We start from the raw sequence: 60,143 nt of genomic DNA, 5'->3' as shown, positions 1-60,143 counted from the left end.
AAACTATATAAGGTGGCACAGTTTTCCTCATGGCAGTGGGAGGATGAGGGGTGGAGATTTTATTTTATTTTATTTTATTTTTTGTTTTTTTTGAGACGGAGTTTCGTTCTTGTTGCCCAGGCTGGAGTGCACTGGCACAATCTCAGCTCACCGCAACCTTCGCCTCCCGATTCAAGTGATTCTCCTGCCTCCTGAGTAGCTGGGATTACAGGCATGCGCCACCACGCCCGGCTAATTTTGTATTTTTAGTTTAGACAGGCTTTCTCCATGTTGGTCAGGTTGGTCTTGAACTCCCGACCTCAGGTGATCCACCCTCCTTGGCTTCCCAAAGTGCTGGGATTACAGGTGTGAACCACTGCTCCGGTGGTCTGTTTTTAAGTGGAGTATCCTGGGGGCCTATAGTATCCAACTCCAAAGAGATAGGTTCCTGAACATAAAGAACCTGTGAGATAAGATCAGACGGAAAAATTTTCCAATTTTTTCAAAAGCAAAGTTAATCCCTGCATACATCCTCCTACACACACACATACTGCAAAGTGAATAACAAAATGTCATAAGGCTTGAGTTTTTGGTATATGGCTTTCAGTGTTACCTTATCTCATAATTTAGGTAATGATTTTTGCTAAAATGGTACCATCTAAAGAGTGCCTAAGTTTTAAGTCTCATAACTTTTTGAGGAAGAATGCTGGGAACTACAGAAAACTGCACAGGCATTTAGAATTTGTATTATCTTCTTAGATTGCATTTGTCAAGCTTTGGCAGCATTTCTTTTAAATGTGATGACCCCCAATTTGCCAAACTGTCAGAAGTCAGTGAAGCAAAGAATCAAAGGTAAAATGTTGATTCAAAGATTGTCTTCCCTAAATCCTTCATTCCTGTCTCTGAAATGGAACTTTGGAAGGCATTTATATAGAAGATTCGTCTGACAGCCTTTATATTTGCATGTAAGTTTACTTGCATCCTTAGACTTGGCTTTATGCAAAAAGAAAATTTTTATTTGTTATATTGTATTTCATCTGTCTGATTTCCCTGGCACGTTAATATGGTCCTGGTCCCTCAGGATACATTTTCCCTTAATACATGTCATATGTAAATAAAGGCAACTCATTTATTAGTTTGGGATTTTTTTTTCCCTTGAGAAATAAATGTTTGTTGAACATAAATTCTTCTTTACCTCATGTGCTAAGAACTAAACTATATAATCTGTTATATATTTTTTATGCCTATGTTTTTGAGCAGAATTTGTTACTCATTCAGTGTGCCTGTTAGGTGTTGTTGTTGTTGTTGTTGTTTGAGACGGAGTCTTGCTGTCGCCCAGGCTGGAGTGCAGTGGCACGATCTCGGCTCACTGCAAGCTCCGCCTCCCGGGTTCACGCCGTTCTCCTTCCTCAGCCTCCCGAGTAGCTGGGACTACAGGTGCCCGCCACCACGCCTGGCTAATTTTTTGTATTTTTAGTAGAGACGGGGTTTCACCATGTTAGCCAGGATGGTCTCTATCTCCTGACCTCGTGATCCACCCGCCTCTGCCTCCCAAAGTGCTGGGATTACAGGCGTGAGCCAGCCTGCCTGGCCTACATGTACACATTTAAGTCCCACAAAGAGCCAGTGAAATGTGGTCTGTAATTCACATTTTTGCAGATGAGGAAACAGATGCAGTAGTTAATATTAGTGTCTGAGGCTACTCATCCAATAAAAGGCAGAGTCAGGATTTGAACTCTGAAGGAAGCATTCTGCTAAACAGAAAAGCCCAAGAGAAGTAACACTGTATAAAAAGTAGAAAGGAGGCCGGGCGCGGTGGCTCACGCTTGTAATCCCAGCACTTTGGGAGGCCGAGGCGGGCGGATCACGAGGTCAGGAGATCGAGACCACGGTGAAACCCCGTCTCTACTAAAAATACAAAAAATTAGCCGGGCGTGGTGGCGGGCGCCTGTAGTCCCAGCTACTCGGAGAGGCTGAGGCAGGAGAATGGCGTGAACCCGGGAGGCGGAGCTTGCAGTGAGCCGAGATTGCGCCACTGCACTCCAGCCTGGGCGACAGAGCAAGACTCTGTCTCAAAAAAAAAAAAAAAAAAAAAGGTAGAAAGGAAATCTTCATTATATTTTTATACAGTAACCTAATTTATATTCAGTAGTCAGAACGATTAGCTACTACCGGTGGGGTAGGGCGTGGATCATTGAGTTGTTTTTTTTTTTTTTGGGGGGGGGCGGTGTTTGGGGTTTTTTTGTTTGTTTTCTTTTGAGAGGGAGTCACACTCTGTTGCCAGGCTGGAGTGCAGTGGCACGATCTCGGCACACTGCAACCTCTGCCTCCTGGATTCAAGCCATTCTCCTGCCTCAGCCTCCCGAGTAGCTGAGACTACAGGCATGCGCCACCACACCCAGCTAATTTTTGTATTTTTAGTAGAAACAGCATTTCACCATGTTGGCCAGGATGATCTCAATCTCGACTTCATGATCCACCCCCTCAGCCTCCCAAAGTGTTGGGATTATAGGCATGAGCCACCGTGCCCAGCCCTCATTAAGGTTTTTATGGACGCTGAGGTCTTGTCTGTTACATTAGGCTATTTTTTTTTTTTTTTTTTTTTTTTTTTTTTTGAGATGGAGTCTCGCTCTGTCTCCCAGGCTGGATTGCAATGGCGCGATTTTGGCTAACTGCAACCTTCGCCTCCCAGGTTCAAGCGATTCTCTTGCCTCAGCCCCCCAAGTAGCTGAGACTACAGGCACCTGCCACCTTGACCAGGTAATTTTTGTATTTTTAGTAGAGACGGGGTTTCACCTTATTGGCCAAGCTGGTCACGAATTCCTGACCTTGTGATCTGCCCGCCTCGGCCTCCCAAAGTGCTGGGATTACAGGCGTGAGCCACCTGGCTGGCCTATTTTTTAAATGATATTTTAACTATTACTACCACTGGATAAACATATCCAGAAGATAATATTTTGTTCAAATGTCAGTCATTGATTTGAACCACGTAGGAAAGAAATTCAGGGAGAGATGTGAAAATTAGAATTAGTCAGAAGTTTTAAAAATATAGTTATCCCGGCCAGGCGCGGTGGCTCACGCCTGCAATCCCAGCACTTTGGGAGGCTGAGGCGGGTGGATCACGCGATCAGGAGTTCAAGACCAGCCTGGCCAACATGGTGAAACCCTGTCTCTATTGAAAATACAAAAATTAGCCGGGCACGGTGGCGGGCACCTGTAGTCCCAGCTACTCAGGAGACTGAGGTAAGAGAATTGCTTGAATCTGGGAGGTGGAGGTTGCAGTGAGCCGAGATCGTGCCACTGCACTCCAGCCTGGGTGACAGAGCAAGACTCTGTCTCAAAAAAAAAAAAAAGAAAATTTATAAATATAGTCATCCCTTGGTATCTGTGGGAATACCCTGTGGGGATATCCTTGGGATACCAAAATTCAAGGATGTTGAAGTTTCCTACATAAAATGGCATATTTGCATATAACCTACACACATCCTCAAGTATACTTAAAATAATCTCTATTATAATACCTAACATAATGTAAGTGTTTTGTAAGTAGTTGTCATACTGTATTGTTTAAGAAACAATGAAAAGGAAAAAAGCCTGTTCACGTTTAGTACAGACACAATTTTTTATTTGTTGAGTATTTTCGATACATTGATTGAATCAGAGATGCGAACCCGCGGATACGAAAAGCTGACTATATTTTAAAATTGTGCTTGAATAGATAAAACATTCACATGATGCTAAATTCAGAATGTTTAAACACATTTATAGGAAGCACTCTCTCTCAACCTTGCTCCCAGCTATCCATTTTCTTTTCCCAGAGGCAACTAATGTTATAAGCTTGTGATATATCCTTATAGAGATATTTGATGTATATATTCACATATACACACGTTTATTATATATATTTCCCCGTTCTACAAAGATGATAAAATAGTATATATATTAATGAACCTTCTGATAATGTAAGTACACAGCCATTTTCCAGAGTTGTGTTTACTGAAAATTACTACATCAACAGGACATAACACATAATGTGCTTTACCATATGGTAGCCACTAGTGACATGGGGATATTTAAATTTAAATTAATTACATAAAATAAATTCAGTTCCTCAGTTGCATCAGCCACATTTTCATGTGCTCAGTAGCCACACGTGGCCAGTGACTGTGTTGTACAATTCAGATACAGAACATTTTCATTATCACAGAAAGTTGTTTTGGACAGTCCTAATGTGGTGGATTAAAGTAATCCTAGTCTCTCTTTAATATTTGAGAGTGTCTTTACTGTGTACAGCATAAGACTGCCTGGTTTCTGTTGTTGGAGGCAGGAGGATAAAATTCTGGCTTAGCTCTTAGAAATGTATCAATACAAAAAGCTCTTGGGCTATAACTTAAGGCTACCAACTTGTAAGTGTTACTTTCAGCAAATAGATTTCTCATGTTCAAAATAAAGAGTTTGAATTTGACTTCCTCTCATTCAAATGCATAATATACATTCTGAATATTAGAGAACAATTGAACCATACAAAAGTGTTCTTGAGCCATCATAAATTCTTACCCAAGTTGAAAAATTATGATTCTGAATGTTCATGTCAGTTTATCTTGTGGCCCAGCAAAGGGCTAAGTATGATACCATTCATCACATAAAGGTCTCAGAGATCAAAATATGGGATTGGTGGGCCCAGGTGGTGAGAAAGGAAGGAGTTGCGGGTTTATCACACTTTATACAAGAAATAAGTTCCTGGGCCAGGCGCGGTGGTTCACACCTGTAATCCCAGCACTTTGAGAGGCCGAGGAGGGCAGATCACGAGGTCAGGAGATGGAGGCCGTCCTGGCTAACATGGTGAAACCTCGTCTCTGGTAAAAACACAAAAAATTAGCCGGGTGTGGTGGCATGTGCCTGCAGTCCCAGCTACTCAGGAGGCTGAGGCAGGAGAATCGCTTGAACCCAGGAGGCGGAGATCGCAGTGAGCCGAGATCATGCCACTGCACTCCAGCCTGGGTGACAGAGCCAGGCTCCATCTCAAAAAAAAAAAAAAAAAAAAGTTCCTGGACATTGTGTAAATTAAATATTTCTAAATCTATTTTTAGATGCACTAGAAGAGTTCACAATTCAAAGAAATCCCCCCGTAATGTATGATTATTTATATTTTGTTAAATCCTATTTAAAAGAGATTTTATAAGATGACTTCTAGATTACTCCTGGAACTATGGCAGATCATGTTGAGGTTAAAAGAGCATTAAGGGATTGGGTGATAGATGGTCTAATATCATCACTGCTTGAAGTTCCACGGAATTACTCAAATTGATCCAATTTCCTTATGACATTTTCTATATGGATTGACAGCCCATGTCAATTATTGAATACTTAGTATATACATGCTATGATATACTAGATGCCTGTGAGGCCCTTCTTAGAAGGAAGATGATGGCAGTGTTGTCAGCCAGATAATCATTCCTGATGGTCAAGGTGGGGGATGTCCCATCCTGATAATGCCCTCATCCAATAACCAGGACAGAATTACTCATGGCTGTGGCATCTTGTCCTTCTTGAGGTCAATAAGGCCTGCCTTGATCAGAACCAAGCAATTGTTCATCCATCATGGGCCAGTGATTTCAAGTACAGAAGATGCTGGGACCCTAATTTGAGTCCACTTAATGGGAGGTATCCTGGGAAATGCCCATAATTAATTTGTTTGCTTTTCCAGGTTTCCTTACGCTTCCTAAGTTTCATAATGTATAAGATATTTACAGAATTCCTAAATTTTTGTAAACATGCTGTTATTTCTCCCATCTTAGTAAAACAGACTAAAACATCACAACCACGCCCCCACACACAAAATGTGTAAAAACAAAAAAATCCTTCATTTACTTATTTCTTTACTTCAGTCTCTTTTTGTAGGTTTCTCCTCATTTCCATTACCTCCAAACACTGTCATATCCCAGGACTATGTCTTTTCTTTGTCTATATTCATTCACTGAGTGATTCTGTCCCACGGCTTTCAAAAAAAAAAAAATTTATTGAAACCTTGATTCTCTACTTTGAATCCCAGACTCAAATGTCCAGTTGCCTACTTGACATCTCCAGGTTTGTGAGATAGGCATTCCAATATGCTGCTGATGGGAGTGTGAAGTAGGCCCAGCTATGTGGGGAGTACTATAGCTGAAGATATTAAGAGTCTGGAAAAATATGGCTGGGCGTGGTGACCCATGCCTGCAGTTCTAGCACTTTGGGAGGAGGAGGTGGGTGGATTGTTTGCTTGAGGCCAGAAGTTACCAGCCTGGTCAATATAGCAACGTTTTGTCTCAAAAAAAAAAAAGTCTGGAAAATAGCCATGTCCTTTTGACCTATCTATTCCACTTCTAGAAATATAGCCTAATAATAGTCTTTGGAGGCATATTTTTTGCAGGATATTTAATACGGTACAATGCTTATGATAGAGAAAAATGTAAAAATGTACATCTTGGGCTGGGCGTGGTGGCTCACGCCTGTCATCCCAGAACTTTGGGAGGCCAAGGCAGGAGGATTGCTTGAGCCCGGGAGTTCAAGCCCAGCCTGGCCAACATGGTGAAACCCGGCCTCTAAGACAAAGAAATACAAAAATCAGCCGGGCGTGATGGCACGCACCTGTAGTCCCAGCTATTTGGGAGGCTGGGGTGGGAGGACTGGTGAGATGGGAGGAGGTGGAGGTTGCAGTGAGCCAAGATGACACCACTGCACTCCATCCTGAACGACAGAGGAAGACCCTGTCTGAAAAAAAAAGAAAAGAATACACATCTTGCAGTTCAAGTTGTTGCTGCTAAGGTTTGAGATTGGAGTGAGACATAAAAAACATTTTTATGAACAGGTATTAGTTTTTTAAATTTTAAGAAGTGCTTAAGATTCATTTTCTAGTGAAAAAACAGGATACATAACTATATTCAGAATAATTTCAATGTTGTGTACATAGAAAAAGAATTGAAAGCAAATACACTAAATGTTAACAATTTCATATGTGGATAATTTTTTTCTTCTCTCTTTCTGTCATTTACAGATTTTCTACAATGAGTTTGTCTTTTATAATAAAAAGTTAATTTAAAAGGACAAGGAATTCAGGCTGGATGCAGTGGCGCACACCTGTAATCCCACAACTTTGGGAGGCTGAGGTGGGCGGATCACCTGTGGTGAGGAGTTCAAGACCAGCCTGGCCAACATGGTGAAACCCCGTCTCTACTAAAAATACAAAAATTAGCCGGGCATGGTGGTGGACACCTGTAATCCCAACTACTCGGGAGGCTGAGGCAGGAGAATCACTGGAACCCAGGAGGCGGAGATTGCAGTGAGCTGAGATCACACCACTGCACTCCAGCCTGGGTGACACAGCGAGACTCTATGTCAAAAAAAAAAAAAAAGAAAGAAAGAAAGAAAGAAAGAAAAGAAAAGAAAAAAAAAAAGGACAAGCAATTCTTCAATCTTGGGATAACTGAAGACATTGATTGGAGTGTCAAAAAACTAAGGTGTGAGAATTTTTGAATTAGAATTTTAATTTTAATATCTACTTTCAAGAGGAGGTAAGAACCAAAAGTTTTAAAGGGAAAAGACTGAAGATGAGCATGTTTCTTTGAATTATAAAACTTGGGTTTAATACCACTAGACTCTAAATTTCCAATCTAGTAACATGGCATATGCTGTTGGAACTCAACGTGGTCGTTTGCTTAACTTTTTGTTGATATAATCTGAAATGATCTTTAATCTCACTGTGGAGCATCATAAAAACAACCTATTTGTCAGAGAAGAGTAGGACAATTGTCCTATTAAATTGGGAAACTGAAAAAGAAAATTTTAAAACAGACTTCCATTATTGCATTCATATGACAAATACTTTTTGAGTGTCTGTGTCACTGGGCACTGTACTACCTCGTAACTACCTAGGCAGTCGGGATAGGGAATCCTCCTTGGGGAAGTACCCTTTGTAAGGCTAGGCACAGAGAAAAAGGAGGGTAGAGTGTGCTAGGTAATAGGTAGAGGACATGTACAAATAGATGGCTACTGGTTTTCAGTTGATAACTATGTCTAATTAGGTGAATACCGTCTTATTCTAGCAAGAGTATCAGAGTGCGTTCATTCCCGAGGACCCTTTCCCTGGTGTTGAAACAAATTATCTCTAGCCTTCAATATGAAATAAATTCCCTTTTGCTACATTTCTGCCAAATCTGAAGAATCACAATGGATGAGTCTCATGCCTATTTCAAAATGGTATAGAGTCTCTGGGGGTTCAGTATATTTAACTTGTTTCCTCGTAAGTGTGACTTCAAGATATTGTTTCATGCTGGAATTGTAAATTGTGATTTATCCATTCTCTGTAGAAATATTAAATAAATCTGAAAAAAACTCCAAAACCCATTTTTATTGTAATTTTTCTTACTGAATTTTTGATATAGCTTTAAGATTATTTGGTAAGAGATGAAAGGAAAGGTGGGCGTTAAACTCAGATTGAAGCAATTTAAAATTTTACAGGCAGTTATATTTGATATAGAACTTCTCAGTTTATTATAAAGTGGAAAAAGGTTATATCTCTAAAAGGAAAAAATATATGTTGCAGCTGTTTCCATCTTATTTGTTCCATGGGACTCTCTTACGGCCCCAGCCCTGCAAGATTCCTCCAGGGGTCTCCAGCTACCTCCCCTCCTCTGAGGACTTTCTGTGTACAGAAGACAGGCCCAATGTTGCGACAGGACCTCCTGTCAAAGCTTGGCAGTGTTTTCAGATTAGAGTTCAATTTTCTGTACTTAATTTCTTGATGTCTATCTCCAATCCAGATAAACTTAGCTACAATATTTTTGAAGATTTACATTCCTAAACACTTAATTCTGGAATTTTTCCTTAATAAAATAAGCTTCACTTTTTTTAAATTTTTAATCAACTCGTAACTGTACACATTTATGGGGTACTATGTGATGTTTCAATACATGTATACGTTGTGTAATGATCAAATCAGGGTAATTACCTTACCCATCACCTCAAACATTGTTTCTTGGTGGTGAGAACATTCAAAATCCTCTTCTAGCAATTTTGAAATACACATAGCTAACTATAGTTACCCTACTTGCAATAGGACACCAGAACTTATTCCTCCTATCTAACTGTAACTTTGCATCTGTTGGTCAATTTCTCCCCATCTCCTCCTCTCCTCTACCTCCCACCCTTCTCTCCCAGCCTCTGATAACCATGGTTCTACTCTCTGCTGCTATGAAATCAACTTTTTTAGATTCCACATATGAATGGCATCATGTGGTGTTTGTCTTTCTCTATCTGGCTAATTACACTGAACATAACGTCCTCTAGTTTCATCCATGTTGTTGCAAATGACAGCATTTCCTGTTTTGTTATGGTGAACTAGTACTCTATTGTGCATATATACCACATTTCATCTACTCATCTGATGATGGGTACTTAAGCTGATTCCTTACCTTGGCTATTGTGAATAGTGGTGCAATAAACAGGAGCATGCAGATGTCTGTTTCACATACTGATTCCAATTCCTTTGGATAAATAGCTAGTGTTGGGATTGCTGGGTCATGTGGTAGTTATATTTCTATTTTTTTTATAAACCTCCAAACTGTTTTCCATAATTACTACAATAATTTACATTCCCACCAACAGTGTGTCAGGGTTCTTTTTTCTCCATATCCTCACGAACATTTGTTATTTTTTGTCTTTTTGGTAATAGCCATTCTTACTGGAGTTAGGTGATATTGTGATTTTGACTTGCAGTTCCCTGATGACTAGTGATGTTGAGTATTTTTTCATATACTTGTTGGCTATTTGTATGTCTTGATTCAAGAAATGTCTATTCAGGTTTTTTGCCCATTTTTAATTGGATTATTTGTTTTTTTGCTATTGAACTCAATAGTTTGAGTTCCTTATATATTCTAGATATTAACCTCTTGTCACAAACGTTTACAAATGTTTTCTTCCATTCTGTAGGTTGTCTCTTCACTCTGTTGATTGTTTCCTTTGCTGTACAGAAGCGTTTTAGTTTTGCTTTTGTTGCCTGTACTTTTGAGGTAAAAAAAAACTCCTTGCCCAGACCAATGTCATGAAACATTTCTCCTGTTTTCTTCTATTAGTTTCATAGTTTCAGGTCTTACAGTTAAGTCTTTAATCCATTTCGAGTTAGTTTTTATACAGTAATCCCCTCTTTTCCATACGGGATACATTCCAAGACTCGCAGTGGATGCTTAAACCATGGATAGTACTAAATCCTATTTATACTAAGCTTTTTCCTATATGTACATGCCTATAATAACATTTAATTTATAAATGAGGCACAGGAAGAGATTAACTATAATAAAATCAACCAATTATGAAAATATACTGTAACAAAACTCATGTGAATGTGGACTCTTTCAAAATATCTTACTGTGCTGTACTCACCCTTCTTGAGACGATGTGCAATGATAAAGGGGCTACATGATGAGACGAAGTGAAGTAAATGACGTAGGCATTGTGCCGTAGCATTAGGCTACTACCGACCCTCTGATGATAGGTCAGAAGGAAGAGCATCTGCTTCACTGATCCTGGATCATTGAGCCACAATGATGTTGATGACAAATAGGCAGGTAGCATATACAGTACAGATACACTGGACAAAGGGATGATTCATGTTCCTGATGGATGGCATGAGATTTCATCACACTACTCAGAAGGGTGAGCAATTAAATCAAAACCACAATGAGATACCATCTCACACCAGTTAGAATGGCGATCATTACAAAGTCAGGAAACAAGATGCTGGAGAGGATGTGGAAAAATAGGAATGCTTTTACACTGTTGGTGGGAGTGTAAATTAGTTCAACCATTGTGGAAGACACTGTGGCAATTCCTCAAGGATCTAGAACCGGAAATACCATTTCACCCAGCATTCCCATTACTGAGTATATACCCAAAGGATTATAAATCATCTACTCTAAAGATGCATGCACACTGTGTTTATTGCAGCACTGTTTACAATAGCAAAGACTTGGAACCAACCCAAATGCCCATCAATGATAGACTAGATGAAGAAAATGTGGCACATATATATACACCATGGAATACTATGCAACCATAAAAAAGAATGATTTCACGTCCTTTGCAGGGACATGGATGAAGCTGGAAAGCATCATTCTCAGCAAACTAACACAGGAACAGAAAGCCAAACACTGCATGTTCTCACTCATAAGTGGGAGTTGAACCATGAGAACACATGGACACAGGGAAGGGAACATCACACACCGGGGCCTATCGGGGGGTGGGGGGCAAGGGGAGGGATAGCATTAGGATAAATACCTAATGCATGTGGGGCTTAAAACCTAGATGACAGGTTGATGGGTGCAGCAAACCACCATGGCACATGTATACTTATGTAACAAACCTGAACGTTCTGCACATGTATCCCAGAACTTAAAGTATAATAAAAAAAAAGAAGATTGTGCAATTTAAAACTTATGAATTACTTATTTCTGAAATTTTCCATGTAATATTTTCAGACTGTGGTTGACCGTAACTGAAACCTCAGAAAGGAAAACTGGAGGCTGGGCGTGGTGGCTTCTGCCTGTAGTCCCAGCACTTTGGAAGGCCAAGACGGGTGGATCATGAGGTCAGGAGTTCAAGACCAGCCTGGCCAACATGGTACAACGCCGTCTCTACTAAAAATACAAAAATTAGCTGGGCGTGATGGTGGCGCCTGTAATCCCAGCTACTCGGGAGGCTGAGGCAGATAATTGCTTGAACCCGAGAGGCAGAGGCTGCAGTGAGCCAAGATCGCACCACTGCACTCCAGCCTGGGCGACAGAGTGAGAGTCTGTCTCAAAAACAACAACAACAACAACAAAAACAGAAAGACAGAAAAAAAGAAAGGAAAACTGGGATGGGGGGACTATGTCGTATGGTGAGAGATAGGGGTCTAGTTTAATCCTTCTGCATGTGGGTATCTAATTTTCCCAGCACTATTTATTGAAGAGACTATCCTTTCCCCAAGGTGTGTTCTTGGCACCTTCACTGAAAATCAGTTGGCTGTAGATATGTGGATTTATTTCTGTACTTTGTTTTTATGCAAGTACCATGCTGTTTTGGCTACAATAGTAGCTTTATAGTATATTTTGAAGAACATGAAGTAAGAACATTATCTTAAAAATGTTCATAGAATGGTTAGGGCTTCTCCTACAAAATGTACTGGTGAGTCACAAACACAAAATAAATTTTATTATAGTGTTCCTTATTTTTAACCCAAAATAATAATAGCCATTTTATCAATCTACCGTATTCATCAGTTGTCAATCCAACTAGTTTTGACTGCTTCAAAAAAATCAAATTTATCTTCAAAGGATAAAGATATCCATTATTCCATCAAGCCTATTTTAAAAATTGGTCCCACATACTTCAGGTTAACTCCCCAGCAGTATGTCAAACATATCCTAAAGATGATGACATTCTTAGAAAAAGATGATGGCATCATAAGATATTATTTTTAAAGGAATACTTAGTTGCTTTTCAATGTTTGTTAAAAATACTACTGATGTTATTTTATGATCATACTTTGGATACAATTACAGATTTACCCAAAAAATAAAGTAGGTAAGAATGTATTCCTTTACAAGATAATTCATAGCGATCTTTCTTTAAAAAGTTGTTTCTGTTTTACAACCACAATAACTACCCCTACATCATTAGAGATGCATCTATTGTAAAAGATGAGCTCTTCTTGAGCCAGCAGGCTGGATATCCACACATTTGAAAATAGTCTTAGTTCTTAACACTCAGTGAGTTTGTCAGCAACACAGGATCTCAGACTCCACTCCATACCTATTGAATCAGAAAATCTGTGTTTAACAAGATTTGCAGGTGATTTATAAGCAGGTTAAAATTGGAGGAGCAGAGCTCTTGCTAATCTTATGAAGAGACATAATTTATAACACCAACAAAACAACTATAGAAGACGAGAAAATTTTTTTCTCATAGAATACACGATGACCTTAACAAAGCCATATAAATAGAAATTTGCTCAAGAATGTAAATGAAGATATAAACATAAGGACAGATGTGACACTCTCTCTGTCACACACTGGATAGAATTAATAGCAGATTAGGCACAGCAAAAGACAAGATCAGTGAACTTGGAGCAATACACACTATCCAAAATAAAGCAAAGACAGAAAAGAAATAAACAGAGTCCATGTGATCTATGGGAAAACATCAATCAGTCTAATATGTGTGTGTACTAGTTTGCTATGGCTACTGTAAAAAATTACAACAAACTTGGCCCCTTAAAATAACACAAATTTATTTTATACTCCTGTAGGTTAGAAGTCCAACTAGGGCCTCACTGGTGTCAACAGAGCTGCATTTATGGCTGGAGGCTCTAAGAAAGAACCAATTTCCTTGTCTTCTCCTTAGAGACTCCAGTATTCTGTGGCTTGTGGCTTCCTTCCTCCATCTTCAAAACCAGCATGGGGTCCTCACACTGCATCACTCAAATCTACTCTTTTTTAAGACCCTTGTGATTACTTTGGGCCCTCCCAGATGATCCAAGATAATCTTCCTGTAAGATCCTTTCTGCCCTGCAATCTAACATACTCCCAAATTCTGGGGATTAACATGTGTGGACATCTTTGGTGAATCATTATTCTGCCTTCCACAACATGTAATTCGAGTGCTAGAAAAAGAGGAGGAAGAAGGAAGACAGCAATTATATTTGAAGAAATAGTGACTGAAAAATTTTCCAAATATGATGAAAAAGATAAACTCACAGATCCAAGAGTTCAACAAACCCCAGTAGAAGAAATTTAGATAAAACCACGCCAAGTCAGATCATAATCAAACTTGATGTTTAATGGGTGCAGGAAATCAACATGGCACATGGATACATATGTAACAAACCTGCACATTGTGCACATGTACCCTAAAACCTAAAGTATAATAAAAAAAAAAAAACTTGATGAACAGTGATAACTTCTCAATTACTGACACTTCAAAGAAATGGCATCCTTTATACTTTTTACCAGTATTAAAAATTCTTCATTAAACAAATGTTTGTAGTTCTCCATAGATTCATGAGGATTTTCCTCATTATGTATCCTTAAAGAGAAATGTGAAAAGATTAGGAAAAGCCCCAATCTTTACCTGTTTTAAAGCTATCATACACATTCTTCTGCAAAAAAAGTCTATCCACTGGGTGGAGTGGCTCATACCTGTAATCCCAGTACTTCAGGAAGCCAGGGCAGGGAGATCACTTGAGGACAGGAGGTTGAAACCAGCCTGGGTAACATAGTGAGACCTTGTCTCTATTAAAAGCAAAAAAATTAACCAGGCATGGTGGCACACACCTATAGTCCCAGCTCTTTGGGGCTGAGGTGAGAAGATCACTTAAGCCCAGGAGTTCGAGGCCGCAGTGAGCTATGATCATATCACTGCACTCCAGCCTGGGCAACACAGCAAGACCCTGTCTCAAAACACATAAACACACAAAGTCTACCCAAATATACACCAGAGAGTGAATGGGTAATTATTTAGCACAAAATGTTAATAGAAAACACAACTTAAGCCACAATCAAACAGAATTATTCTATTTTTATATTGAATTGAAAATGCTTCTGTGTTGCTAGGAAGGAGAAAGAATCATTGTCACTGGTACAAAAAAAAAAAAGCGAACTAGAATACACGTTTATACCCCTTTCCTCATCTCTTGGCAGGGCCTGCGTTTCTCCCCAGCATCTGGTGGAGAGTGAAGAGTCACTATTTAAGCCCTTATTTTGTCTGGAAGCAAACCCTGGGTTTAAAAAAAAGCCTGTATTTCCAGTTACATTTGCTGGTCCCCCTGCTTCTATTTAATCACACAGCCTACTATTCCTTAGTCGTGCGTTGCTCAATGATGAGGACAGGTTCTGAGAAATGTGTCATTAGGTGATTCTGTAGTAGTACAAATATCACAGGCAGCACTGACACAAACCTGGATGGTATCACCTACTGCATACCCAGACTCCTAGTATTGCTCCTAGGCTGCAAACCTGTACAGCAAGCTTCTCCCCCGTGGCCCACGGGGCTTTGAATGACGGCTTTGAAGGGGGCTTTCAAGACGGCTTTGAATGCGGCCCAACACGAATTTGTAAACTTTCTTAAAACACTATGAGTTTTTTTTTTTTTAGCTCATCAGCTATCATTATTAGTGTATTTTTGTTTGTTTCTTTTTGAGACGGAGTCTCACTCTGTCACCCAGGCTGCAGTGCAGTGGCACGATCTCGGCTCACTGCAACCTCCGCCTCCCAGGCTCATGCCATTCTCCTGCCTCAGCCTCTCTGAGTAGCTGGAACTACAGGCGCCCACGACCACGCCCGGCTAATTTTTTTGTATTTTTAGTAGAGATGGAGTTGCACTGTGGTCTTGATCTCCTGACCTTATGACCCACCTGCCTCAGCCTCCCAAAGTGCTGGGATTACAACCGTGAGCCACCCCGCCCGACCTCATTCGTGTATTTTATGTGTGGCCCAAGACAATTCTTCTTCCCATGTGGCTCAAAGAAGCCAAAAGATTGGACAACTCTGCCAAAAGATTGGACATTTTTTGAGGTTGAGGTAGGAATCCAACTTCATTCTTCAGGATATGCGTATCTTGTTCTCCCAGTACCATTTGTTGAAAAGACTATTCTTTCTCCATTGAATTGTCCTGGCACTCTTGATAAATGTCAATTGATCATAAATGTAAGGGTTTATTTCTGTTGGCTATCTGAGTTCCTTGTATTTCCATGTAAATTTTAGGATCATCTTGTCAATTTCTGCAAAGAAGCCAGCTGAGATTTTGATAAAAACTGCATTGAATCTGTAAATCAACCCGGGGAATATTGCCATCTTAACAATATTAAGTCTTCCACTCCATTATCATGGGATGTCTTTCCATTATTTGGGTTGTTTAAAATTTTTTCCAATGATATTTTGTAGTTTTTCAGTATACAAGTTTGGCACTTATTTTGTTAAATTTATTCCTATTTTATTCTTTCTGATATAATTGTAAATGGAATTGTTTTCTTAATATCATTCAGATTGTGTATCATTAGTGTATAAAGGTACAAGAGATTTTTGCATATTGATTTTGTGTTCTGCAGCCTAACTGAACTTGTTTCCAATGCTTTTTTTTTTTTTCAAAAGAGGGTCTCACTCCGTCCCCCAGGCTGGAGTGCAGTGGTACCCCCGCGGCTCACTGTAACCTCCACTGCCCAGGCTCAAGTGATCCTCCCACCTCAGCCTCCAGAGTAGCTGGGACTATAGGCACGCACCACCTTGCCCAGCTAATTTTTATATTAATATTTTTAGTGGAGATGGAGTTTCGCCATGTTGCCCAGGCTGGTCTCAAACTCCTGGCCTCAAGTGATCCACCTGCCTTGGCCTCCCAAAGTGCTGGAATTACATGTGTGAACCACCACACCCAGCCTGTTTCTAACACTTTTTAATTGGTAGCTTTACTGTGTGTGTGCTTTGCTACAAAATATCCAACAGCTCATATTACTTAATAATCCTCCTTTAATGCTTCAGAATAACTTCCTTCTTAACTGATATTCCGATTCTAACAAAAATTATCTGGACTAAAGTATTCCTTTTCCATCCAAAATTACTGTCTAGGCTGGGCGTGGTGGCTCATGCCTGTAATCCCAACACTTTGGGATGCTGAGGCGGCAGGATTGCTTGAACCCAGGAGTTTAAGACCAGCTCAGGCAACATGGCGAAACCCCGTCTCTACAAAAAATACAAAAACTAGCTGGGTGTGGTGGTGTGCACCTGTGGTCCCAACTACTCGGGAAGCTGAGGTGGGAGGATCACTTGAGCCCAGGAAGGTCGAGGATGCAGTGAGCCATGATTGAGCCACTGGCAACAGAGTGAAACCCTGTCTCAAAACAAAAAAACGAAAACAAAAACTCTTATCTTAAAGTTTGCATCTTCTAGGGCAAAAATAAAATACTTTTATGTTTTCCTTAAAATGAAATAGTGTGCTGTCTTAGCTTTTACTTTGTCTGACTTAACAGTTACTCAATTATGCTGTTTGATAATGATTATGTCAGATTTATATTTTATGTAATAACTAGAAGTGGGAAGCCACAACCATGTCCCCTTATTTAGCCACAGTTATTCTGCCTTTGTACGCAGAATACTGCTCAAAAACCATAAATATTCAGTATCTGTTTATTTTTTAAAGTCATGGGTAGCAGCTATAGGTTTTTTTCTTCTTCCTGATGGACTGGCACCATGAATAGCAAGCATGTGTGCTTTATGTATAGCAAGCATGTGTGCTTTATGTGTGAATGTATAAAATACCGTATGAAAATCCTGTTGGACTACACATCACTCTGAGCTCGTCACTGGCTGTCCCTTTCATTCACCAGATCAAATGAAGTTCTGGATGATTTCTGGTCACTTTCCTGACAAAACTGAGCATCTTGTATTTGGATATTAAGCATATAACATTTCCTGATGTTCAGAGACAAGCAGAAAACTCTTAGCTTCAGGGAGAGAAAAGTTACGTATTCAAAGAAACCGAAAAGTATTTACAATGAATTGGAAAGATGCAAAAACCAAGTTAAAACACTTAACAGAGACTTGACATTTATTGTGCAATTTTATCCCCAACAGAACACGTGGCATTCTAGAGGTATATGAGGTAATAAAATCAACACTCCAATTAGAACACCTGAAATAATTGGCTCTAGTAACAAATGTCTCTTATAATTAAAAATATTGAATGTTTAAAAAACTTTTATAACATTTTAAGTTCCTAAAAGAAATGAGCCTAACACTTAAAAAACAACTTACTCTTCTATATAAATTGTTCACAAAAAAATCTTGCTATTCTATATTACACTATGCATTTGTAGTTTTATTAACATATCCCTAGTAGGTATTAACTCTACACAGTACAATCAAATAGAAATTATTCATAGAGAATCAACAAGACTCCAACAATAAAAATATCAGGATCAATGGATTTGTCACAGTTTCTCCACAAGTATTCATCATAGAAAATAGAGTAAAGGCAACTCGGCCCCGGTGTTAGGCTGCTACATGAAGTTCCAGAGAGGAGAGACATAAAGGCGATGCTTAAATTGGGCAGGGTCGGGCCGGACCAGTGACCTTGAAAGCTTCATGACCCACCTCTAGCATGCCCTGTTCCCAAGAAGCACAAGCCAGGACCCTCATGGCCTTGGCATGCTCTTGAACTTAAAACACAGCCAAAGGGATGTGAAAGCCAAAACTACAGGAAAGAATCAACAGATTACTGTATTTTCTTACAAAATTTTCACAACAGTTCTCACAGTGACATCATAAATTAAAACTCTCTCTTCCAAACCAATCAGACTCATCAGCTCTAAAGCTACAAAGACACAAACATGAAAAGTGAATTGAATGTTGGCTACCTGATGTCCCAGTGCTATTTCTAACATCTAGGAGTTCCCAAAGACTCTCACTTCACTGAGTTCAAATGTTTGCTTGTATCTCCCTGCGTTTTTGCACTAGGAACCTATGAGATAAATGTGAACAAACTCGTGATTTTAATTCTAATTTACGTACTGTTTAAAAAAGTTTTCTGGTCTTCATCATAGGATGTTACATAGGTCAAGCCTTATACAGAAACCTGGGCAGATCCCAGAGGATATATGGTTTGTTTGTTCCTACTTAAGTATCGACATACTTTAGAAGTAGTTTTTAGTAATACACAAATATCAACTCTCCCTTGATGGCATAAATAAAACAACAAATCCATTCCAAAGTGTTGATGGGCTTTGAGAACTGTGCTCCAACTACTGAGGAAGACTGAACTCGTCATTCTGCTTCCTATGCCCAAGGCAATCCTCTTCTTAGCTGAGTACCTTGGGCAGTTTCCTTATCAATACAGTGGGGATAAGAACAGTAACAGCCTCACAGGGTAGCTGGGAGGATTAAAATGAGAACGCATTAAAGTACTTATCCAAGTAACTGTCACACAATAACTCAATAGATAGATATTAACTATAGTTACTACTGTTGTTGCCATTAAGTGGTTCCGAATGGGCCCAAATAGTTTTCCAATGTGGCCAGGATACATCTGGCCACTTGTACTGGCCCAATTATTCCAAGAATAAACAGGTTTTCAAATGAGTCTAGTATACTAGCAGACGTGCTTCCATTGTAATTTGAGGATCTGTGATTCAGTAAAAACACAGCCCTTATATCAGACAGCTATAGAGAGTTATGAGGAAAATTAATCTGGTCACCATTACTGCAAAGACTTGGTAATTTAGTGCCTTCAGAAGTCAAATTAACCAAGCTGGTCATTAGATGAGGGAAGTCTCAACCTCTCAGTGTTAGCCTGCAACTGAACATATTGTGGAGTGTGGAAGGGTCTCTAATGTGCACACAGATCAGTTAAATGTTTACATTTTACATTTAGAAGGCAAATATTGATGGGTTATTATTTTTGCACTCCATGTTGTCTGATGTCAATTCTTCACTCTCCTCTAAAAAAAAAACAAAACCAAAAAAACCCAAAAAACAAAAACCCCAACATAAATAAAAGAACCAGTGCCACTGGCTGACAATGTAACTTTGCAGAGGACTATCCATCCGCTGGGTGACATTTTCCCACATTACTCTAACTGAAGTGGTTATTTTTATCCAGTACTTACATGACTGAAAGAAGCCATCACTATGTTTACAAAAATACATCGTAATGATACATACTGCTGTTTAGACACATTTACATTAGAGTTCTGACTCAAGCACTCCATTTGACATGTTTTGCCAAACAGTTTTGGCACGTGTTGCCACATTAAACATACACCAGCAAGACTTGCACCATATGTGCAAAATCATTTTCTATTACATTTCTAAAAATCTGTATATATGAGCTGTCAAAAATTAACGCAGATCTGTACTGTGAAATGACATAGCACTGAATGAGGAAAGTTATACATTTAAATCTTTTCTAAAATTGAAGCTATTATCCATGGATGAGATTTTTAAAAATAATTGAATCCTAAGAAACTCAGGAGGTAGTCAATGGGGATTAGGTTTAGGTTCTAGAGCATAAACTGAAGGATGGAATCTAAGTGAGGACAGTGGATGTTTGCTTTTCTGAACATATAGTGCACGTTTCATCTTTACCTGATCTCCATCTGTTTTCTGAGAGCAACAGAAGGGAGGCAACAAGCCATTGAGAGCGGCAGGGGAATGTAGGAATCATAAACCTATAGATTCGAAGTCTGGGTTATTGCCTAATTTGGGGTGAACATCTGATATTGCAAGAATAGTTACTGGACTTAAAAAAAATCGTATCAACATCAGTTACCACTAGTTGATGGGACATGGAGTAGCTGGATCAAATAAAAAATGGTTAATAATTTATCTCTCCTTATAATCCTGAAGGAATCTCTTATGTCAATGTGTCTGTCACTGACAAAGGAATAAGGAACAATGCAGAATACAATCACCCACTAACTCTACAGGTGTGAAGTAGCTACATATATGCCTCGAATCCCCTACTAAAGGAGGTAATAACAATTTACTGCAAATGCCCTAATATTATCCTTACATTCCTAGTGAAGCTTAATGAAACATAAATGGTAACGGTCACCTAAATGCTGTGGTGGAACGAGGAAAACCAAAAAAGTGATGCCTGGATTCAAGGGCTAGAGGAAATATTTTCAAGTAAATATGGAAAGTACTTGTAAAATGTTCAAGTAAAATGAGAAAGTACTTGTAAAATTGAAATGGTTACAGTTTTTCATGAAAGCATTGAACACTAAGGTTAAGCCATGAGATTTTGTACAATGCACCGTCAAGAGTCAGTGAGAAATGTGACTTTAGTAACTGCTTGCAAAATACTGGTCCCCTCCACAGGCTCCTGGCCTACACTATCCAATACATACCATTCGAGGGTCATCCTGAGCCTGGCTGGAACTGAGCCTGGGGCTTCAGCTCACTGTGAAAAGCCGGCATGATCTTTGTAACGAGATTTTAATTTGGGCGACACAGGACACGTGTCACTTTTTGTCGGTATGGCTCTTCTGCTTATGGCCCACACCTAGTCATTGACAAAAAAGCCACATTTAGTCTCTGTTGCCAAGCCAGCCCCGTGACCTCCTCCTCTCACCAACTAAGTGGGGGCACAGCTGCATCCTAAGCTGTTTTATCTCAATCCATTTTACACCACCAATGCTAACATGACTCGAGGACTCTAAAAGCTGACATGACTAAGTTTCCTGTGAGAGCAATCTGTCCATTTGCCAGATAAAGAGGCAGAAAATCAAATCAAAATAATAAGCAACACCTTCAAATCTCCAAGGATTTCAACTGAAAGGCTCACAGAGCAATGACAGCATCCGATCTCAGTGGGTGAGCTTTTAACCTGGCTACACAGAGGCCCAATGGGCCTTAACAAAACACAAATGAACATCCTTTGTAGGTCCTGATTGAAAGAAGAGGAGACCATGCAAACAACCACCGAGAAGCTCAAGTGGCAGTGTGGATACGTCCCAAGGAGAGGAGCCAGCAGTGTCCACAATGATGCTGTATCATAGCCTCAGTGGCTGCTAGTGCCTGCATCAGACGCTAGGCTTGGCTAAAGGAACCCAGCAGTTACACAAACAGTAGAAGTACAGTGGAAAATCTCACTCAGGGGCAAAAGTCGTAGGAACATCTCACTCAGGCGAAAGTCGTAGGTCCTAGACCCAGGAGAGGAGTTAGAACTGGCTGTGTGATGCTGAGTATGGAGTCCGTCAGCCTTGTGCAAAAGATTAGTCTCAACATTCAGAATTTGTTGATGGAGAAACAGCTGATAGAGAAATGATTAACCTGGAATGGGTGCGAGGGAGGAAGAGACCATGTGTAACTTTGGAACAAAGGTGGTGTGCAAACCTGGGACAGCAGCCTTCTCAGGAGGTAACAGCGACAGCTAAATCACAGGCTGCTGTCCCCTGCCCTTGCAGCAGTGGTGCAGGTGTGCTGTCATGTACGGCCATGGAGCAGGGGTGCAGAAAGTGCTCTCATCAGCCTCAGCGAAGACCAGCATGACAGGGCTCCAAGATATTTGGATATGAAGAAATATTCAGGACCCTCAAACTTCCAGAAAAACAAGAAAGGCTAGTCTGTTTTTCTTAAAAGCAGTGATCAAATATTGTTGCTTTAGAAAAACAGAACAATGTATTCAGCAGTAAGGACAACTTAAGGCCAATGAAAAATTAAGGTAAGATGGAAAAACAGATGAGGCTATCGTGGTGTTTTTCTTCTAGCAAAGATGTCACATTGTCAAAGAATCTTATAAGACAGACACTGACTTCTCGGACCTCTAAAAATGCTTTAAGAGGTATCTTTCTTCCTTGGATAGCCAAAGATACTGGTCTCGTGGTTGCCGTAAGAACATGGCATTTGCCCATATCATTTCTTTTACTTCCAAATTTTAGCTAATTTGCCCCAAATAGGATTGAATATTAGTTCTCCCTATACCACTGAATAGATCTCACAAATTTTAGTTAATTTTCTCAAAACAGGATTGAAGTATTAGTTCCCACTACATCATTGAGCAGATCTGACAGATGACCATCTCCATAAACATTAAACTTTTCAATGGATGAATTCTAGTAATAAAAAAAAGCTAATAAACAAAAGCTACAGAAAGACCTGTTTCTAGGACTTTGTATATAGTGAATGCAAACTAAATATTAAATCTAAAGGACAACTTATGAGTTTATGTTGACAAAAATAGCCCAAAAACCCTTTATCAATGGATGCTCATTAACCTGAATCTCCAACCAATTTTCAAAACCCTTGGGTCATGTCTGTAGATGACATTAGTAGCCTTCAATAAACGCTGTCCATTTAGCCCTTTGCTCTATAAAGAATGTAGTAATCTGGACTAGTTTGGTAAAGAAAGCCTCTCCTGAGTCCAAACAGGAAGCCCTCAGAAATGCACCTCTATAACATTTGCCAATATGGGAAGGTTCCAAAGATACCACTAATTTCACATATGAAATTAATTTCACTAATTTCAACAAATTAACCAGGGGATAGTGGGTGGGAGCGGCACAGTGCTGACTTAGCCAGAGCTAAGGAGAACACTGGGGAAAAGGAGGCACGGAGGGGATAAAACGTTTTCATCAAGGACAACGGGAGACAAGTTTCATACAAATTCTAAAGATCAACTCAGCAGAGAAAGACCCTCAAATTTCAGAGCAATTACTGACAAGCCCATTGCATAGTTGTCAGAATGGCCTTGAAGCTGTGTGTATACAATGCCAGAACATCTAGTCAATTCAGCGAATACCAACAGTCACACCACTTGTTTGGTCTTCAGTGCACCAAACAACTAATTGCTTTAAATTTTCACTTTGGCATTGTGTCAACAAAGCCTGATTTAAGGCTATGGAAACTACGGATTTATTAACCTACAAAACTGAGCATTTGAAAATGGTTTTGGATCTTTGGATGTTTCTTGACTAACAATGAAAAATGACTACTGTTTGTAAACTCCAGAGATCAAATAGTGCCTTCTTGATCAACACAGTGGTTTTTAAACAACAGAAAAACAGCTGACCTGTAATTAATCACTGTCTGTAGATGTTGCCTCTGTTCTCTGGTTTCCTTTTAGTAATAGACACTATTAATGTCAAAATGGTATATGATGTCATCTATCCTATGTCTTTGCCGAGAAATATGAAGTCAAGTCTTTGGAAAACATAAAGACAACTTATTTGAATTAAGAGAATGTTTGCTTCTTGTCCCTTAACACAACTCCATGTCTCCACCTTCTCCCATGGGGAAACACTACCCCAGCCTACCTTGGGGACTATCTCTGCCCAGGTAGCAGAGCTTGAAGATTTCAGAAAGGTAAACGGGAGCTCACCTATTTTTTCACCCTCACCATCTAGCTAGTAATCATTTAAAAATCAGATGTAGTTTTTTCTTTTTATAATATAATATTCCAAAAGTCTGCTGTAGGTGCCACAGACTTCCCAAACAACCCTAAAATGGATTTCTATTTGGGTACTGTGGCAGCTGAGAATGTGTAGAGTATGGCAGAATGACATGCTTTGGACTCTCAGGTGACAGGAACAGGACATTCACAATTGCAACTCTTGAGAGGACCAGCTGCTACAACAGCAAGATTCTGTCCACTAATCCCCAGATCCATCCTGGGAACTTTTATTGAAGACTTCATCCTGAGAAGCCTGGTGATCGATCCCTTCATAAAATGAGCCACCGTTGTGCAGGAAAGTCCCCACCGCCCGCCCCTGTCGGGCGTGACCGACAGCGTCGCTGAATACTTTGTTTATCTGCTCCTCCGAGGGCATCCACCAATCGGGGTTGGAGGTACAATGCATCCTAATGAATTCTGCAGGAATATACACAACATCAAAAAGAGAGAGAGAAAAAAACAGCTGGTTTTTGCAGAAGATGATAGGGCAGGCTGCTTAAACTTTAACAGAAGCTCTATAAGAAAAGCTTTATGGGAAATCCAATGCAATGCCATGATGATGTCACTCATTAGACCCAATTTATTCCATACAAATTTTCTTCTCATGTGCAGAAGTAAAAAGAAAAAAAATTGCATCAGTAAGAGGGTAATCCCTCTAAGGAACATTTGCTGTTGAAATAAAAGGTAAATTCGATTTGTAAGGTATGGGATGCATCATGTCTGGTGTAAGTCAAGGAGTAGATTTCAAAACCCAAGTTGTTACCTGCTCACATTTTGAGAATGTTACTATCTCCAGAAGCGCAGCAAATACCACTAGCATGGTATTCTTTAACCAGCTACTAATCTGAAGATGGAGTACAATAAAATAACAGTCTTAATGACTGAGGAGGTGCCTAAGTGTTAGTTCAGAAAAGGTACCCATGTTCTTAGAATGTTGTGTGATTAGCTATACTTATTTCTGAAAATGTCATTTCTATACATGGGCTGGCAAATATTTTTCACATGCTATCTCCTCTAAATATTTAATTTTACCAAAAATCAATTAACATGCCCAGAAGAGTGAACTGTTTCAGCTGCCTCCAACACAGACAATCACCATATCTTGCCTACGTATTCCCCAACCAAAAGCTGGAGGGAGGTCCACGCATTGTGGCCCTAAGTGAAAAATGAGCTGGAGATGGCAGTCTCTGGTTAGGCAGCCTGGATTGCATCAGGCGTCAGTTTGACAGTGGCTCCTGCAGTGTTTCCAGAGCAGCAGTACTAGTTCTCTGGGATGTATTTTAATCCATCAGTTCTACTGACTTGCTATAGAAGTGTAAAATGTTGAGTAAGAATTTCTGGAAAATGATACAGCGATGAAACCCCTTATTTGGCTCCTTTATAAGCCTAAAGGCAACTCCCTTGAGTACACACAGACAGGGCACTCAGTCAAGCCCCCAAGCTCAACACTGCCTCTTGGTGAGTAACTCCATCATCTCTGATGATGGCAGGGAATACAGAAAACTATTGCTAGTTTGGCGGGACAGACCCTGGAAATTTCTACCACCTAGTCACTCTGAGTAAGTGGAATATTCAGACCAACTAATAGGAGGTGTGCTGGAGCACTTGTGCCTAGTAAATACAGGCATTTTCATCTCAGGTGGCTTCCTGAATCGTGGGCCATATGTGCATAAGCCCCTAAGGTTGTCTTGATCTAGGAACCATGCATGCCTGCCCCATCCCTTCTGAATCAGAATGTCTGGGGGTAGGCCTAGGGAATCTCAGCTGCTAACAAAAACTACATATGCATCCTAGGCACATAATGTCCAGAATCACTGTGGGCATCTTAGGAGGGAGTGCAGAAGTAGGGTTTTCTTTCCAATAAGCAGGGCCTTAGCAGTGATAATCCAGGTTTTTTTTTTTATTGTGATTTCCTCACCAGGAAAAATTTTTATCCCTATTTGAGTAACTCAATATTAAGTCTTTCCAGCCAATAAAACTGCCACTGAACTGTATAGGTTAATATTGAGCTTTTTGATATGGATTTTTCAGGTGTGAACAATGTTTTGTTGGCACTATACCACTTCTATTTGTCTAGGTCTGTATTTGCACTTGCTGAATCAACTGGATACCTCCTGATTCCTCCTTCCCACCCCTCTGCCTGGCCTACAATAGTGCAGATCAACTGCAAAGTAATCAGCTATTAATACTGCTGAAGTCATATTATCTCCGCAGTACATTTAATAGAAACTTTTTTTTTTTAACCAAAAGAAAAATGTTTTACTGGGCAAGGTGTATTTTAGCATTAAGGAGAATTAATCCTAAACAAATTTAAGGAGTTGGGTCAAGTATTCTTGAGAAGGTATTAGAAGGGGACACAAACTAGAACTGGAAATGAGGTAACATTTTACCCATTAAAAAAAATTTCCACACCTTCCCCTCTTCTGTGTATTCCCCTATGCTCCAGTTTTGCTGGAGGTGGCCTTCTCTGGCAGCAAAGAAAATCTGAAATTGAAGCGTGAAACATGAGGTGCTATGCGATGCTTATGTACCACTAAGTGAGAACAACAATGCTAAGGCAAACGGAGGTTTTTAAAAGAGCTTCTCAAGACTGAGTAGATGGGCCACATGAAGCCTAGACGTTCTCAGCAGAAAGAAATCAAAATACAGAAGGCTGAACACTTGTACGGGGAGAGCCACAGCCAATGCGGTGAAATGAGATCACAGATGGTGACACTGAGCGGAAGGATGCAGTACCTCGGAGGCATGTTACTTTAACTGGATCCAGAGGGCGTCTTTCGGGACCTGTCTCTCCTGACTGCACTGACCTTTTCCTTTTCCCAAGGCCGCATGAGTACTTAAGCTCATCGGTTGTGAAAACAAATCTGATGAGGTATCGAAGGAGCCGTCTCCCATCTTTCTTTGAAGAATTTACAGCCTCATCCCACTGTTTGCTCGTTATGTAGACAGGATAGTTGTTCAACAGCTGCTTGCTTCCCTGGAAAAGCGAAATATTTTCTCATTACCCACCAAGCCAGCCAGCCAGAAGCAGAAGTGATCTCCATTTCAAAGGCAAACATGCTTTTTAACCAAGTGGCTATGCTGACAATGAACCAGGTATTGAAGTGCGCAAGTAATTGCTCAGACTCAGAAGGGGCACTTTTCAAATTACATTTGCATTTTCTGTAACAAGAGCCAATGAGGTATAATGAACACCTTTGAAAGGGGAGCTATTTATAACTTACATTTTAACAGGTAGGTTAAAATGTGTCAAGATCCAATGACAGGGAACCACTATTTAAATCTAACCTGTAACTTTCCTTTTCAATCTATTAAAACATGCAAAACTTTGAAGTGTGTGATCAAACAGGTCTCTTCATTCTTTGGTTACTTTTAAGTACTTTTAGAAATGATGCTGGTGATCTATTTTAATAAGGTTTTACTTGTGTTTAACGCACACAACACCTGGTAGTCACTGCATTACAACAGAAACATTAAAAAGCAAATTTTAAGAAGGGAGAATTGTGGAAACTGAAAAAAAATCACTAATAATAATGCAAAACAGGTTTCTTCAAATTACAGCTTCTGCAAATGCCACTATGTCAACTCAAAATTTTTCTTACTTTTCACCTTCATAATTTATGTCTGCTATAAAATTCCCGGGCTAAATAGCTGCAGTGGGACTAATTACGGGAATTTCCGTAACATTTATAAGCCATGTTTAATCAATTGCACCTACACAACCATTACTTTAGTTCTGGTTGTCCATAAAATTCTACAGTCCAGGACAAATTAATTAACCCATGATCTTAGTTTTAATGTACTCCTTCCCCAGTAATTAAGGTGTACAAAACAAAGAAGGGAAAACTCATTCATTTTACAACTCAGCAAATTTACTACAGGTTATAAATTTGGCACCATTTGGATCTGATAGGGTTTTATTTCAAAGAGTGCTCTGTTTAGTTAAACACTGAGAAGGGGAAATGGCATAGGAACCAACAAGAGGGAGGCAGCCCGAAGCGGCTAGGAAACCAGCACTGAGTTCTGCGCGTGGAGACTCATCACGGCAGCATTCATACTCTCCTCAACAAGCAACAGCGTGATGTGGTTTCCTTTCCTAAGGAAGGCAACTGAGGCACCTAGTTTGTGCTCTGAATTTAGTCAGGCTGGCTTTGAATTGAATCTCGGTTCTGTGTCTTATTAGACTAACTTGCGGCAAGTTACTTCAAGTTGTTGGACCAAAGTTTTCCCATTTGTACAACTGAAAGGAACTGAATTATCCTGAGTACAAGATGTGACTATTTGGGAGCACGAGCCAAGCCTCGGCTGGGTACAGTGGTGGACCCTGTGTATAAGAGACAGTCAAAAGATGGGCAGGGGCCCAGAGCTCCCAAAAAGTCCTTCAGCCCCGGTTGCTGTTTCATGGCAGGAGGTGAGAGACGGAGGTCTGAATCAAGTCTGTGCAGGGCAGAGAGGTGGGAGTGAAAGCTGTCAAACTGAGAGGGCTAGGCAACCAATTCCATGGGCCAGGGTATGTACGGGAGACTGAGGAAGCAAGATGATCCCCAGTTCAAACAGTGGTGTCTTTCACAAAAATGAGGAACAGAGGCTACGGCTGGGAGGAAAGCGGCAGCAGGGAAAATAAATCCATTGCTTCCCAAGCACTGAGAGGAATGGGCTCCTAAGGGCTCTGAATGGTTGACCCCCAGCCCTCAGGGAGGCTGGGTGGGCCGGGAGGGTGGGTGAAATCCGGGGGCTGGCTGACTCAAAACCACTCACTGTGTCACCAGCACTTTTGTGGAGGAAGCTTAAGCTTAGTAACTGTCACCATTTATTGAGCAACTGATGACCAGCCCGAAGCGCCTGCCCCAGGCACTCTGCACACTTCTGTCCTTTCTCCTCACAGGTGGAGGTACTAGGTCTATTCCACAGCTGGGCTCTGGGTTCAGCCTTGGGCAGGTGACTTTTCTAAACTTTGCTCCTTTGTGTTAAAATACAGATGATAATCCCAGCTTGGTGGTTTGTGGTGAGGAAACCAGCCGTCTCCCACTAGAAGAAAAGCTTACGAGGGCTGGGACTGTTACCTGTTTATTCAATGCCAGACTGTCAGGGTGGGGTACAGCGCCTGACGCAATGCAGGTGCAATAAACATTTGCTGAATGGCTGACGCAGTAGAACACGGGCCTCTGTGGCTGGCACACAGCAGACACCCAGTAATGGTGGCTACATTGAAGAATTCTTACTTTTTTTTAACCACTGAATATAAATTCACAAAGTTAAAGAACTTTAGGGAGAGCAGCATAGACGAGGAGCCACTAAATAGGAGACTTCTACCATCCTTAATTTAAAAAATGAGACTTCCACCATCCTCTTAGTTATGGTCCCTGTAAATATTCGTCAGCCTTAGAAAAGACTGTCTAGCTGCTTTTTAAGCTGTTTATTTAACACCATATAATTTTTAAAAGCTGTTTTGCTCAGGAGAGTGAGTTTACCTGGTAAGCCAGGATTACACCTCTATCTTACCAAGGAGGTCAAATCCATTTCCAAGGGCTCACAACTCAAAGGGATGGGGCTGGGGATGCCATTCTCAAGTTCAGAGTTCACCCTGTAAGTGATGCTTTGCTGTGCCCTTGAAAATGGTCTATTTCAAGATGGGATGGACTAATGATCTGGCAGCTGACAGTCCAGGAAAGGAGCTTTCTCAAAACCTTTGAAAAAATCCACTGAATGCAGCAGCTCTACATAAAATGTTGGTCTCATAAAATGCAGGAATACCATTTGGAGGTAATTTTCATCAAGAAAAAGGGAAAGAAAGAGAAAGTAATTTATAGCCCAAAGCACAATTCAGAATGCTCTCCGGGTTATGGATGAGATTTATAAACCCGTTTTAGCATAGTTAATATAAGTAAAATATGATAAACAGTAAAAACGAGAAAATGCTCGTGTGCCTGAAATGACAATATAAAGAGTCATAATGATGACGAGTCATAAAGTTTAACCAGTCCTATGCAGATATTTCCCCTATCTTTTCATTTTTGTAGAATTCTGGTTGTATATTTTCTTCAATTAGCCACCCACAGGTTATTAAACATTGACCTATTGAGTCACTGAAAAAAAAAAAACAAAACAAATCACCCTTAATTAATGGGTTACTTAAGAGTCATCATCAAATGGAAGACATAGGTGTACATTTACTATTAAGTAAGGTAACTAGTTCTGAATTTGACTGCTTTGTGCCACACAGGCACAAAGCAGGGGTGTGGCAGTCAGGGAGAGCTTCCTGGAGGAAGTGGGCTTTTCAGCTGTGCTTTTTGTATGACAGTAATGTCAAGTTAGGAAATATGGATTTAATTCTAGGGAGCAAAGGATTTTAAGCATACATTTACTTTGGATCTATAATTCAGAAAAAACAAACAAATAACTTTCCAGTGTGGAGAATAGAGAAGAAAGAAGCTGCTACAATAGTCAGGTGAGAGACTCAACCTAGGAAAGGAGAGACAGTTCAACATGGCTGTAGAATTCTTAGACTTAGGAAACGAGGGAGTCAGTGATGTGTCAGAAACTTCTGCCTGGGGTTGGTGGGGCCTTTATTGAAAACAGGAGGAATTGCAGATGGGTATTCAGAATAGGTGTGGTGACATCAAGCGACGTATGGGCAAACCACTGTGGGCCAGACAGTTGGCATGATGGTCTACAATGAAGCCACAGGGACTGGTGCTCTAGGTACGCATGTGGGACTTGTTAACACACATGTAGCGAATGTTATAAGAAACATAACTGGGCACAGGCTCATGCCTGTAATCCCAACACTTTGGGAGGCTGAGGCAGGAGAATCTCTTGAGCTCAGGAGTTCTAGACCAGCCTGGGCAACATAGTGACACCCTGTCTCTTTAAAAACTAAAAGTTAGCTGGGCGTGGTGGTGCACACCTGTAGTCTCGGCTATTTGCGGGTTGAGGTGGGAGGATCACCTGAGCCTGGGAGGTCGAAGATGCAGTGAGCCATGATCACGCCACTATACTCAAGCCTGGGCAAGAAAGCGAGACCCTGTCTCAAAAATAAACAAACAAATAAATAGAAAACATAACTGATGAGAAAAGGGAGTAGAGAGTGAGAGAAAAAGACAAAGCATGAACTCTGGAGAACAGCAGATGGAAAAACTCATGAAGGCGTCATAGGAAGAGGGGCAAGGAACCAGGAGAAAGTACTGACACTAAGGCTAAGGACAAGAGAGAGCACGGAGGAGGAGAGGTGAGAGCCTGGGGTGACCAGAGTGGAAAAAGGGTCACTGGACCAGACAACTGGAGAGTCACCAGGGGTCTCTTGCAGAAAACTCTGGTAGCGGTGGAAGTGAAGCCAGATTACAGGGTGGAAGAGCAAATGGAAATTAAAAGAGAGAAGATAATGAATATAGACCAGTTTTTCAAATGTTTAGTCATTAGAAAAAAATGAGGTCATCATTCAGCAATCATGAATTGAGTGTCTTCTATGGCACTAGAGATGAGACCTGGGCCCAACTTTCAAGAAGCAAGATGTGCTGTAGTGTGGAATGAAGGTGCTGACCCAGGATACTTTGGGAGCCTGGAAGGAGATGGAAGTAGAAAGGAGGGCAATGACGGCAGAAGAGAAGAAGAATCCAAGGAAGGCTTATTTTTAGGCTGGGGGAAACCCGAGAGCTTCCCCAGGGGATTCTCATGGGGACTGTCCATGGTTCTCAAGTCTCGTATGAAAGTCATATATTCAAAACTGAGCCTTGAACATCTTAGAAGTATGTACCATCTTTATTACTATTAAAACACACCATTTCTTCTACAGATTGGGAGAGATTGTGGTTTCTTCCCTTTAAGTCCAGGTGAAAAAAATAGCCCATGTCCAGGGGCCCTGACATCTGGAAAATGCCTATCTACATACTGGAGAATCGTGCCCAGTGTGTGAGGTGCCCAGAGTGAGGGGCATGTGGAACACAGGCTCTGTCTGAGGGAATGACAAGTTGGTGTCTCTCACTTCAGGCATTTCTGTACAAACAGAATGGTGGAAAAATTGCCCATGCTATTTAAATTGTCATTATCTCTGTCTTTCTCCACTCAGTACACGAAGCTGAATCTCTGTAGTTAAATACATGTGTGATCTTTCTCCACAAATTACATACTTACAGGTAACAGACCCATAAACCTCCGTCAAAAACTATTTTGCTAGCCAGTCTGTTCTGGTATACACTGATAAGTTAATCAAGAGACTTCATCTTAAGGGAATTCCAAATGGAACATTCACCTTTTTACTAGAGACCTACCTCAGTCGGCTGGTCAGCTGGCTGTGGTATCAGGAGTTGGTTGTGGTGCTGCAGAACTGTCTTCAAGTAATCTAAAACGGTCTGGCAGGGCACTGGGTGGAAGAAATGGTAACAATTACACATTGGCTATCCCGTAACATGAAAATAAATTTTTTAAAGTTTTTTTTGTTTTTGTTTTTGTTTTTTTTTAAACAGAGGTCTTACTGGCACCCATACTGGAGTGCAGTACAGTGATCTCAGCCTACTGCAACCTTGAACTCCTGGGCTCAAGTGATTCTCCCACTTCAGCCTCCCCAGTAGCTGGGACTACAGGTGCACACCACTGCACCCAGCTAATTATGTTAATTTTTTTGCAGAGACAGGGTCTTGCTATGTTGCCCAGGATGGTCTTGAGCTCCTGGCCTCAAGTGATCCTCCTGCTTTGGCCTCCCAAAGTGCTGGGTTCACAGGCGTGAGCCACTGCAGCCGGCCTCTAAAAAGATTTTTGATGCAAACTTCTAAAAAAAAAATATTTTTTCTAAAGGAAATAGAATCTTCTTTCATTTGACATCCGTAGTTATTTCAGTTTGTAAATACAGAACAGATGCTATAGTTTGGAAAGAATTTTTAGGCTCAGCACAATTCACTGAGAACTTCCAAGTCAAACTTACTCCAAGATGAATTTGGGTCAACAATCATGATCACAAAGAACTCACAGAAGAGACATGTCTCGACTTATTTGACTCAGGTTGCAGCAGTAGCACCCAATGATGCTTTTTAAAATTAAGGTACTGAAAACTAAGGTTTTGCTAATTATTAATCAATAATGTAAGTGTTTCTAAGGATGGATTCATTCCTAGTTCTTCAGTAATCAGAATTCCATACAATTAGACTTGCTTCTCAATGCATACACACTTGGCCACACAGTCCTTCCCTAAGTGTCCCAAAAAGAAGCTCAATTGATTTGATCCCTTTGGTTATATATTTCACTAACTATTACACTATTTTTTGAGGCTTAGTCTTACAGACTCATTGAATAATCACAATAAAAGTGAATAGATATTAACCCAACATAGAGCATGACTTTTTTTGTACCACTACATAAATAATGCCTACATCTTAAGATTTACATTAGAGTCCTTTCAGGAGTAGTAACTAATTGCCTTTAAAGGTCTTGGTAGTTTAGTTACTAACCTAATTTATATGAATTGCTGCCACTGTATTTCTTAGCTGTGTGTTTTCTTAAGATGTTCTTGTCATGTTCGAGAAAATAATAAATATTTAACCTAAGCCCTAATTTTAAAGTATCACCACCAAGCTTTCTAAATTTCGTTTTTCTCACCCATTTTTTTAAGACAGCAAACAGGAATTATCATTTTATGCAGTGCTAATATAATAGCTTTGGATTTTTTAGGTGACATCACAATGTAACATAATAAATCAAGAACTACTTCAACATCCTTTTGAAGAATTTGACTAACGGGAAGTAGGAGTAGGTTAGAAAATTTTTCTTCTTGCCAAAAAAGTATTTTCTTAAGTAGTCATCATCCTTACAGACCTGGGCTGTGGCCACTTGTGAACAGTTATATGGATATGTTCTCCAAATTGAAGAAGCAACCAAAATAAGTCACATGTGTATCAGAAGTAGGCCTGTTATTAAACCAAAGTTTAATAAAACCTGTCAAATGGCCCTAATTTCACCAGCTTCTTAAAAGTCCAACCCTTTTTACTGATGCCACAGTGCGGAAGGATGTGTCTCCTGACACTGAGCATTAATTGCTGGAAAAAACCCTAAGTCTCGAGAAACAAATGGAGACAGGAAACAGGTCTGCATTTTAGTTCCGGGTTTTTCACTGACTGTGTGACCTTGGGGACTTCATTTACTTTCTACTTATGAATCTTTTCTACACAGGGCTGAGTACGAGGCTCCAAAGCAGCATTCCGTTCTTCACAGTTTATGGTTAGAATAAAATGCAAGGGTACATATATCACTGCTTTGTCAAGTGACATGTGCAAGGTACTACCTTGGATTTTGCTTGGAAGTTTTAGAGAAATTGTAAAGACTCATTGACTGATCAGAATTTGAATGAACTTTTTTTTGATCCCTCACCCGTATTTTAGAGTCATTAAGATGTTGCCAGGCACGGTGGCTCACGCCTGTAATCCCAAAATTTGGGAGGCAAAGGTGGGAGGATCGCTTGAGCCCAGGAGATTGAGACCAGCCTCGGAAACACAGCAAGAACATATCTTTACAAAAAAATCCAACCATTAGCTGGGTGTCATGATCTGTGCCTGTAATCCCAGCTACCCAGAGTAAGCTAGGAAGATCACTTGAGTCCAGCATTTCAGGGCTGCAACAAGCCATGACTGTGCCACTGCACTCCAGCCTGGGCAACAAAGCAACACTCGCTCTCTAAAACACACAAACAAAAAGATGTATATGAAACATTTTTTATAATGAGTCATTCACGACAAATCCACAGCCAATATCATACTGAATGTGCAAAAGCTGGAAGCGTTCCCCTTGAAAACTGGCACGAAACAAGGATGTCCTCTCTCACCACTCCTATTCAACACAGTATTGAAAGTTCTGGGCCTGGCGCATAGTGGCTCACGCCTGTAATCCCAGCACTTTGGGAGGCCGAGGCAGGCCAATCACGAGGTCAGGAGATCAAGACCATCCTGGCTAATACGGTGAAACCCCGTCTCTACTAAAAAACACAAAAAATTAGCCAGGTGTGCTGGCGGGCGCCTGTAGTCCCAGCTACTCAGGAGGCTGAGGCAGGAGAATGGCATGACCCAGGAGGCAGAGCTTGCAGTGAGCCAAGATCGCGCCACTGCACTCCAGCCTGGGCGACAGAGCAAGACTCCATCTCAAAAAAAAAAAAAAAAGAAAGAAAAGAAAAAAGAAAAAAAAAGAAAGCTCTGGCCAGGGCCATCAGGCAAGAGAAAGAAATAAGGGAGGTATTCAAGGCCGGGTGCGGCGGCTCATGCCTGTAATCCCAGCACTTTGGGATGAAACCCTGTCTCTACTAAAAATACAAAAAAAAAAAATCAGCCGGGCGTGGTGGCAGGCACCTGTAGTCCCAGCTACTCAAGAAGGCTGAGACAGCAGAATGGCGTGAACCCGGGAGGCGGAGCTTGCAGTGAGCCAAGATTGTGCCACTGCACTCCAGCCTGGGCGACAGAGTGAGACTCCATCTCCCAAAAAAAGAAAAAAAAAGCGCATTCAAATAGGAAGAGAGGAAGCCAAACTGTCTCTGTTTGCAGATAACATGATCCTATATCTAGAAAATCCCATTGTCTCAGCCCAAATGCTTCTTAAGCTGATAAGAAACTTCAGCAAAGTCTCAGGACACAAAATCAATGTGCAAAAATCAAACAAGCATTCTTATACACCAATAATAGACAAACAGAGAGCCAAAGCATGAGTGAACTCCCATTCACAATTGCCACAAAGAGAATAAAATACTGAGGAAAACAACTAACAAGTGAAGTGAAGGACCTCTTCAAGGAGAACTACAAACCACTGCTTAAGAAAATCAGAGAGGACACAAACAAACAGAAAAACTATTCCATGCTCATGGATAGGAAGAATCAATATCATGAAAACGGCCACACTGCCCAAAGTAATTTATAGATTCAATACTATTCCCATTAACCTACCATGACATTCTTCACAGAATTAGAAAAAACTACTTTCAAATTCTTATGAAACAAAAAAAAACAGCCCATATAGCCAAGACAATCTAAGCAAAAAGAAGACAACTGGAGGCTACAGTAGGCAAAACAGCATGCTACTGGTACAAAAACAGACACATAGACCAACGGAACAGAACAGAGAACTCAGAAATAAGACTGCATGCACATCTACAACCACCTGATCTTCAACAAACCTGACAAGAACAAGCAATGGGAAAAGGATAGGGAATCCTAGGAGAACTGGCTAGCCGTATGCAGAAAATTGAAACTATACCCCTTCCTTATACCTTATACAAAAATTAACTCAAGGTGGATTAAAGACTTAAATTAACTCAGGATGGACGAAAGATTTAAATGTAAAACCCAAAACTATAAAAATTCTAGAAGAAAATCTAGGCAATACCATTCAGGACATAGGCACGAGCAAAGATTTCATGATGAAAATGTCAAAAGCAATTGTAACAAAAGCAAAAATTCACAAATAGGATCCACGTAAAACCTTCTGCACAGCAAAAGAAACTATCATCAGAGTCAACAGATGATCTACAGAATGGGAGAAAATTTCTGCAATCTATCCATCTGACAAAGGTCTAATATCCAGAATCTACAAGGAACTTAAACAAATTCCTAAGAGAAAAACAAACAACCCCATTAAAAAGTGGGCAAAGGACATGGAACAGACACATCTCAAAAGGAGACATTTATGTGGCCAACAAACATGAAAAAAAGTTCAACACTGATCATTAGAGAAATGCAAATCAAAACCACAATGAGGCCAGGCACGGTGGCTCATGCCTGTAATCCCAGCACTTCGGGAGGCCGAGGCGGGCGGATCACGAGGTCAGGAGATCGAGATCATCCTGGCTAACACGGTGAAACCCCATCTCCACTAAAAATACAAAAAATTTGCCAGGCGTGGTGGCGGACGCCTATGGTCCCAGCTACTCGGGAGGCTGAGGCAAGAGAATGGCATGAACCCGGGAGGTGGAGCTTGCAGTGAGTCGAGATCGCGCCACTGCACTCCAGTCTGCCAGTCTGGGTGACAGAGCAAGACTCTGACTCAAAAAAAAAAAAAAAAAAGCACAACGAGATACCATCTCATGCTAGTCAGAATGGCAATTATTAAAAAGTCAAGAAACAACAGATGCTGGCGAGGCTATGGAGAAACAGAAACGTTTTTACACTGTTGGTGGGAATGTAAATTAGTTCGACCATTATGGAAGACAATCTGGCAATTCCTCAAAGACCTAGAACGAAAAATACCATTTGACCCAGCAATACCATTACTGGGTATATATCCAAAGGAATATAAATCATTCTATTACAAAGATACATGCACACGTATGTTCACTGCAGCACTATTCACAATAGCAAAGACATGGAATCAACCCAAATGCCCATCAATGATAGACTGGATACAGAAAATGTGGTACACAAACACCAGAGAATACTGTGCAGCCATAAAAAGAAAGCGAGATCATGGCCTTTGCAGGGACATGGATGGAGCTGGAAGCCATTATCCTCAGCAAACTAATGCAGGAACAGAAAACCAAACACTGCATGTTCTCACTCATAAGTGTGAGCTAAACAATGAGAATATGTGGACACATGGAGGGAAACAACACACACTGGGGCCTATTGGGGAGGGGAGGGCAGTGGGGGGAGAGCATCAGGGAAAACAGCTAACGCAGGCTGGGCTTACTGCGTACGTGATGGGTTGACAGGTGCAGCAAACCACGATGGCACGTTTACCTATGTAACAAACCTGCACATCCTGCACATGTATCCCGGAACTTAAAATATATAAAATAAAATAAAATAAATTTACATGAAGTCCCAAAATGTTTACAAGGCAGCATATAAAACTGTTCACCATGACCTCGACCATGTTACATATAATTATGTGCATAGAAAAGAGATAGGAAAGAATATAAGCCAAAGAGTTAATGATAATAGTTAACAATGATTACATTTTAGTTGTGGGATTAAGGTAGTTAAGACCTTTTAAAAACCCAATTGTAAAAAGTGTTTACAGTGGGTACAATAGTTTTATACTAATTTAAAAGTTGTTTGAAAAATGTCTACATCACCGTTGTCTCCCCTTCCTTGCTATTACTTCATTGTGGAGGGGACAGTCCTGGAAGGGCTTACAGGCTAGCTCTTTCTTTCTTTCCATGCACATTTAGGCAGCAGTGCTAAGCTACGACCCAAGCCGGTGGATGCGCACAGGTTGGAAGGAAATGCAGTGTTATGTGTATTTACTGGCCACAGGTGGCTCTATTTAAGGCAAATGGGTCCTGTACATTGATACCTGGGCACAGGCTAAGGACCAGGAAGACTGAAGACAAGGCTCATATTTGGTCAATTGTTTAAAAAAAAAATAGCCAAAACTGCCCCAGGTGTTCTGAGTGCCTCCCTTCACCAAACGTCCTCCCATCCTCCCACTCCTGGTCCTACAAGGCAGGGACCTTGAAGCACCCCCAGCCAAGGCCTGCTGCAAAGGATATGGAACATCACTCTTGACTGGGGGCTCTCTGGATAGATGCCTAGATTTACACAGGGAAGCTGCGGAATCAAGTGAAATATTTTCTGTGAAAAAAAAAAAAAGTCAATCTGGAAAATGGAGATAGGTGCGTCTAGAAAAGTGGGAGTGAAATTTATGATCCTGACCCATAGCTACACCACACTGCCTGCCTGGAGATGCATGGGCACTGAAAAGGAAATTGTGGAAAACCTCCTGTCCTCGTGTCCCTCTGTTCTGTTAACCTCAGGTTCTGTGGGGGACTGTGGAGTTTCTGAGTGAGGACTGGCCTTCATGGGTGGGGTGAGCGGCCAGTGCTGCAGGTGTAGCTGTGTGGATTCCAGGCCACCACACCACTCCCTTGGCCCCCCAGGGAAGGGAGAGTGAGTCTTGGCTTTCAGCAGCAAGAGGTCAGGGGATCGTTGAGGAGCTGCTGTTGCCCCCAGAGGCCTTCACAGCCAACTGCCTCCTCGTACAAATTAGGAATTTTTCATTTTATTATTTATTTATTTACTTACTGAGATGGAGTTTCAGTGCTGTTGCCGAAGCTGGAGTGCAATGGTGTGACCTTGGCTCACTGCAACCTCCGCCTCCTGGGTTCAAGAGATTCTCTTGCCTCAGCCTCCCAAGTAGCTGGGATTACAGGCGTCCGCTACCATGCCCCACTAATTTTTTGTATTTTTAGTAGAGAGGAAGTTTTACCATGTTGACCAGGGGGGTCTGGAACTCCTTATCTCAGGTGATCCACCCACCTCAGCCTCCCAAAGTGCTGGGATTACAAGTGTGAGCCACCGCACCCAGCCTAAATTAGGAATTTTAAACAAGTCACTCGAATGGTGAAACTAATACTTCAGACCCATTGGGCATGTTTTACTCATTCATTTGTCCATTCTGCAGAACAAAGTCTGACGAATCTAGTAGGTGTAATGAGAAAATAAATGAGGAACCAAAAATGAAACTTCTATTACAAGGAAGAATGGCTATAAAGGCAGCTAAAACGTACCTACTACCTATCCTGATATTGACATTTATGATTTTTTTCTCCTCTATGTAACAAAATTTCAAAATGCATCTTGGATAATCCTGGAAACAGTAAAATACTGAAGAGGAAGAAAGGAAATAAGGAAGGTCTTTTGTGTAAATAATACATGTAAAGCCAAAGGCACCCAATAAATACTGCCTAGTGTAAACTATTGTCATTTTAAGATTGGTTGTCTATGAATTACCCACAGAGGCCACTTACATGATTCTGCTGACTGTGCCATCTTGGCAGCTGTACTGTCTAAGCAGCAATAGACGATATTGTCTAAGCAAAGTAAACATGGAGAGGGATGGGTTACAAATGTTCCACTGGGTATGTAGGATATCTAGATGGATGTCCTGCTCAAGGAAAGGAAAGCCCCCAGGGATGTTATTTAAAGCCACACACATAGGGTCTTTAAGACATTCTACGGTAACACTAGTAGACACCAATTAACTGACAAAAAGCTTTGGATATTAGTCCTAAAGTAACTCTTGGATACTATTATTTTTCAGTGTACTGACTCTGACACTTATTAACCATGTGATCCTGGGAAGGTTACTTAACCTCTCCCAGCCTCTATGATCTCAGCTGTAAAACTGGGAAAATGGGCCTCGGCATCCCAGCACTTTGGGAGGCCGAGGCCGGTGGATCATGAGGTCAGGAGATCGAGACAATCCTGGCTAACATGGTGAAACCCCATCTCTACTAAAAATACAAAAAATCAGGGGGCGTGGTGGCGGGCGCCTGTAGTCCCAGCTACTTGGGAGGCTGAGGCAGGAGAATGGCATGACCCGGGAGGTGGAGCTTACAGTGAGCCGAGATCGCGCCACTGCACTCCAGCCTGGGCGACAGAGCGAGACTCCGTCTCAAAAAACAAACAAACAAACTGGGAAAATGACCTACTGTATACAGTTATTGTGAGGATTACTTAAAACAATACATGTAAAGCAAAAGGCATCCAATAAATATTGCCTATTGTAAGCTACTGTCATTTTAAGGTTGGGAGTCTAGTGAATTCTTCACCGAGGCCACTTAATTGACTCTCTTGACTGTGCTGTCTTGTATGAGCAGGTGGTAAATAAGACTACTGAAATGGTCTTCCTCAATAGTTTTCCTTGGGGAAAACTGCTCGGATTCTGGTTTTGCCCATCTTAAGGGTGCTTGGGTCTCTAGTTCCTAATTTTCATTGCACTAAAATCTTGATCAGTTTCTCTCTTCACCCTTCAAGCACTACTTAATCTGTCTTGCTATATAGTTGTCTTCAAGGACTTAAAACATCTCAAAATACTCCACCACACACTTTCATAGGGCAACTGAATTATTTACTGTCCTCTGACAACCATGGCCATCTGTGTGTTTAATCATCTTTACGTGCCCTATTCACATCACCTCTGTAAAGTATAAGCTCCTGAATTGTAAATATCTAGAAATAAACAATGAGCTTTAAGTATTAGTCAGCCTACAGATGCATAATTATAGTTTTGTTCATGTCAATATCCTCATTCCATTAGTTCAATTCAATTGACATGCAGATGTTACAACATGCCTAACAGTGGGCTAGGAAAGAGGGGACACAAAGATGACTCTGAGCCTCTGTCCTCAAGGACCTCCATGGCCTGTCTCTTCATAACAGGACATCAGGAGACACAGACGCACACAGAGTAACTATTTCCCATGGTAACGATAACAGAATCTGCATGACGTGCTACGAAAAGTGCTTGCTTGCGAACTGTGGGAAGCATTTGTTACAGTGTCACTGAGCTGGGTACTAAAGGATGAATAGGAGTTTCTCAAGTGGAGAGAAAAGGAGTATGTTCTTAGGTTGAAAGGAATAGTAGGAGTAAAGGAAGGCCAGAAGTATGGAAGTGTTTGGCTGTTCAAGGATTCACAAACTGTCCAATGGGGTTGGAACACTTGATGTCTGGTGGGCTCTGAGGGCTCAGTCTCCAAAGACAGACAGGAAAAGATCCAGGAATTGAAGAACCTTGTGTGTCACACTGAGGATGCTAGAATTTACTCCATAGACTATTTGAAGCCCTTAGAGGCTCTTTGGCAGTGGGTGACCTGGGGCTGTTTGGGGGAGAGACCAGAGTCTGGTATGGGACAGACTGGAGTCTGAGAGGGTGAATCTTGCAACAGCTGCAGTTATGAGATGAGCCTGGTTGACACCAGTGGAGAGAAAGCAGAAGTCCCATTGATGGGTGTGTAAGAGGTGGCACCCAGAAGAATGGAGGCTGATTGGGAGTCAGAAGGAGAGATGAGCTCTGGATGGATCTGAGGTTCCCCACCTGGCCAACTAATTGAATGGTGACACCTTTGTAAGGTAAGACTAGCACTTACCATAAGGAAAACAACTTATGATTTCTGGAGCACTAGGCACAGAATAATTTCCTCTTTTTCTTAAAGTTTCCATTTATTGAGTGATTATTGGAAGACTAATAGGTACCCACTCATGACTTGTTGCATTTGGTACTTTCAACATTCCTACAGTATTATGGCTGGGAGCGGTGGCTCATGCCTGTAATCCCAGCACTTTGGGAGGCCAAGGCAGGCAGATCACGAGGTCAGGAGATCGAGACCATCCTGGCTAACACAGTGAAACCCCGTCTCTACTAAAAAAAAAATACAAAAAATTAGCCGGGCATGGTGGGGGGCGCCTGTACTCCCAGCTCCTTGGGAGGCTGAGGCAGGAGAATGGCGTGAACCCGGGAGGCAGAGCTTGCAGTGAGCCGAGATTGTGCCACTGCACTCCAGCCTGGGCGACAGAGCAAGACCCCGTCTAAAAAAACCAACCAAGCAAACAAACAAAAATTCCTAGAGTATTATTAACCTCACTTTAGAGAAAGGGAAACTGAGATTTGGCATGATTAAAGCGATTTGCCAAAACAATCACAGATACCAAGTAGCAGGAGAAGAGGTTCAAACACGGCTTTGACTCCGAATCCATTCTCTTTACCTTCTGTTGCTCTGTCTCCCTCAGTGTCACTGATAGCTGTAACCAACAGCCATGATGATGTTCACCAAATTCTCAGTGAAAGAACCCAATGCTTTATTCCTCTGTCCCTATCATTCGCTGTAATACTCAGAATGTATTAAGTTCTTCTCATCCACCTGAGAGCCCCCACTTTACGAATGATCCGTGAGTTTCTCAGAATCAGAAACCGACCTAAACATTTTCCCTCCCACAGGCCCTTGTGGGTATTTTCAAGTTTGGAGGTTGGTGAGGGCACTGGAGCATACTAGCACACGTCTACACTGCATCTACTCTAAGGGCGTTTTATTCTTACAAAATTTCTGTTATCGAAAAACTGACATGATTGATCATTTTAAAATCTTCTTAATTAGAAAATGTCGGGCATGGTGGCTCACGCTTGTAATCCCAGCACTTTGGGGGGCCGAGGCGGGCGGATCACAAGGTCAGGAGATCGAGACCACGGTGAAACCCCGTCTCTACTAAAAATACAAAAAAATTAGCTGGACGTGGTGGCGGGCACTGTAGTCCCAGCTACTCGGAGAGGCTGAGGCAGGAGAATAGCGTGAACCTGGGAGGCGGAGCTTGCAGTGAGCCGAGATTGCGCCACTGCACTCCAGCCTGGGCAACAGAGCGAGACTGTCTCAAAAAAAAAAAAAAAAAAAAAAGAAACTGTCAACAGTGGACTAACATGATCACAACTGCAGAATCCAAGGTTAGTTCTCTAGTTTGTAGCCTCTGGAGTTGGTACAGTGGATCCTCATCATTCATGGATTTGGTATTTGCAAATTTGCTTTACTTACCAAAATGTATTTGTAACCCCCAAATCAGAACTTGTGGTGGTTTTGTAGTGATTCACAGACATATGCAGAGCACTGAAAACCTGATATGCACACATTCCCAGCTGAAGCTTAACAACGGGATGCTTTGCATTCTTGTTTCAGCTCTCATAACTGTAAACAAGTGTCCTCACCATGGTCTATTACTTAGTGCTACAGATTTTGTATTTTTGTGACTTTTGTTGGTGATCTCACTGTTTCAAATGGCCCCAATTGTAGCACTGAAGTGCTGTCTACCGTTCCCAAGCACAAGAAAACTGTGATGTGCCTTATAGAGAAAACAAGCATGTTAGATACGCCTCATTTGGGCATGAGTTATAGTGCTGTTACTCAACCAGCGTTAATTATTAAATAAGGTCTCCTTAAATAAACATGCACATAAAACAAAGTTATATATTGATCATCTGATGAAACTGTTGTGAGCAGAGGCTGTTAGGAACCTAGCTCTGTATTTCCCCTAGGAGGAATGCTTTAATATTCTCAATGTGGTGCTCACAGTGACTTTATAGAACATAACAGTGGTGAGTAATGAGAATCAGCTGTTTTGAGGGTGGCGAGGGGTAACAAACTAGATCTGGAGTCAGAGGCTTAGATTATAATCCTAAGTTTCCAACTGACCTCACTGTCCAGGTCTCAACCTCCTTGTCTATAAAATAGGAATGATATTAATATTTGCTGTGGCCCCATGGAGTTATAAGGATAAAATGAGATAATAAAAAAAATGCACTTTTTAGAAAGTAGAGGGTCCTACAAAAATATTAGCAATACTCTTCAACTAAGGGTGTGGGAAAACTGGATTTCTACCTGCAAAAGAATGAAATTAGATCCTTGCCTTAGAGCATACACAAAAATAAACTCAAAATGGATAAAAGACCCAAATACAAGACCAGAAACTATAAAACTCCTGGAAGACAAAGAACGCAGGGGGAATGCTCCTGGACACTGGCCTTGGAAATAATTTTTTAGGTATCATAAAAGCTCAGCCCACGAAAGCAAAAACAAATAACCCAATGTAACAAATCTGTACTGTTCTTTAGATTAAGGATATTGAGTAGATTTTAGCAGCTCGTACAAGAACAGCAACAAAATTTTCAGGCCACAAAAGCAAAAATTTTAAACACGGAGCTGCATCACACTAAAAAGTTTCTGCATAGCAATCAACAAAATGAAACAGCAATCTATGGTCTGAAAAAAAAATTTTGCAAACCATGGGGTTAATATCTAAAATATATAAACAACTCATACTCCTCCACAGTGGAAAAACAAATAACCCAATTACAAAATGGGCAAAAGACCTGAATAGATACTTTCCAAAGAATACCAACACGTATATAAAAATGTACTCAACATCATTAATCATCAGGGAAATGCAAATCAAAACCACTATGAGACACCACTTGACACCAGTTAGGACGGCTGTTAGCAAAAGGTCAAAAGATAACAAGTGTTGGTGAGTGTATGGGAAAAAGGAAACCCTTGTATACCATTGGTGGGAATGTAGAATGGTACAGACATTAAGGAAAACAGTATTGGAATTTTCCTAGGAAATTAAAAATATGACCCAGCAAACCTTCTCCTGGACATATACCCAAAGGAAATGAAATCAACATCTTGTAAAGATGTCTGCACTCCCACGTTCACTGCAGCGTTATTCCCAATAGCCAAGACATGGAAACAACCTAAGTGTCTGTCAACAGACAAGTGGATAAAGAAACTGTGGTATATTATTGGATAGAGTATTATTCTGATCTAAAAAAGAACAAGATTTTGCCACTGCCACAACATGGGTGAGTCTGGAGGGCATTATGTTAAGCCAGACACAGAAAGAAAAATACTGTAAGATCTCACCTACATGTGGAACCTAAAATAAAGAAAAATTCAAATATACAGAGCTAGAGAACAAAATAGTAGCTACAAGGGGTGGGGAGTTGGAGTGGAAATGGGGGGATATAGCTCAGAGGTTACGAAGTAGCACTATGTAGGACGAATAGGTCTAGAGATCCAACACAACATGAGGAATACACGTGACAAATTTGTACCGTACTTGAGATTAAGGCTATCGAGTAGATTTTAGCAGCTCTTACTACAAGAACAACAACAAAAAAATGGGTAACTATGTGAGATGATAGATACAGCTTCACTACAGTAACCTTTTAACTATATATCCTCTAACTTCATTTTGTATACTCAAACTTTACAAAACAAAGTTTATTTAAAATATCAACAATAAACAGATTCTCCCTATATTTGACACTTAGAAAATTTCAAGGTATTTTTAACGTGTTATAATTATTTTACTTTGGACTTTTCTTAGCAAAAATTACTATATTTTATGATTCTAAGACCCAGAGTTTTTCACATTTAGTATCTATGGACTTTGTGTTCAAAGATAATTATAATGTACAATTATGATTTCTTCTTTCTTAGTGGAACATAAAGATTGGTGTAGCTTACATACGCTGGCGCCTTAGATTAGATGAAATATGGTATTTTATATTTGCCCTCTTTTATGAGTTCTCCTTAGTGTTGACTAAGCTTCCTAAGTAAATGTGACTACTCTAAGCTGACACTCTCTCCAATGAGAAGTTCTATGCACCATTTTCCTTCTTTTAAAAACCTCTCATCCCTTCATATTCCTGATCCAAGTCTTCTGCTTTTGTGGTTTTTTTTTTTATAAAATTTCACTTTCTTTTCAAAAAATTTAACTTCTAAACAGACTTTCTAATTTTCTAGTGTGATGATCTAATAAAAAAGAAAATGTGCTAATGCTATTTCATTCGGATAAAATTTGAATTCCCTACACCTGCAACTGACTCTGAAAAGTTAGAGAGAATTTTCCAGAAGCCCCTCCCTTGCAAGTAGCTGATCATCAAAAGATTGTGTTGGATATTTTACAAATAATACCATAACACTGCCCCTCTCAGAGCAGTGCCAGAAATAGTGCCTGCCCACAACTTCTTTTTTTTTTTGGTATGGTCTCTCACCTTTTCCCTTGAGAGGTGCCCAAGTGAAATCATTTTTTCTTGTAGACTGATAGGCTTGTTTATTTTTAACTCTCATTTCAAGAACTGCTCCCAGGTATAAAGGCTTTATTTCAGAAAAAAATAAAATAAAATAAAATAAAAATCCTCAACAGCACTCCTCCGGAAAGGCAGAGAAACGACCGAGGAAGGCTGCCTGGGCTCTGACCTGCAGCAACTGACCCATCTCCTTTTCAACCTTATTTTCTGTGCTAACTGCTGAGCAGTTGCCTTCTCCTTTGTATTCATCCATCCTGCTTGGCTGTAAAAAAAGTGATTGCCACAACACACGTAGATTCTACTAGAAGAAAGCCCCAGGTCCTTCCACAGAAATGTACTGGCCTCTAGAACGATGGGGTCCTGTTGAGACCACTGCTTAGGGAAAATCCATCCCAAATTATGTAGGAGGGTTACTGTATGACAAAACATTTTTATTCTATGCAAAACCAGTGTACCATGTACTGCACTTTTCTTCAAATGATAACAGATACCCCTCCACCCAAAATGCACAGCTAATCAAGTAAAAAGTGTCACTCACAGGCTGGTTTATTGTTTAGGTAAAAATGGGCATTGAGAGGTAAGGGCAAGAGGGCAGTAACTTCTCCCTTTGATCAAGTTTTCATCTCCAAGTGACACTTTAACCTGTTTTCCAATATTAAGGTGTCCCTAGGTCATGAACACTTGATAAATAATCACAAATAAGCTAATATTTTCTTCATTGTATACTATTTTCACAATGCAGAATTAATAAACTGGCTTTTCATCCATATTGTTGGATGTATTTCTTAACGTAATCACGGTTATCCATGTGAAATGATTGCTGGTTCAAGTTTGGGGAGGGGACTGTCAACAGGGTTGAATGTTTACAGTAATAGGACTGATCATTAGCCTAATTTCAACCAGTGTCAATTCAATGTTTGATCATCAAGAAGGCTCAAGAAATGGCAGCATCTCCAACTTTCTGGGAAGCACAAAAGACAATGGACAGTGGCAGGTCAACACTGAGTTGACCCCTACCACAGACACCTGACTTGCTATGGGTTTGGTAAGTGAGAGGTGGACTGAACCCCAAACCCCAAGTTTGCTTAGGACACATCAAGGACATACAGCTTGCCAAATATTTAGGATCAGGAATTAGACAATAATACTTGGGACATTTGTATCACCTGTCCTTGCACTCTGAAACTCTTTCCCAAGATAAGATCAAGGAATGCCACTAAGCACTTCAGAAGCTAGGAAGGCTCCTTTGGTTCTGAGTGGCTGATGAAAGTCTCTGTAGCTGGATGACCTCTATGACACTATTTTCTGCCCCAGTTAAAGAGGGCAGTGGGGGTGACAACAGAAATACCCCTATGAGATAAACCCACAGTGAACTAAGCACAGGTTACATAGCTGTGAGACTTGTAAAATCCCACAGTGTGCTAGCTGCAACCACGTCTCGGACTTGGGGAAACCAGGAATGATCTGGTTCCATTACATTCTTCTGGGTTCTACCCAGTGTCTGTCTTGTAGTCGGTGCCTGCCTGGCGTGGGAAAACACTACTCATCTGCATCTAACCCCAGGGCTCCAATGCAAAAGGAGAAAACGGATTTGCTGCACCTCTTACTTCCTCCCCTCCACAGGACAAATGCACTTAATCGAATTCCAAAATGTTCTGAACCAAACCTCAGCTCTATTTGGAGAATTATTTTAAATGATAAACCTTCTTTTTGCTTCCTTTGTCTACTAATAAACACGTGGGTAGCTTTTTTTAACATTTCCATCTTTCTAAATCAGCTGCCAAATTGCGTGATACAAAGATACTGTATTAGGCAAAGAATATAGCTTATATTGGCCGGGTGCTGTGGCTCATGCCTGTAGTCCCAGCACTTTGGGGGGCTGAGGCGGGCGGATGACCTGAAGTCAGAAGTTCGAGACCAGCCTGGCCAATGTGGCGAAACGCTGTCTCTACTAAAAATACAAAAAAAAAAAAAAATTAGCCAGGCATGGTGGTGTGTGCCTGTAGTCCTAGCTACTCAGGGGGCTGAGGCAGGAGAATCACTTGAACTCAGGCAGCAGAAGCTGCAGTGAGCCAAGACTGCACCATTGCACGCCAGCCTGGGCAGCAGAGCGAGACTCCATCTCAATTAAAAGAAAAAAAAGGATATAACTTATATTTATGCATACGTATCAGCATTAAAATTTTAAAATTTCCTATGTATGATTTATTTTGAACCCCAATATATTAGAATAGTAGTACATGTATGCAATTAGCCAATAAATGTGTAGATTTGTGGGCACAAGCTTAAACACTTTTTTTTTTTTGAGACCCAGTCTCCCTCTGTCACCCAGGCTGGAGTGCAGAGGCACAATCTCAGCTCACTGAACCTCCGCCTCCCGGGTTCACGCCATTCTCCTGCCTCAGCCTCCCAAGTAGCTGTGACTACACGCACCTGCCACCACGCCTGGCTAATTTTGTGTATTCTTTTAGTAGAGACAGGGTTTCACCGTGTTAGCCAGGATGGTCTCGATCTCCTGACCTTGTGATCCGCCCCCCTCGGCCTCCCAAAGTGCTGGGATTACAGGCGTGAGCGACTGCGCCTGGCCTCAAGCTTAAACACTTTTTAGCAATGACCGCACAATTAAAAAGGTTTGAAGAGATTGTTCTTGTTAATGATCTTAATGTCTTCTGTAAGCCACAGACGTACAGGAATGAATTCAAAGATAAAAGTAAAATCAGGGCTGGCGCAGTGCCTCACGCCTGTAATCCCAGCACTTTGGGAGGCCGAGGTGGGTGGATCACCTGAGGTCAGGAGTTCGAGACCAGTCTGGCCAACATGGTGACACCCCATCTCTACTAAAAATATGTATATATATATAAACTTGCCAGGCGTGGTGGTGGGTGCCTGTAGTCCCAGCTACTCGGGAGGCTGAGGCACAAGAATTGCTTGAACCCAGGAGACAGAGGTTGCAGTGGGCCGACACGGCGCCACTGCACTCCAGACTCAGCGACAGAGTGAGACTCCGTCTCAAAAAAAAAAAAAAAAAGTAAAATCAGTACCTTACCAGTTAAAAAAAAAAACAGAAAGACTTTTCAACCCAGAGAATGTCTTGCCAGAAAGATGATTTTACTACTATGAAAATCTAGTGTCTCTAAGAGGCAGGAAATGCCTCATGTTTAGTCAGGGCCAAGAAACGGTTTGGGGCCGGCTTAATTACTGGTCTATCTTTGACCTATTAGGACAGTGTATATGCTAAAGAGGTTATGTTTGCTGAAACTTAAAAGGAAAGGCAGGGAAAATTAATGAAATAGAAGAGACCATTTCATTTGTTCAGTACTACTTGAATCCTGCCTCCCAAAGTTTCACTTTAATTTCTATCATTGACTAATAAAATGCATAGGATCAAAGTTTTTAAAAACTAAAAACCCATTTTAAAGGAAGAGGACCACTTTTTAAGAAAACAAGCTTATAGCACTTGACCTATTTCAGCGTCAAAGCAGCACATCTAGAAATTATTTTTATATTGATAGAGACATCTTTTAATAGGACTATGGTGTTCAGGCCTATACACAAGAACACAGTAGCTGGAAGTAAATAGGCTAGTGGCTCCTCCTAAAATTTCTGTTTGGCACTGGATGGGCTAAGAAGCCCTTGAGCATGTCTGTTTTTTCTAACTTTTCTACATCACTGGCCAAAAAACAAAAAAAGCCCACACATACATACATGAGTACAGAAATACAGACAGACAGATGAGACAAGTGAAAGAAAGAAGGGCTGCAGTTGTCTTGCAAGGAATATGGCAGGATACCTGGGATGCTCTCTAACTTCCTTCTGAGCTCTTCATTTTCTTGTTGCAGTGAAATAACCTCCTGCTCCAGCTCTTGGCATCGAGGACAATAGCCTTCCTCTTCCTCCTCCTCCTCCTCTTCTGGCAGTGTAGATGAAGATGGGTGGCCATGGGATTCGGACGTTGCTGGGGAAGTCCAGCCACCTAATGTGTGCACAGGAGAGGTTGACAGAGGATCCACGTCTGCCAGGTGGCCATATTCACTGGCTGACGAGGGGTTTGGAGTCGGAAAGCTCCCGGAGAGCAGGTAATTTTGTAGAGAGTCAGTGAAAACCCTCAAAAAGGCAGAAGTTTGTTGTTTCCTTTGCATATATTGCATCTCTATGTCTACATTGTCTGAGGTCTGACTGTGGGCCCCTTTCCCAATGTGACAGTGCTCCTGTCTTTCGTTGTAACTTGAGCCTTCCTGCTTTACGCAAGAAATCATGGACTGAGAATGGCTGGAGTCCAGGAGTTTTCCTCCACAATTTAAGAGGCTAAGAACTCGACTGCACTGCTGGGCAAAGGCATCCAAGATCATTCGACTCTCTGAAACAAATGAAAGGACACATCAGTGACCAACAGCCAATGGCAAAAGATAAAGTCCTCAATTTTCAGCTTAACATTCAAACATGTTAAAAATATGTATTTCTACTCTCTGTCATAAACCAAGATGACACAGTAAATCCACTGTGAATAGAACGCATAGCTTCCTGTTGTTCTGCGACTGCGGGATGCTTGATGAGTCACACCCAGTCTCTTGCTCTAGGAAATGGCTGGACTGTGACTTTGGGCACTATATAGAGATTTCCCTCTCTGTGGCATTAACTGGCTGCACAGGTCTGAACTCACACCTTTGGTTTCATTAATATCCTTACTCTAACGAATCGAGCCAGCCACTGCAGACTCAATTCCTCATTGATAGGAGGGCTTAAAGCAATCATTACTTCTATTTCTGGAGTGCCCTCATGCCCTTGCTATTAATCAGCTGATACAATCCCTGCCGAGAGTACATAGCTCCCAGATGCAAGCTGGAGAAGAAAGATAAGTCTTCTTGAAGACCTCACTAGAAATCTAAGGTAAAACAAAGAGTAGGCCTATGGGCACAGGATGAGCACAAAACTGTATGTGTCTTCTAACATCAGTGCTCACTATTCCTTCTTTTCATTTATTTGCTAACTTGGATTTCTCGTCAAGGCCAATGTTTAGGCTGACCTGTATCATTTGAAAATCAGTAGTATCACTTCTTAGAACCTCTTCCAGTAGATTGCCAAATATCCTAACATGGCACGAGGCATGGGTGCGTCTTAGCGCATGTACATGAATTCTAAAGCATACTGTCAACCATTGAAAGCAAAAACTAAACAAAAGCAATCAACTCACTGCAAAAAGAAAATGTAATTTAATGATATCAAAGGGTCTTGAAAATTTACCCTAAATATAAATGTCACAAGGTAGATTCACTTCTTTCCTGATTGCCACCTAGAATGGGCTACTATAAATACAGAGAGGGGCACTTTTCAGAGCTAACACAGAAGCATGAGGATGTCTCTTATTTCCTCTCCCCTTTCCCAGAATAATGGCAACAAACGAAATATTCGAGATTTTAGATGCCTATAACGATTGTTTAAGATAAAAATGCAACTAGCACTAGCTCTCTCTGAAAATGTTGACTAGCTGCATTTTTTTCTGGAGGAAAAAAAACTTTCAGAATAAAAAACGGTGAGATGTTCAAGGGCTGCTATGGGAATAATAAGCTAGAACAGCTTCAATAAGAAATCCCCTAGAACACACCCAGGATGTAAGACCAAGGAAACCACACTTAAGGAGAACTCCATGCAGTGCTCAACATTCCACTGTGTTCTTTGTTCTTATTATTCTTTCATGAAATAACTAAGTTGGTCAAAGGAGATGGGTCCAAGTGCTCTTTTCCAACTTTTTAATAAGAATATATATGTAAAGCAGCCGGGTGCAGTGGCTCACACCTGTAATCTCAGCACTTTGGGAGGCCAAGGTGGGCAGATCACAAGGTGGGACATCAAGACCATCCTGGCCAACACGGTGAAACCCCGTCTCTACTAAAAATACAAAAATTAGCTGGGCATGGTGGCACACACCTGTAGTCCCAGCTACTCGGGGGGCTGAGGCAGGAGAATCGCTTGAACCCAGAAGGCAGAGGTTGCAGTGAGCCAAGACGGTGCCGCTGCACTCCAGCCTGGGAACACAGCGAGACTCCATCTCGAAAAAAAAAAAAAAGAATATATATGTAAAGCTCGTATAAGCACAGTGTTTGGCACATAGGAAGCAACCCTTACATCTCCCCAATCCTGAATCCCGCTCAAAAACTGCAAGTCAGAAGAGAGGCCAGATCTCTTCTACTCAGCAGAGGATCATAAACTACACTGGAGTGTGAGAGGCCAGCACAACGCCTTGAGAAACAGTTAATGAACACGTAGCAGGTACCCCTGTACATACACAGAGCATCTTAGTTTATAGCATTTTCAGATTTACTTGACTGAGGTAGGGGTAGCAAGTCCACCCTAGGCTGGTTGAGAGTCCATAGAACTATTTTCTTCTTAGGATAGTACTTTCTTACTCTTAGGAGCAGTATTACCCTCAGACCTTGGCAGCAGGACCGCCACCTGACCCTCCTTCTCCAGCCAATCCTGTCCCCATGGCCAAGTACCCCAAGATCCAGGAATTCCCCACTCAAACTCTTTAAGGATCTATGCTGCCATCTTCTCTGAACCATCAATCCAAAGACAGAGACCATGGTGTCAGATCCTGGAAGTGTGGACTGGGACCTCCATATATGTGTATGTGAGGTCCCTCCTAGTGGAAGATAAAGCTGGGAGTAAAGAGAGAAAGACATGGGTTGGCTGTAAATTCCAAATCTGGTTACTATGAAGGTGTATTTGTCAAGGTAGGTGGACGGAACATTTTTTGTTAAACAATTCGTTAGCTTGATTTATACTTTGTAATTATCTGATATATATGCTCTGTGAGGCACCATTTGTACCCTTATCTGGAGTCTCACAAAAATATTTGGGTGCCATTTACTTACAATGGCCAAAACCAAATAATAAGAAAACCAACAGTTGAACTATGCAAGTAAGAGATTTAAGATGTTACACTCATTTTTTTTACTTCCTGGTTTCTGTTCTTTTATTAGTAAAATCAAAGGATGATATTGATTGGGAATTTTCAATTCTAGCACAACAGCAGTTTTCATTCATTTTAATCCTATAATCCCATTCTGGACCTGAAGTTGTATTTACTGTTTGCATTTTAATCAGCATAGTCCCAATTGATTTACAGCCTAAACACCTTTAAAATAACCTTGATGAAAAGGACAAAATATGAAAGTCTAAAACAGAATTGGCTAGTAAGAACTGCTTGAATGTATTTGTTCAGTGTCTTACAACACACTCAGTAGTTTTAATCATATTGATAAATCACATTACAGCATAGATTTTAAGGGAAAAAAATCTGAGTTAGGGACAAGCGTGATTTGTTTTCTTAATTGAAGGGTAAACTTGTAACATGCTGAGAAAAAATCATTATGTAATATACTACATTATGAAGATAATCTATTAAAGTGCACTCAGAATATGAGAGAATAGTTACAGTCATAAAGTAGTTCTTGCCTGCAGTTTTTTAAATGCTTCATTCTGAATTTGCTTTCAGAAATGATATGTACAAAAATGGCTATTGTCACCCTTAAAGTAAAATTTTTTCTCTCTTCAATACCTTCAATTATTTGAATATTATTTTAACATTGATACATGGAAGAGTGTGATGAAAAATTATTACCATTACATTTGGTGGAAAACAGCAAATCTTTCCACTTAATACACATTGCATTAAGTTTAGCCTTCTAGACAGAATATAATTACAAATCCAAGTACTGTGTGATGCCCATTATCACTAAAAAATGAAGAAAAGTTGTTTTCATACGAACACAGTTGAATGGCTACTGATCTATGATTCTTAATTCAGCAAACTGTGAACATGTATTATGATTTTTTTAACTTTTTTTTTTTTTTTTTGTTAAGTCATAGAATGCTCCACTCAAGTGATGGCAGGGAAAGAGAAAGTCAACAGTTTACAGAAGGGCTACTTTATCCCTAACTTCCCTAAAATTAAACACCATAAAATGTTTACAAATCACAATCACAAAGCCCTCTAAAATGCCCACTTCTCTCTAATTTATTTTGCTTTATTGTGCAGCCTACTGGGAGATAATATCATGCTGCAAATTGTGCCTTGTCCGATTCCAAAAACTGAACCCATGATTTTTTTTTAATTAAAAAATTCATTTCGGGAAATTCGTCTGAATTTAAGAGGTTTAATCCATCCTATATCTGATAAGTGAATAAGAAGAGGGATGGGAAGTAGGCAATCAAATAGTCTCCCTACTTTACCGCCCTTCTTTGTAAGTAAAGCCTTCAATGGAATTTGCCCATCACAGCAGATCCCCAAGAGAATTCTGTTTCTATGAAGGAGATCACAGTAGTCAAGATTAGTGGTAACCTTTTGATTTTAGCCCAGCGAAGGGTGAAATATATTAATATTAAAAATGCAGAAGCAGAAATTTTTTTTAGTGACCTACTATCATGCATTCATATATTATATCTACCCAAGGATTTCTAACTAGTTCAAAATAGATGATTTCCTTAAAACATTAATTTAACTTATTTTTAAGAGAGGACTTCATGGCATAGAAAATAGAAGTTAGAAAATGAAAGCATCTTTGGAAGCACCATCCTTTTGTTAAATCAATGAACTATGTCTTTTTTAAAAAATGCCATCCAATTTTTTTTATAATGGCAAACATCAACACAGCAAAACAGGATGTAATTTTTCTAAATAAATAAATCAATGATGTGTCAAAAATTAACAGATGAGTTAATATACTCGGTGCTATCAAAACCAGATGGTGCTTCCTAATATTCATCCTGCTCAGTCAATCCCTGAATATTTTCTGGACCATCGGTATATAAAATAGGATGCTGCTATTTGTGATGGCAAACAAAAGCAATCATGCCTGCCAAGCACATACTATAACAGGCAGCATTTCAGCTCTGCTAGACAGAAAGTAATTAGAATGCTTTTAATGTCCAAAAGAATGATGCTGATAGGCTGCCACAGATGTGTAGATTTATGAATATTTATATGGTGGTTTATAGCTGACACTTTTATCAGTTGAAGAAGATAAAATATCTGCCTGACTCAAAAGCTTGACAGTCAGGTTAATAAAATCTCATTAAAGAGAATGACCTATGCAATTATATAGGATTTATTGTAATTCATTTTTGATTGTACTCTGCTTAAAGATGCAATTTCCCATTTCCTGATGCCAAATTTAGGCTGCATATCAAGATCTACGTGGGTTTTAACTCTAAGCCTCCCACAGAGGAAAAATATGCTTTTAAAACCATGGTGTATTACCCCTTTTAAGGAAAATTATACTCTTCATGAGATTTTATAAGAATGCTGAAAAAATCTATTTTTAATCACATATTTCTCTTCTTAGTTATGGCCCTTAATGGCAAATAAGATTCACTTCAACCCTTTCATCTTTTCACTGAATTTACTCCGGACACTCAGTTATGTCTCTTCTTCTGTCCTTGACTCATTTCATAACATGAATGTTTTGACTATTTTCAGTTTACTAGGTAGCCTGAGACACTGCAATTACACTTTTGCGAGGGTGCAACAGGCAAAGTGCCACTCCCACCCCCCACCCCACCCAGTATGCTTAAATGGTCATGGGTCTGTGCACACATGCTCATTGGTTCAAAGTGGAACAACTAGTTTCTCAAAGAACCAATCAGCTCTTCAGGTGGCTGTTCCTCTGATGGCCACTCATATCACTGTGCCTGTTAAGAGATGGCTTTGTCCCTCAGTGATTAATATTATGACCACAATTCATGATGTCTAGTTCTATGGCTTTTTCCCCTCCAGACTATTTTCCTCACTGCATGGAGGAAGCCTACCATCCAATTCCCATCTTTCCAACAAGGACGAGGGATCCAGCCCTTGGTGCTATCAAGCTTACCCCTTTCTATGACCTCCCTTAAAAACAACAAAAGCAGCCGTGAGAATAAAAGGAAATATAGAGAAATTCGAAGGGCATCAAAAAAGCCCCTCTTCACTCCTTTAGATTTAGTGATGTTAAAATTTCCATCTGGGAACAGAGACAAAATAAACTAAACAGGACATTAGAAGGAACACTGAAAGAGAACATTTAGAACAAGGTGAGAAAAGGAAGGAAAAAAAAAACTCCACATGAATGAAGGACAGCAAGGAAACTGCCAGGGTAGAAGTGACCAAAGAAAGAACAGCAAGTGACTGGTGCAGAAAAAAAGAAGCAATACAGGAAAAATATAGCCGGCTAAAACTATGGATGAAAATGGAAATGAGACGGGGGTAAATTTATAGTGTATAACAGGAAGTAAAATATGGAAAGACTGTCAGCAAAAGCTGGAAGGAGAAAGCAAGAGGAGATCAAAGAGGCAGATAAAGAGGGGAAAACCTCAATGCAAGTGATGGAACTGAGGCTACGCAAAAGAGTAAAAGCAAAACACAGAAAATGGGAAAACGACCCAAATTGCTGGCAAACAACATAAAAATACAGGATGATAAAGCAGAGCCTAGAAATAAACATACGCCTGAACAAGAAGTAGTTTAGGAGAAAATAAGATCCCAAGCCGGAAAGAAAGAAAATGAACCTCTCCTTAAGAAGGGGGGAAAAAAGAAAAAAAGTAAGGAGGAAAATCAAATGAGCCAACTGCCTAACAAAGAATATAAAAGCACAATGGAGTATTGGAGCAAGAGGAACTGAAAAAAAATATACCCCACAAACAATAAGGAAGTCCACCTAAGAACCCCACTGAAAGCAATCAAACATCTTCAAATCAGTGAGAGATGCGACAGATCAAGTCTTCACTATAACCTGTAATTAGGTTTTCTTTTCCAAAACCAATCCTTCATGTGTCAAAATATTGACAAACAACAGAATTATTAGAGGAGGCATCTATAACTCACTTAGACACAACACTCTTCTATTTTCCACAGGGGAAAAAAAAAGTGTCTCAGATTCACTGACATGCAGGATTTGGGGGGCTTCAAAGTGCCATAAAAGGCCTTGGCAGGAACTTTTAGCTCTGAGTGGATAAACGTGGCTGCACCCACTGGGAGCTGGTGGAGAGGTCCCTTGGGCGCAGGCCTCAGGCTGTGGCCTCGCAACCAGCCCATCTCGCTCCCTGCAGGCAGGCAGTGGGCTGCTTTGCCCCGGCAGCGCCCGCAGACTCGGGATAAAGGAGAGGAGTCGCGGACCCCAGCGTGGGTGTTCCCACGAGGCGTTTCTGTAGGGCTCGGGCCAAGATGCTCGGGAGGGGCAGGACCCCGCGGCGCGGCAGTGTCTCACGGACGGGGACGAGGGGGTGGCGGGGACGACGCCCTGGGCGGTGGGAGCAGAGTGCCTGCGGCTCCCGGGGCAGGGAGGAGGGCTGGGATGGTTCCCCGCGCCCGAAATCGACGGCGTGGCGGACGCGGAGGAGCCCGGAGTCTCACAACCACGGGGTGGGAGGAGAAAGGGACAGAGCGAGACAGAGCGCGCCCGAGAAACACAGGCGCACAGAAAAAGAAGGAAAAACGCAGCTGAGAGCCAGCTAGCATGGACTGCGACAGCGTGAGAGTGCATCACAGAGGTGGCGAAGAAAGCACCAGAAGGCAAAGGAGAAGTGACGAGGAGAAACAAATGGAGGAAGAAGGGCAAAGGGAAAAAGCAGATGGAAAAAGTGAAGCAGTACGAGGGCGTCCCAGCGGGGCGGCCCGAGAAGCTCCAGCTTCTCCCCGAGCGGCCGCGGCTATCCCCCTGGGGCGTCTGGCCCCACTCAGGCCCACGCCCCAGCGATCCCGGCCGCCGACCGCCACACCCGTGCTTCCCGGCGCGAGATCCAAGCCGCGGAGCCACCTGTTAGGCGCGCGCCGTCGGAAGCCCATGCTTGGCGGCGCTGGAGAATCCTCTCTAAGTTTCCGGGCGCGCAGGGAGGACCCAGGGTGCGCCCGACGCCCCCACTCGGCCCAGCACCGGAGAGTGTCGACGGCCCCCCGCCTCTCCTTCCCGGGTCCCCTCCCGCTGCCCCCGGCCGTGGCGGGAAGGAAAGTTGTGCCGAGAGTTGGTACCTGCGCTGAGCTCCAGGCTGGCGCTGTCGCTACCCGTGCCGCCGGTGCCGGCGGCCGCCGCCGCGCCTGGGCCATACCTGACGACGGCGGCGAACGAGGACGACGAGGAGGCGGCGGGGGACGCGGGCGGCGGCTGCGCCGGAGTCCTCAGGTGGCCCTGGGATGTAGCGGGCGTGCAGGACGGCGACGACGACGAAGCGGCGGCGGCGGCCCGGCCGGGCCCAGGGGGGTAGGAGCTCTGCGCCTGGAACTGCTGCGGCGGCGGCTCGCTGCTGCTGATGGAGACGGCGGCGTGCGGCGCGAAGGGCGGCGGGGGCGGCGGGGGCGGCGGGGGCGCCCGCACGTGCGGCAGCTCCACCAGGGTGGGTCGCTCGTAGCGCTTGGCCAGCGCCGGTCTCTTGCTGGGGAACGTCTTGAGGACGCTGTAGGGGCTGCGCTGCTTGTAGATTTTGGGGACGCTGGGCCCCTCCTCTGCCGGCTGCATCTCTTCCTCCATCCGGCGCCTCGGGGCCGGTCCCCCGGAGCACGTCCCCTCCCCGCCGGGCGCCGGGGTCCGAGGGTGCCTCCGCCGCCTGCCCGCCGGCTCTGCCCTGGTGCGCGCGTGTGGGAGGGTGTGTGTCTGTGCCGTGGCCGCCGCCGCCGCCGCCTGTCGCTGAGGCTGGCATCGCCGAGCCCCCGCGCGGGGGGCTGCCGCCCGAGCTGCTGATTGACAGGCCGCCTCGCCAATGCCTGGAGGGAGAAAGGAGGTAAAGAGCAAGTGTTTAGGGTAATATCTGCTAATGATAATGGGGGCGGGGCGGGGCCTGGCGCCGCAGCCGCCCGCGGGGTCTGCCCGCCGGCTCCGCGCCTCCGACGGGGAGTGGGGGGAAGGGGGAAAGCGAGGACCTGGAGGGCGCCCGGAACTGGTGAAGAAGGTGGGGATCCGGGATCTGGCTAACGGGCGAGACTTTAGAGACCCAGCTGTGGACTCGAGGCTTCTGCGGCTGCGGGCGGGGTCCGGCTTCCGAAACGAGCTCCTGGCGCCCCCTGCATGACCCCAAACTCTCGGGGTTGCACGGAGGAGGGGCTAGTCGTTGGGGCGGGGTCGTCAGAGTACGAGTGTGTTGCCGCAAGTTCTACCAATCGGGAATTGCTCTCCGATCCTTCTGAAAAGAACCTCTTAAAGATCTTGGCCCAGGTGGTCGCGCGGTGTTTACGGGGCTCTGGGGTCCTGCCTTCCCCGAGCCTCGCGGCCTCTGAGCTCATGCGGAACATAAAAGCGCGCAGGGCGTAGAACTTTTTCACGTTTTCATTTGTTTCCCGTAGGGAACGTGCATGACACCATCATTTCCCCCCCATTATAAAGATGAGAAAACCGAGGCTCTGAGAGGTTGAAAGGAATTGCCCAAAGTCAGACACCCGGGAGTGTGTGGCTGTGTTGCACTGATGCATCCGGGTTATTTGAATTCAACTCCTCACTTCTCATAGCCAGTAGACTCTGTCCAATTGAGTGAGGAAATGACCTGACACCTCCCTTTGAGGTGGTGATTACTTTAAACGGTGTCGTTTTAATATATGTATATGTACTTGCAAGACCAGGGTAACCCGAGAACTCACTCCTTGCATTGTCTTACTCACTGCAACTGGCGCCATCCGGCGAGGGTCTGGAGGGTGCCCAATTTCAGTAGCCGTTTGAATGAGAGATCTCAGTGGTTGGGAGGAAGATCCTCCATTGGGTGCAGATGTCCTGGTCTCTCCCAGCCACTTTTTGGGGCAGAGGGTCCATTACTCCTATCTCACATCACCCCTCCTCTAGGCCAACCAGCATACCCTGCCCCAGGGTTGCTTTTCAGCCTTCCTTTTTCGTTCTCCAGGTCAGAGTTCTGGGTGCTCCTTGATGTAGGACCCT

The 60,143-nt window shown here is 41.8% G+C and overlaps 1 protein-coding gene across 1 annotated transcript; it reads right to left on the bottom strand.

Moving 5' to 3' along the window:
- Positions 1–24,130: 24,130 nt before the first annotated feature.
- Positions 24,131–58,751, bottom strand: BEND4 (BEN domain containing 4). The gene is made up of 5 exons (XM_030801196.1): positions 58,256–58,751; positions 50,045–50,611; positions 32,199–32,290; positions 26,668–26,908; positions 24,131–24,348 (listed from the first exon to the last, which is right to left on the bottom strand). The coding sequence occupies exons 1-5, from the start codon at positions 58,749–58,751 to the stop codon at positions 24,131–24,133; spliced, it is 1,614 nt and encodes a 537-aa protein (XP_030657056.1).
- Positions 58,752–60,143: the final 1,392 nt, after the last annotated feature.

The sequence above is a fragment of the Nomascus leucogenys genome, chromosome 20 (assembly GCF_006542625.1).
Source record: "Nomascus leucogenys isolate Asia chromosome 20, Asia_NLE_v1, whole genome shotgun sequence".
NCBI lineage: Eukaryota > Metazoa > Chordata > Mammalia > Primates > Hylobatidae > Nomascus > Nomascus leucogenys.
This window is presented reverse-complemented; position numbering and strand designations above follow the sequence as displayed.

Bases quoted from the DNA above. Each gene is read 5' to 3' on its own strand.
- BEND4 (XM_030801196.1), bottom strand. From the start codon at position 58,751: ATGGAGGAAGAGATGCAGCCGGCAGAGGAGGGGCCCAGCGTCCCCAAA. The intron at 50,612-58,255 runs GTACCAACTCTC...CATTTGTTTCAG, and splicing joins CAGCCTGGAGCTCAGCGCAG to AGAGTCGAATGATCTTGGAT. The intron at 24,349-26,667 runs GTACTGCATCCT...ATATTCCTGCAG, and splicing joins TAAAGTAACATGCCTCCGAG to AATTCATTAGGATGCATTGT.